The sequence below is a fragment of the Pinus tabuliformis genome, chromosome 5_1 (assembly GCF_031772625.1).
Source record: "Pinus tabuliformis cultivar Carrire ecotype Pingquan chromosome 5_1, CPIR1, whole genome shotgun sequence".
NCBI lineage: Eukaryota > Viridiplantae > Streptophyta > Pinopsida > Pinales > Pinaceae > Pinus > Pinus tabuliformis.
The window spans coordinates 158,768,962-158,841,050 of record NC_142305.1 but is presented as its reverse complement, the minus strand read 5'-3'; positions in this window follow the sequence as shown (position 1 = coordinate 158,841,050).

Here is a 72,089-nt window from a genome sequence, read left to right as displayed (position 1 = left end):
ACTTATCCTTTCATCAACTTTTAGTTTTTTTTTCAGCTTTGATTCTTCAGCTTCCTTAAGCTCAAGAATGTGCCTTATCCAAAATTCTTCTACATGAAAATATTGATGCCTGCAATACCTCCCACTTTGGCACTCGCCTCTATCATAGCTCTCGCTCTAGCCCCAGTTTGTATGATATGCTTCATAATAGGCTAAGGCCGCCAACCATCTTCAGCCAATGATCAACCATCCTGTTAGGATGAATATGACCTTCATGATAGTTATTATGAATTTTAACTAGAATTCCACACCACCATACAATTGTTTCCCCGGACCTTGGACAATCCATCCGACGATTGAAAATACAATCCATGTTGTCACTCCAAATGTCGTTGATGACCCTAACACTGAACTAGCTATTATGGATTCAGGATGACATGCACGAGAAACAATCCATGATTTGGGTACTTGATCTTCTAGTGCTTTCCAGGTGTTTGCTTCATGTTTTCCAAGAATCTACAAAATACTTGTATTAGTGAGATTCATGATGCTTTTACTAGCTAGAGTTGTGAAATTGAGAAGGTCAATAAGCCATATGAGAGTGATCGATATAATAGTGCCCAATACGACGAATGAAGCCAGATTAACTTGCTTGGCATGTGGCAAGGTATTGATAAAATACGTGGAAAAATATAAGCCACAGTGACCAAGAAGCCGACGTACGCTTAATAGATCAGAGAAAATTTTGAGAAATACACTTAATCCTAGAGCTATTTTTTTCATCCATTTCTCTTGATAACCTGGATGAGCCATTCTTGGCACGAAAAAGACACCCTGAGCTTATCTCGATTGTTGATTCGCCGAATATTCGACAATCAGAGGGACATGGGCGCGGTCAAATAATTGACCACACCCATATCCATCTCATTGCCAAAATATTCGGCGAATCAACAATCGAGTTAAAGATGCCCAAAAGACAAACAGATTTCATTAATAGTTACAATACATCAACATGGACCACCAAACAATTCAAGTTCTTAGGTTGATGCCTAAACGTCTTTAAAGAATTTTACAGAGATCTCACAAATCCATCCATTCATTGGATGGTCTTCTTTATTCAAAACTAGGTCTTCCTCCCAATGCGGAATTCGTCACGCTTTAATAAATCATTGAATTTTACGAACAAATTCACCATTTTCCCGATGTGGTTAAAAATTTATTCCAAGTTTTAATATTCTTTCATTTAAATTATAAAAATGATAAAAGAATTTAAAAATAAAATTTAATAGGATTTTATTTAAAAATACCAACCTCCAATAGTTTCAATTTATTAAAGCAATTATGTTTCATTCATTTCAAAATAAAGAAAAAGAAAAGTTATAACCTATTTATTCCTTTTAAAAATAAATATATGTTCTATGTATACAAAATCAAAGTTATTATAAAAAAAAAACACCTAGGAATGGGAAATATATATTCCTTTTATTTGGAATTTAATGAAAAGAAAATCAAGTGTGAAATGACCATTGAGAAAATAATATTATATTTTTGAAGTAAGCTTAATTATTTTGAATTTTTGAATTTAAATTTTTTATTTTTTTTTAAATAAAAAATTATCATAAGTTTTTCATTAATAAAATAGTTATAATAGTTATAATTTTTTAAATTTAAAAAACTAAATAAATTTGTTTATCTTAATAGAGTTAGTTAATATACATATATTTCAAAAGGAAGAAAATTATTACTCATGGAGATATATCTATATTTAATTTGGGAAATGTTGAGGCAGATCAGAATCACATATTGTTGGCTTATTAGCCGATCCTATCCCCGAGAGCTTCCAGAAGAGTTGGCTAGTGACTTCTCATTAGTGAGGTGCTTTAGCTACGAGAATAGATGAATTAAGCTAATCCTCGGGGGCTAAAGAGCATCACCACTTTGGAGATAAATCTCAACCATTAATTTGTACATAATGCATGAGTATTTTATAAAATATTTCCATGAAAAATAAATCTCTACCATTCACATCATAATTATTATTCATAATTGAGTCGAGAGGCTCATTCTACAGTGCAATACCAGAGTGATATGTAATTATATCCATGGTCGGATGTGGAAATGACATGTGCCTCTTTTAAAATAAAAATAAAATATTTTGTAAACTAAAAAACAATGTAAGCTATAATCAAAATACAAAACAAATATAAGTACTTGGTTAGTTTTATTATAAAGCTAGTACTCTAGTTATGTTTGCTTTATTATTTGTTGCCCGAGAGGCAAATGTAGTATAGGGTAGATGTGTAGGCATGAGATGTACGATGTGAGATGTTACACATTAAATGTAAATGCTTTTTAAATGTGAGATGTTAGACATTAGATGTAAATACAGTTTTTTTATTGTAATTTTGTTTTTATCAATAAAATTTATTTAGACAAAAGAAAATCATAATATACATATAAGACCAAAATATATAACATATAAATATTAGTTATAAATTAACATCCATTTTGCCATATAAATCTATTTAAATTCAATTAATAAGCATAAAAAGATTTAATATTCACCCTCATTTTACAATGGCTTTCTTACAATACCATGACTTATCAATATCATATACCCAAAAACCATAACTCATTTCAAAATAATTTCCATGGCTTTCTTACAATACCATGGCTTATCAATATCACCTTCTATAAATAATTTATCGTGATTTAATTTTATATCATTTTAAAAATTAAAACTTTACTTAGAGTAAACCTACAATATAACAAAGTTCTTAACCATGTATATTCACCTCCATCTTATCATGTATATTATTTTATAACATTTTTAAATTAAATTTAAAAGCAAAAGGCTACGGAGAAGATGTTCTTTACCATGTATATTCACCTCCATCTCATCATGGATATTATTTTATAACATTTTTTAAATTAAATTTAAAAGCAAAAGTCTATGAAGAAGATGTTGTAGTGGTATAAATGTTTGTGAGCATTTATCTATGGGATCAATTAAAAAATAATAAAAAGTTACAAGTAATGCATAGAGTCACTCTCTAGCCAAGTATATATAGAGATGTTGTAATGTCTTATAAACATTTTGACGTAGTCAAAAAAAAAAAATTATTTTGACTTGGTCAAATTACATAAAACTAAATCTAAAAATAAAATATAAAATTAATAATTATAATTATAATTAATTATAATTAATAATTAAACCAACGTAGATCCACGTTAACTTTGGATCTACCAAGCCCCGGAGGGATCAAATCTTTTGAGATGCAAACCTCTTTTAGAGTGAAAATAGATTTGATCCTTTTGGGTGCTTGGTAGATCCGGAATTAAGATGGATCTAGGTTGGTTAATATTACAACCCAATATAAAAGAAATATGTTAAAACTATTTCATTCTTATTCTCTCAGTTAAATAAACCATTTTAATATTCATGGTAACTAATTTATTTTAATATCAACATTATAAAAAATATAAACATATACATACACATACACACAGACATATATATATATATATATATATATAAGAACTGCAATAAAATATTTCAATGTGTAAGAAAAAATAACTGAAAGTAATATTGAAATATATTTAAAAATATATTAATAAGAATTTTTTTTTTTCACTGGGAATTAAAAGTGCGTTAGTGTTCTCTGTTGTGCAAGGTGAAAAATTCCATAGAAAAATTTATCTCTAACTTTCACTATAAGAATCACAAAAGTTCTATCATCCGTTACAAACTTTGTCACATCAAGAAGTATCCTCCCATGGCAATAATTGTGATTTGAAAGAAGAGGTTGCTCCTCCTCCATCGTAAAACTCAACTGAGAATCTCTCTAAAGAGTTTTCCCCCTTTTTTAAGGCAATTTATAGCTTTTATTATTGTCGCCATTTTACGTTTTAAATTTAAAAATCCTCTTTTAAGCGCTAGACTTGTATATTAGAGATGTTTCTAAATTTGGATAGATAGGATATCTCAGACGGAAGTGGAAAGTAGCCGATGCATTTAAATGTGTGGGTGGAGTCCACAGTTACTAAGATTTTTTTATGATAAACTAAAGAATATTGTAATTTTGATCTTTTATCGCCAATTTTACAAAATATTGTAATTTTAATTTTGATCTTTTATCGCCAATTTTACAAAATATTGTAATTTTAATCTTTTATTGCAATTTTGTGTTTTATAGCAGCCCTCGAAGAAATCGTGATAAAAAATTCCCGAATTTGAAGTTTGACAGTAACAGAAAAACATAGGGTCTAATTCCATGTGGTATGTTCCATTATATTGGCTTCCCTAGTAAACGTTGACGTTGACATGGTGATTTTGAGTTTGTTAACTGGGACCAAGCAATTATGTAGATACATACATTGACATGGTGATTTTGAGTTGGTTAACTGGGACCAAGCAATTTTGAGTTTGTTAACTGGGACCAAGCAATTATGTAGATATATACATTTTATTATTATTATTTTTATGCCATATTTTGTGTAGAATTATAAATTTATTTGAATAATAAATTATTTCTCCTCGTAAAATTTTTGCTAAAATTATAATTTTATTTGATTAATATAATTTAACTATAATTTTATTTGATTAATATAATTTAAGAGTTAAGGCTATTTTACAACTATTTAAATATGGAAAATTTCACACCTATTTTAAAATATATTATACATTTACTCAAATATTATCTCATTCTAAAAATTCTAAAAAGATTAAGTATTTATAAAGTACTTCATATTATTTTCTCTCCTATCAATTATGCAAAAGGTTCCCAAAATTGTGATAAGCCTTTCACTATAATAATGCCACATCATAAAGTATAATATTGATTTAGTCATAATATAATTAATAATATCATATTATTTGTTATTTATCATAAAGTATAATATTGATTTAGTCATAATATAATTAATGATATCATATTATTTGTTATTTTTTTTAAAGTATATTAATATTGTTGATGTTTTTCCTATCAAAGGTTCACTCTATCTTTGGCATTTTTCTTCTCCTATCAACAAAATCGGAACTGTCAAACTTGGACTGACAAGGATGGAGAAAGATTCCTTGGAGCAACTTTCAATGAAAATATCCTATTAACAAAATCCGAACTATCAAACTTAGACTGACAAGGATGGAGAAAAATTCCTTGGAGCAAGGATGGAGAAAGATTCCATGGGGTAGCTTTCAATGAAAATATTTAATGAATGGTAAAAATGAAATAACTTTCAATGAAAAGAACTATAAAATCTCACATTCATTTAGAGTAGCAAATTTTCAAGTTGTAAGACCAATAAACCCATTTGAATGTATTATATGGATACATCTAATAATTTTACAAAGTTTATATAGAGAAAGTACCAGTAAAACTATAAAATAATAGGGATCTATATATGATTCTCTCTCTATATTAATGGTGTCCTTTATTGCCTCTCTTTTGTGTTTTTGTGAAAGAGAGATTCTATGATATCCCTTATATATCACATCCAATAGCCATATCTCCTCTGAACTCCTTTTCAGACTTTGATATAGTTGAAGCCAACATATGTGGTCATGACAAACTTAATACCATTGGCATGTGCATTCATGATGAAATCTCAGACTTTGATATTTTTGAAGCCAACATATGTGGTCATGACAAACTTAAGACCATTGGCATGTGCATTCATGATATCAAGGGTGCCTACCCAAATCGACATGGCTTTTGTTATAGCAATCTTTCATTCGATAAGAGAAGATTAGCCGATGAGTTCTGTAATCATCCTTTGGAAACTCAATATGGAAACTCAACACCGGAGCCTCCCTTGCTTAGTCAATTTTTTTGTCTAACTCTTTGAAGTTGTCCTCTGAGTTGTATTGACCCCATTGGTCAAAATAGCTTTGTGAAAATTGATCATTTTTGTCTTCACAATTTGCCCTGCCTAACATGGCAACATAATAAACCAAGGATTTCCTCAATGCTCAAAAAATCAAAGAAGGAATTGTCTAAACTATATGGTCATTCAGCTATTTACGTGCATAATTTTCCATTAGTCATCTTACAGACACAACCAAAATGTTACAACCAACTACTAAATTAGAAAGTTGTTCTTAGTAATAGAGTTTTCTCTATTTTTTTTCAAATAATCTTTATCTAATCTTTATTCTATTAGAAATAAGAGTTTTTATATTTAGTGATTTAGTTATTTGTTTTATTAAAAAAAAGAGTTTTTATATTTAGGGATTTAGTTTTTCAATATTATCTTCTAAAATCTTATATTATTTATGTGTATCTTTGCATCTTTAAAAATAAAAATTTTAGTATTATATATATATACTTTTTTCACAACTGTAAGGAGGTTATATTTGGCTTCTTTCCAATCTGTTGCTTCATAGATTTTCAATTTTTTAAAGATTCCTTTTTATATCAGATTGATCTCTAACCTTCAAATAACATAAAGCAGGTCATACATTACCTAATTCATCAAAAAGCCAATCAATTCTCGGCCAAACTCTGTAACATGTACCCATGTATTGATTAACATCCTGCCCATCCCTGTATATGGATGAAGATTTGAGTTGACTGGCCAGGGCCACGCTCTGTACGTGGGAGAGAAACGGATGGCGACAATACCCTGTGCTACATTATTGTGGCTGAGAAACGGATCGACCTACATTATTTATATGTGGGACCTCGATCCTTGTCTCACCAGCCACACCATTTCGCTGTCTGTTAATGTCTGAAATAAATGTACTTTTGTTGCTTTAAATATCTAAAATGGCTGTATATCTCTGCCAATTCTGAAAAAGAAAATGGTTAGGTTGGTGCAGACCGTATAACCAATTTCAGTGAATTTTATTGAATTTTAGCGGTCATGGATAATACCTTTGCATGACAAACCTGATAACCGTAAAGCTGTGAGTACAACGTTTCTTTCTGTATGTAAAGATAGATGAATGGCTCACTGTGGCAAATGGCATCATGGTATTGCATTTACAGTACTGTCAAGTGAGTGAAGTGGAGATATTTAGAAAAAGGTTGTTATCACAACAATTGTGCATGGGACTCACCTCAAAACACTGCCAGTGTTGCATCGAAGAACAACGGCTTTGTTTTTCAGCATGGGTTATATATTACTGTATTTGTCTTTTGTTGAGGATGCAAACCATTCGGCATTTAATTCTGATTGAGTGTTGCATAATTTTAATGATATTAACTTGTTTTCCTATTCAATATGGAATGGTTTAACTTAAATTAAGTTTTTGCATAATTCTTGGTTAGGAGTTTTTCTAAAAGGGGTTAAGAGTTTTCTAAGAGTTATTGCTGGTGTTTTGTTAAGAGTATTTGTTTTAGATTTAAGAAAACAGATTGACTATTTGAGGCTCAAAAGCATGGATATTAGTGAAAATTTGTCTAATTTTATAATTCTAAGTGGTATGGTTTTGCTGATAGTAACTAAATTGTCTGGTGTTTTGTTAAGAGTATTTGTTTTAGATTTAAACCATCTAAGGCTCAAAAGTATGGATATCAGTGAAAATTTTCCTTACCCTGCATGGTTGTGCTAATAACAACTAAATTGTACCCATACTAAATTCACAAATTATAATAAGTTTGTTCACTATTTAAAAAACTTAAATTATATTTCATATAATTTTAACAATAATAAATATTTCTTCCATCCAATCCAATATTAATTAAAAAAATAATATTTCATTATCATTATATTTAAATAATTATCAATAAAAAATATTAAATAATTATAAATAAAAAATATTACATAAGCTGTTGGTAGTTTCTTAAATAAAAAATAATATAGTTAATATGAGAATGTATTAATTTTAATGGTTTTAAAAAAATTATAAAATTGAAAATTATATTTAAATTTTTTAAATATAAAAGATGTAAATTTTTTTTATGTATAATATAAATTATAAATAATAATAATTAATTTAATTTTAATAGGTTAAATATCTAATTAATACATGACACACTTATATATATAATTGGTTTTTTAATATATATATTTTAATTATATTAAATTTTTATAATAATTAATTTGATTTAAAAACCTATGATATATAATTTTTTTTTTGAAAATTATATATATATATATATATATGGATAAATTCATGGTTTCTATCGTAACTTATCATTTTTTATTATATCAATATCATAATATTTTTGATAATATGAGATTCAACTGAGTTAAGTAAGTCTCATTCATCTATGACCATTTGCATGAAAGGTAGTTGTAATTGACTAATTTTTCATGCTTTTTGAATAGTCCAATTAGCACTCAATCATCACTTCTTCCGGGATGTCACGCATCCGAGATAGCCTCTGGCTCAAGCGAGCTTAACTGTGGAGTTTTCCCACAATCAAACCCACTTAGCTTGCTACCCCATTTGCAAAATGTTAGCAAGTATTGTGCCTCATGAATTATTCAAGTAGAGTTCTCTTCACTCTTTTGAATTAATGATTATATGACATTTAAGTAAGTTATTATTATTTTTTTTAATTTGAGAATTTTAAGGTAATTTTATTTTATTTTATTATTTATTTATTTTTTAATTTGAGAATTTTAATATGTGTAATTTTCAACTAATATATTTATAATTGGTTTTGGATATAATTTTAAATCATTTTCATAAAGTGATTATTTGATACTAGGTAAATTATTATTATTATTATTTTTTAATTTGAAAATTTTAACATTGTAATTTTTAGCTAATATATTTATAATTGGTTTTAGATATAATTTTTGGGATGAATCTTAAGGTGAAAGTAATTTATGATTATATTTATGAATCTTAGTTTATTGTTTATTATATTATCATGTTATTAATTTATAATCATATTTATTAGTATTAATTTCAAGTGATCATTATCTCATATCTTATCATGTTATTACTTTATAACCATATTCATCAGTATTAGTTTCAAGTGATCATTATCTCATGATTTTGAACAATCAATTTATCAGTCATAGGATTAATGTGCATTTCTTGGGAGACCACTTTTTCAAGTGATTATTATCTCATGATTTTGAACAATCAACTTACCGGTCATAGAATTAATGCAGACTTCTTGGGAGACCACCTATCCCAAAGCTCCTGTATCTGAGGTATGCTTAACTATTTAATCTTCCCATATTCAAGCCCATTTAGCTTGTTACCCAATTTGTAAAACCTTAGTAGGTATTGTGCCTTATGAACTATTTAGTTAGTAGAGTGAGTGTTAAGTGGACTATTCAAAATGATGAGATCATGGTCACTTGAAACTAATATTCATGGATATGGTCATAGATTAATGACTTAGCCTAGGTAATTAGTCCCAAAAAAGATATCTAATATGTTCCACTATGAAAGATCCTAGAGGGATATTTATGTGAATATTTTATACTAAAAGGGAAGTCGAAGTGAATAGGTCATAAAGGACAACATGTGAAGTAGCAAAATAGGTGGCCTTGAATGTGGGAAAATCTACACAATTAATTTCACTTGAGAGAAAGGAATCTTGGGATGGGTGACCTCACAAGAAGTTCTACTTACTAGGTATTGTATTATAACACAATCGGAAAAGACAAGAACACTAAAAAACTCTCAACATGAGACATCTTATTATTAGACATGATGCATATCCAAGCACACATTAGAATCCCATATTTACTATAATGGATCGAGTACAATTGATAACCATAACAACCTATTATAATTGTATGAGAAGGAAAACTATGTGAGTTTACAACTCACACTTTTTGGAAATATGACTCTTTAGAAGAATGCATTGGAACAATACATCTCTCAAATTAACTCTAACAATCCCCCTTAATGGATAAATAATTTCTTTGCAACACCCAACTTGTCTTAATAATCCATCACTTGATGTTTTCATCAATATGTTCTCCTCTACAACACATATAAACTATGAACTTAAAAACCTCGTAATGAACAAATTATTTTCCTAGTCCAACTGGCATTTTCATCATACCACTATGATTCAAACATTGCCAAAATGTTGATGTCCATAAAAAGGAACAACGATCTACTGGAATCTAAGGATAAGTATTTGTTGCGACCATTGATCCAGTAGGACGTCCTTCATGTACATGGTTCAATCAACAATTCTTCCATCACATGTCTTCATATATGTACCTTTAACCCCCCCTACATCATCATTATCTTGGTTTTTACTTGGCTGACCCATAACCACACTCTGGCATTACACCTATTGGTTTTTGTGAATGACCTTCAACCATCACATCTTAACTGGCTTCTAGCTCCTTGCTCAAGTGGTTATGTCTAACCATGAACCATACACTACATCAATGGTTTCTAGCTTACAAAAACCTTAATTTGACAAGTGGTTTTTAGATTACCGTGAACTTTATGGGTTATAGCTTACCTCATCATATTTACAACATCATTTAACTCATGTATATGCAATTCTCATACTTCAACCATGGAGATACTAGGTACAAGCTCAAAGATTTTGCAGGGTCAATATATCAAGTCAAACATGACACCATAGGATTTCTTACAAACATAATGTGTGACTCATACTATTATATGGTCATTAGCCTATTCCAAAAAACTCATAAAACTTTAGCTTTGATTGTCCATCATCATTTTCTCTCTGCTACTACCACAAGGCTTCCACATGCATTATCACCAACTATTCTTTTCTGCTAGGTTGGGGATTATATATATATACATATATCTTCACTTGGGCTTCATCATTGAATTTTCGTTTGCTTTCTCTTGATACATGAGTTCCATCTATTGTACTCACCATTTTACGTACGTGGTTCATCAACATGTTACACACTTTCCTAATTTGGTCCCAATCTTCTCATATACTAAGATTACTACATTTCTCATTCCCCACTTAATCGAAGATTCAACTTCTTTGATTCCACATCAAGCTAGTACACGAGTACATTTACCACCGTCATAACTACCTAGTATTTTATTCCAAAACTTGATGTGACATCCACTTTATGTATAACATGAATACATGCTACATGACTACATGTTCTAACACACTATTGTATGTTGGCCTAACTCAAATGGCTTACAAGACAAATAGGGAAAACATAATTCTTATCACTAAAATTATACAATTTGGACAAAAATATTTGGGATGTTGGGTACATTAATATGCATTGGTTGCACAATTACATCATTTCACCTTATGTACAACGACTTACCATCAATCCTTTGTAGCAATTCATTTTCCCAAACATATAATCTCATCTCATCTCCAAAACTTCTTACTTCTTCTTTATCTCTTTACGAGCTCATTTGACTTGCATTCAAACTTGACTCACTTGACTTACCTCTAAAAAGTAGTTTTTGGTTTCGCACAAACCATTGCAGGAAAGATAATTATGCCTCAAAGAAATGACTCAATAATTAACATCTCTTTCCTAAACATGTTTAAATTCTCCTTAATCACAACTAACTTTTGAAGGACCGACTAAGTCATGAACTTTCTATGAGAAATATTGTTGTGCATTGGAAAATTTTATCTTATAGAATCCTTTCAACATAAAAGTAACTTTTTGACATTCATGCACTTCTATCCAACCACAATGTACATGTATGTAAGGCTTTGATATTTCTATATTCCAACATTTAGCTTGTACATGTCATTTTCTCCTACAATGGTTACAATATTATTCCTAATTTTTCACTTAATATGTTGAACCGCGACTTGTAGATGACTCACCTGTTATCAATGATTTTTGTTTTACACTATTAGCTACACTAGTTGTCTGACCTTCATAACCAAGTTATTCATTTATTTTCCTTAGATGTATTTTCATGGGCTTTTGGATGCCTTGACCATTTTTGCCTAAGATTTCCCATAAAAACCCATTTTATTCAAAAGTTTGGAACCAATTCCTTATGTGTGTTTTTAAAAACAACCTACTTCATCATCTTTAGTAAGAGATTCATATTTAGAAATATAGCCAAGATCATCACTCTAAGCCTCATAGCACGAGAGAGATCCATTAACATTATTATCATTAACCAAATAACAAGTATCAAAGGAACTATCACTCTTCTAAATCATGCCACTTATATCACAAATTGCATCACACTTTACTTTCTCTTGTATTAACGGTTTTACTTCACATTCAAGTGCTAACAACTCATTTTTATTTTCCAATAACTCTTTTTGTAATGATTAGATCAATTTATCATTTTGATCATGAATTTTGAAAAGAAATCATCTACACATTGATCCAATGATACCAACCTTTCCTGCATTACATTGATGCGTTGTGTAGTGAGACTAACAAATTCATGATAGAATTTATTATCTCATGATCTAGGGAGAAAAGTGGAGAGAGAGAGGGAGTGACAAGGAAGAGATGGAGAGAGAGTGTTTATGCTTAGGGGTGAGTTAGAGAGACAAAGAAGGAGAGATTGATAGGTGGGGGGGGAGAGAAGGAAAACGAGAGGGAGATAGTGATAGAGTTGGAGGGCGAAGAGAGAGAGAGAGAGAGAGAGAGAGAGAGAGAGAGAGAGAGAGGGAGAGATAGAGGGAGGTGGTATAGAAAGGGAGAGAGAGGAAGGAAGAGAGTGAGGAAGTGAGAGGGAGAATGAGAGAGGAAGGGACATTGAGAGAGGAAGGTAAGAAGAAAGACACATAGAGAGAGGAAGGTAAGAAGAAGGACACATAGAGAGAAAGGTGGAGAGAGTGAGAGGGAGTGATAATGGAGATGGAGAGAGAGGGAGAGAAGGGGAAGAGAGAGAGTGGGGTAGAGGAAGAAGGAGGGAGAGATAGATAGATATGGAGAAAGAGTGTGTATGTTTTGGGGGTGATATCGAAAGAAAAAAGAGAGACAAAGGGAGATAAAGATATATATATGGAAGGTGACGAGAGGGAAGAAGAGAGAGATAGAGAGAGGGATAGATAGATAAATATGGAGAGAGAAAGCATGTGTGTTTGGGGGGCAGGGGGGGTTGATATAGAGAGACAAATAAGGAGAGATGGAAGGAGATATAGATATAGATGGAGGGGGGATAGAGGGAAGAATATTTCTTACACTAGACATATTGATTTCAATGTAGATGGTGATTTATAATTCTATTTGATTTCTTGAATTGAAGGAGACAAACGAAATTGGAGAGGAGGAATGAATAGAGAGAGAAGGAGAGAAGTGAGAGAGGGAGAGAAGTCTAAGAGAGAGATGGGGAGACACAAATATGGAGGGGGGGGGGGGGAGAAGGAGAGAGGGAGCGAGAAAGTCATAGGGTTGGAGGGAAAAGAGAGAGACAAAGAGAGAGTGATGGGGGGGAGAAAGAGCTAGAGAGGAAGGATGAGAGAGAGAAGGAGAGAGGGATGGACAAAGAGATGGAGCTGGAAGGGGGGGAGGGACAGAAGAAGAAAGACATAGAAAGAGAGAAATGGAGAGAGAGGGAAGGAGTGACAAGGGAGAGATGGAGAGAGTGTGTGTATGTTTGGGGGTGAGATAGAGAGAAAAAGAAATAGAGATGGAGAGAGTGTGTGTATGTTTGGGGGTTAGATAGAGAGACAAAGAAGGAGAGATAGAGGAAGATATAGATATAAATGGAGGTAGGAGAGAGGGAATAATATTCCTTGCACTAGATGCATTGACTTTAGCATACATGGTGATTTCTAATCCTATCTGACTACTTGCACTAGATGCATTGATTTCAGTGTAGATGTTGATTTCTAATGATATTTGATTTCTTGCACTAGATGCATTAATTTCAGTGTAGATGTTGATTTATAATCCTATTTGATTGCTTACACTAGATGCATTGATTTTAGTGTATATGTTTTCTAATTCTATTTGATTGCTTGCACTAGATGCATTGATTTCAGTGTAGATGGTTATTTATAATCCTATTTGACTGCTTGCACTAGATGCATTGATTTGAGTGTAAATGTTGATTTCTAATTATATTTGATTACTTAAACTAGATGTATTGATTTCAGTGTCAATGTTGATTTTTTTATTATAGTTGATCAATTGTTTACACTAGATGCATTGATTTATGTGTAGATGTTGATTTCTAATCGTATTTGATTGCTTGCATTATATGCATTAATTTCAGTGTAGATGTTTTTTTTCTAATCATATTTGATTGCTTGCATTAGATGCATTGAGTTTAGTGTATATGTTGATTTCTGATTTGATGTAACTGGATGTATGATGGTACATTAATTTTAAAGTGATTGGATTAATAGTGTGATTGATTTTAATGTAAGCACAAAAATATTATTGACAATGTGCATTGATTTTTGTGTTATAGTAATTCAACCTATTAATATTGGAGAGCAAGAGAGAAAATGTAATATGTTTACTACAATAGCTTGAGTTAAAGATTTGAATGGTTTACGATTTCAACTGCACTTTTCATATAATCGATATGAAAATATGGCAAAACTAACAGGGGTGACAATAAGAATAGTAGAAGAAAATAGTTTGAGATTGATCACAATAAAGATTATTTTTAATTGACTACATTCTTAACATTCAACACTATTACATTGTTACTTTGCATTCAAAAATTTATTTCTTCATTTTTCATAATTGAAGTTATTAACAACATCTATCATCTCAACAGATTTAGGTAATTGAGAAAATTTAAAATTAAAACTACTCTTCAAGGTATATTTAGTAATACCTGGAGGGACATTATTAAGAATTAATTAATTGTAAAAAACTATATTACCTAAAATTAAATGAAATAGATGTGCAGTACCAATCCTCCTGCAAGTTATTGAGAAGATTTTGATAAGATTGTCTTCCTTCTTCATGTCATCCTTCTTCATCACCGACTAATTACTAATAGACAATTACATACACATGTAGAAATATACCAGAAAGACTATAACCTTCACAAACATTACCATCCAAATCCAAACACATAAACACACAAACAACGCAAAGCATCCAAACGCAGACACACACAAACCACTCAAAATATCCAAACATAGACGTACAAACCATTCAAGGCAAGCAATATAGACTAAATTAAAGAACATAATAATATGGTCATATTAGGCAAAGAAAACATAATGTAAATTTCAAAGTATGAAGTTTATCTCAAACATATACATAATAATGATAATTTGAGAATATGACATTGGTGCCCTTAGCTGGAACCAACCTAGATCCATCTAACTCCGGATCTATCATGCGTCGAGAGGGATCCAATCCCTCGAGGTGCAAACCATTCCTCAAATTCTACACTCCAAAAGGAAGGTTTGCACGTCAAGGGATTTGATCCTTCTCGGCCTAGATCCATCTAAGTTTGGATCTATCATGTGCCAAGAGGCATCCCATCCCTCGAGGTACAAACCATTCCTCAAATTCTACATTCCAAAAAGAAGGTTTACACCTCAAGGGATTTGATCCCTCTCGGCTCATGATAGACCCTGAGTTAGATGGATCTAGTTATAATTTTCATGAATTAAAAGGTCAAAATTATGATTTAATACAAGTGAAAGAAAAAAAGTGCATTTGGTCTCCAATCTTATTTAGTGTCATAAAATTAATGAGTTCTTTTAATCCATCACTACCTTTTCGGAACTGTCCTATAAAAATTTATTCTTATTTTAACAATATTGATTATATAACTTGTTAATATGATGTTAACTAATAAATACCATATAAATTAAATGCCAAATTAATTACCATTTATTTATTTATTAGATATTCTTTACTTTGGTAAATATTATTATTTTTTTATAAGAAAAACAACTATAACTCATTTCTCACTTAATAAATTCATAAATATAAATTGACTTATCATTATTATTTAAAAAAAAAAACATAAATGTAAATTAAATTATCATTATTATTAAAAAAAAATCATATTAATTCGCTGATATTTAAGGGTGAATTTGTTGCAAAGATAATTTACTTATATTAATTATTTTCACATTCCAAGATCTCATATGGATTCCTTTATGATTATGAGTAGGAGACTTGGAATGCGAACCCGTTTCTTGTGGACCAACTCTAAAAAACAATTTTGAATAATACCAATGTGCACTTTTATGTTTATAATAACGGTAACAAATATTGAGCATGCTATAGGGTATTAATTGGGAGGTGGCTGTATATACAGCCGCACCCCAATTAATACCCACCCTATACCATGTTATTTATTTTCAGCTTATAATAATAATTTAATTTTTAAATCTTAAACATTTAAAAATTGTAATTTGTTTTTCTATATATAAAAATTATAATATTTTAAAATAAAATAATCAATAATTTAATATTTATTAAATTATTTACGTTTATAAAATTGAACTGATATTTATTAATTTTACACTGAATTACAGATATTTTTTAATTTTATAAAGTTCAGTATAGAGTAGTATAATATAAGAAGGCAACGTTTTTGTCATGAAAATAGTAAAAAAATTTATTAGATTTTTTGATAAAATGGGGTATAATTTGGGAGATATTGGTTATAGCTGTCAAGTTTCAAGGTTTTGAGTGCCCATGAGTTTTTTATAAGTTGTTGAATCTATTTCCACCATTAAAAAAAACAATTCAACATTTCAATGGTAGAATTTTTTTGAAACAAATAATGACCAGATTCCGAAAATAACACCTACACATTTTCATTTAGATTTTTTGGGAAATAGCTTTTTAATGTGAGATTGATGGGCAACAAATCACTGACCTGCCAATAGAAAGTAAATAGACAGGGGTTCTATATACTCACCAAGTGATGTATACTTCCCCAACACATTAATGGATGGATAACACAGGTATATTAGTTGCCCAACATATGCACATAGTACAGTTGAGTGATGTCATTTTTGGGTTTTGTCCAAAATAGATCAATTTAGGGGAAAATATTTGGCCAACCACTCGGCAGTAAATTTTAGGGAGGTTGTAGATGCCCATTGTTGGATTTATTGCCTATTAGTTGGCCAATTATTTTTACCTAGAGTGACCTATGTTGGACAAAACCCAAAAATGACATCACTCAAATTTTAAATTATTAGATCAAATATTGTACAATGTGCATATGCTAGGCAACCAATATATCCTGTGCTACCCATCCATCATCCTCTACTAAAATCTAACAATGAGCATATACTTCCCAAGAGCATACACTGCCCATTGCCTAGCCCATTATGGTTAGAAAAAATCCAAAAATACCATCACATTTCTAAACTAAATTTTATAATATGTGCGTATCCTAAGCAACCAATATATCTTATACTATCCATCCATTAAATTTTATACTTGTTTAATCCAACCGCCATATAGCACAAGATATATTAATAGCCCATATGCTGCCCCTTCCGTATTGATTAACATCCTGCCCATCCCTGTATTGATTAAGTATTGAGTGTTTTAGCAAGCGCCACGCTCTGTACATAGGACAGGAACGTATAGCGACAACACCCTGTGCTATATTATTGTGATTTTAGAATTAAATGTGCAGTACCTACAATATCTATATGTGGGACCTCGATCCTTCTGAAATGCATGCACTTTTGTTGCTTTAAATATCTAGTATCTCTGCCAATTCTGAGCAAATAAAATGGTTGGGTTGGTGCAGAACATATAACCAATTTCAGTGAATTTTAGCGGTCATATCTGGTATTACATAAGCCTACTTGTTATAGGCATTTTTTGGCACTGCAACCCCAATCAAACATGTCCATACACCAAGGGCTCCTAAGTCCGTAAAAGTTTTGTTCCAACCCCTAAAAGAACAAGGTCAGTTGATTACATCATCTCCCAGAAGTTCTCCATGAAAAACTACTCAGAACTGGTCAAAACTGGACCATCTCACCTGCTCCATGGTCAACGTGCGCTGCATCCCACCTAAATGCACACGGGAGGTGCGATACATATTGAAAAGCCCTTCTATGGGGTGCGATGGGCGAGAGTGGACAAATGGCAGAGTCAATTTCCGAGGTGGATGATCATGGAATCTTCCAGAAACTTCTCCTGTGACACTTGCCTCTCTGCATTCGCCCAGGGATGAGTAAGAGATCATCAATCTCCAAGTGGAATCAAGAACTATCAGAGAGAGGACACTAATCAAATCTCAGAAGCTGACTCACCTCCCTGCAATCATCTATATATGGATCCCTCATCCCAGAGATCCAGAGGTTGGAATTTTGTATCTTGTAAGGAATTGCTGCTGGTTTCTTGGTGTAACATCATAGTGTTGGGTTATCTAAGCTTTTCATGAGGTGAAGAAGGGCTTTCTTGCTGAGAGGATGACGCTGGGTCAGAACACTTGGTTGTAATCCTCTTTGCTATTCTTGATATTAATAAAGCTATTCAATTTTCCCTCCACATTCTTGTATAATTGATGATATATGCATTTGTGTGGTCAATATATATTTGGTCCTATATTGTTTGTGATAGTAGATCTCTGTTCTTGGATGGTGTTATGCTGCTTTGATTCCACAGGTGCTCTTTGAAGCTGGGTAGACAAGGAAGCGAGTGGCAAAGATCTATCAGAAGGGAGAGGAATCAAGCAAGGAACCAAGCGCAAGACAGAGGTTGGTCTCCTTTGTTCCCCTCTTATCTACTTCTCATAAAGGAAAACGAAAGTAGTTTTAGTTTGTTTGTTTCTAAGATAGCTACCAATCTTAGTGGGACTAGCAGCTCTGCATAGACACTAGATTTCCCGATAAAAAAATGGCGACTCCACTGGGGAGCAAATAGATTGTTTGTTTGTCTATATTTGTTTGCTTTATAAACTTACAGACGGAGCTTGAAGTCAAGCCAGCTAGCCTTCGAACTGCACTTGCTATGCAAGTGCAAAGTAGATCAATGCTGCTTCAGTCTATCTCCGGGTTTTGTTTATGAACTGAACAGTCGATTTACAAACTCTTTAATTGCCCTTGTGGTGGCTCCAGTAACCTCCTTAGATCTATCCCTGTGATTTATTTACTGATTATCACTTGCTTGGCCTAAATACCTGAACTGTGCTGCAAACTGTGATCAAGAAATGGATCAAAAGTCTCGCACTGTACCATTGCACCCTCTCTTCAAGGATATCAGTATGCATCGCACTTCCCGTGTGCTGTAGGTGGGATGCATACTAGAATCCCTGTGTAACAGGTGTGCTGGTCAGAGAAGGCTAATTTTGCCTCCAGACTTTGGTTTTTCTTCACTCTTTTCAGCTCTATTCAGGAGTTTTGCTGTCTGTAGTCAGTATACCTCTGTGGAAACCCCCTTCCTTGCCATTATTCTGCCTCCATTGTGCAAAGAACTATAAATGTTTTTATGTATTGTGAGCCATTTTCAGTTCTCTTTTACAAAGAAGTAGCATAATTGAACTGTCGTTTCTTGATTTGGAAGTGTCGCAAGTGTCGTTTTTAGTCATATAAGAGAATCTGATTGCTCTTGATAGTCGATTACACTGTTATTCTTGTATTTGATTTGAATTAGTATTTTTTCAAGTGTCGAAAGCAAGTTTCCCATTCCAAATCGCAAAGTGTCGTCATTGTCTTCATTTTGTCTTGAAAAGAAGCTTGTTAGTAATGTCGCTTAGAAAAATAATTGAGATTTGCGCTTCACTTTCTTTTTATCATTCACACATTAAGAAGGCTGAAAACAAATACATGCATGTGCATTTGCATTTAGACTGTTTGTTGGTTTGATTTAGGACAGTGCATATAGTGTGTGCTCTCTTCTCTATGTTGAAAGAATATAATCTCTCTTTCTTTAGTAGCTAGGATTTTCATTGCAAAAAGAAGATTAAACGATTGTTTACCATCTTAGAGTGCATTTTAGGAATTGTATATCTACATCACGCGGTGAACCTGAAAGGAAAATTTCTTAAACAAGATCAACTGTAAAATAAATTTAATGAATCTAAAAATGCTTTGGAACCTAACGCACAACATTTAGAAGTCTAGGCTAGAGACGTATTCCGTCGTCGTAAAGCCTGGTAACTGTTGTTTTCATTGCTGGTTGGGTGATTCCTCCACTTTGAGACGACAAGTGCCAGTACAGACTTGTGCTCCCACGTACCGTCGAGTATATATTGGAAGACCACAATAGGCTATATCCTTTATCCATAGGAAGCCTTGTCTGCTGCCCTATCGATCGCAATGCACTGAACACAGCATTCGAGAAGATTGACTACCGTACCGTAAAAAGTATTCTGCAGTTTTGTGATTGGTTTGGTAATCCCTCTGTCTAGATTTCCAGAGTAGTCTCTTTCGTTCCTTTTTAGACTCCTTAAAGGAAAAGGTCCATCTGAGCACTTGTCACTTCAAGTTCATTAAAAATCGAAGGCGACTAGAGTCATCTTTTGTTTTTTCTCGACTCTTAAAAATTGAAAAAACAAGTTGTGTCAAAGCGTCTAAAATTTATTTTAATCGGAATAAACATCACCTTTCCTACGTTGGTCTTAGGTTGAGAGAAATGGAGTCCACCAACCAAGGATTTCCCCTTGGGGGAAAATCCTAGTCCTTTCTCCTCTTGGGGAGATGTTGGTGCACCCCATATGGCCACATTGTCGCTTCCAATATTGATAATCGGCCTGCTCGTATGGCTCTTCTCGACCTCTGTTTTTTCAGAACACCGTGATTCCTAAGCAATCAAGTAAGCAACTAGACGATACCAAAGCTACCCCCTAATCTTCTACTTCGTCCGGTTCTCCCTGTCCTCCTTCCTCTTCGCTTGATTAAGTTGGTAAAGCCAAAAATCAAGTAACTAAGAAGGAGAATAAGGGGAAGGAGAAGAAAGAGAAGAAGAAGAAGGAGCCAAAGGCAAAAAGGGGCAACCAGGCATCATCTAGTGAAAATCCACACACTGCACTGTTAAAACCTAAATCTCCATGTGTCATTTGCAAAGGAGATCACTATCATCGAGATTGTCCCTGCATCCCTCGGATCTTAAGGGACTAGTCTCCTCGTTTGCGTAATCTGGTGTCAACAACCTCTGATGATCATGTTGAAAGTACACCGTCAACTAGTGAAAGTGAAGTGTCGGGACAGAAAAGGAAAAGTAAATTCCCTTGTAAACTGTGTGAAGGCGATCATGCCGTTCACCATTGTCCCTTCCTAGATGAGGCTAAAAGAGTTCTGGAAGACCATCCGGTTTCACCGTTACGGCTTCCTCCTGGATATAAGAAACTCTTGCCAAGTCCATCACTAGTTGAAAATCTGACTAACACGCCATTGTGGTCGGTCGAAGCATCTAACATTGAAGATAAACCATCTGAATCCACACCAGACAAAAGTCAAAAGGTCGAGGCGGCAGCTGACCCGTTCTTGCCCTTAGAGGGTCCATCTTCAGATGATACAGTCACCGAAGAGAACAAGAGCGACACCGTTCAAATTCTCTTCGTAAACACAGACTCCGATGAACATGGGGGCAGTCTACCCGTTCCTTTACCGCAGGAAGGAAGTTAGTTAGAGTCATATCCGACCGTCTATTCAGTCCCACCTCCAAGCAACCTAGTTGTTTCCTTCGATTGGAATCTACTAGGCAGACCCCGTTTACCGGCTAGTGTACCATTTCGAATCATTGCACAAATATACAGAATGGTCATGGCCGGTACCATCATAGATGAAGGGGCTTCTTTGAGTATCCTTTCCTCAACTGCTTGGAAAGCGCTTGGTTCGCCATCACTTTTGCTTGAAATGAGAAATCTAACGGGCTTTGATAAAGGAACCAGTCGACCGTTAGGCATTCTTCCCAATGTGCCGATAACATTGAGAAGGAAAACCGTTCACATGAACATAATGGTAGTCTAAGGACCCCTAGATTATAATCTACTCCTTGGACGCGACTATATTTATTGCATGGGAGCCATTGTCTCCTCGCTCTTTAGAGTAATGTGTTTTCCGTGTGAAGGAAGAGTGGTCAAGCTCGTAGACCAACTTTCATTTCCCGGCTCATGCATAGAAAATAGTCAAATACCATCCCTGAATGGTCTTTTCACGCAAAGAATGTCTCATCAATCCCCAGTCCGTCCACCTGATGAGCGCGAGTGATTCGAGAGGACATGATTGAAACCCAGGAGGCATGCACCCTGGTCTGTTTCGGCAGGAAAACCTTAGGCATAGGGTAGGTTTCCGCGAAGAATATATGACTGGTTTATGAGATTATACTGGAATAAGATTCCTTCGTCAAAGTTATGTGAGTGGAGGCAAGTTGTGCCACTCACCTTTGTCTATTTTGGTAGACATCGTCGAGGAAGTGTTTTGTCTGTAATGCGAATGGAACAATCTTTTGTAACCTGGAAATTTTTCGCTATACCTGGGGGCATGCAAACCTTTTGGCATGCAAGTGAAGAGCGACCATTTATTTTTTAAATTTTTAGGTCCTCTAACCCTTTAAACTCGTAGGATTGGTCGTTTCCTAACTTGCATAAAGAAATTATGCAGGGCAAAGCTTTGTAAGGTGCAAGCTCCATAAAAAATGGCATCTTAGATGAGACATCCTTATTATAAGACTGGATCGAGCAGTTTTTATGTGGAGTTCAAGCTCGTTAAAAAGTAAACATAAGCAATGAGCAAATGTTTCCCCCAGAGTTTAAGCTCATTCATTAAAAAATGAACCAACTTCCGGTTAATAACCATCGTGAATGCATTATCATCAGCCTTTGAAGCCTTGGTCGTGTTCTCGTCATCACCTCCACTGTATTTTGGCCGATCATTCACCTCCATTTGATTGTTTATCCTTTTGAGGAACAGCTGCGAAGAGTGATCATGTTAGCCATCCTTGTGACATTGCCGTGACTAGAAAATTCCAAACCTTACCTGGAATTAGCTAATACCTGAATTTATCACTCGTTCCTCGAAAAACGAGTCTCCTTTAAGCTCTTTTCATCTGACTCGTAAAATATGAAAAGATTGCCAAGTAATTGGCCTCTCCAGCTTGTTAAAGTGACCGGAAGTGCTATCCCTCCTTTAGATTTTAATCTTTTTGGAGCTGAGGGATTATTACACAAAAAGATGGAGCGCTTGTTTTGATCGGCTCGTTAAAATTACTGAAAATTCATCCCTTTTGTATTATTTTATACTTTTTCGGACTTAAGGGATTATATGACGAAAAAGGATTGTTGGAGTTTTCTTTACGTCCCTTTCAGACTCTCTAAAATTGAAAAGGATTGAGTTATCTTTGTCGTTAAACTCTTTAAAACTGAATAGCGACAAACTTGTCCATACAGACAAGAACGAGTTTCACTATTGCTAGGCTCGTTAAAACATAACGATGGGTTTGCCAGAAGGGAAAATTATAGAACAAGCCTATGTTATCCTCCTCAAGCTTGATAAAAATAAAGAGGTACTGGTCAGCAATGACTGGGGAAAAATTGGGAAGAAAACTTGAAGAAACTTTATTGATAGCAAGTCGCTCTTGAACATGACACTTTCACTCCGCATCCGAGTCGGGTTGGGTTGTTCCGTTCACTGGTCATATCACCATTGGTCCATCACACCATCCAAATTTGGGGTTAACGCTCCCAATCAATCATGTCAGTGTCGCCGATATGCTCAAGAGAAGTCGCTAAGAGAATTCACCTGTGTCTCATCCACTTCAATACATTTATGCTCCATTCTTTCATGACCGCCACCCTGAGCCTTATATCATTAGATCGTTTTCACCTCCATTAAAATCATTTACTCTGTTCTGTGCCGTAGATGTGGGATTCATTAAGGCCCTCCTACGGTGGGTTGCTTCTTGTCGACATCAGCTCATTATCCAAGAAGTCAACTTAGAGACAACCCTTTCAGTACTTTGAAGCTTGCATGCCTCAATGGCAAGTTTCTCACTTCCGTCGACAGGTTTACATCAATGGCCTTCGACCGAAAGATTTTGCGTGGTGTTCGACGCCAAGTCCCTTATTCACACTACGTGAATTGTACTGTAGTACCTTGAGGGTCATCATCATTATCGGTGATTCCTCTCGCGCCTGTTAATAGCTTACATCACTGGCTAGTAATCAGGCGATGTGTTTCCATGTTCGACTACAGAACATCTCTCACATGGATCGACTTGTACTTTTAGTTATGATCGAACGAGATTGAAGACTCCGGATCTAGTTTCATTCATCCGAGCTGCGATATATATTCAGGAAAATAAAACATCAAATGTACATCATTGTTGCACAGATAATCATCCAATCTAAGGGATGATGGCTCTACCAGAATCATCAGTCTACACTCAGACGATTGTTTGTATTACGTACATGAAAATGAATTTATAAAGCTGAGCATGGGAATGCTCGCCTCAGCTAGATCATGAAAATATTATGAAGATATTGTATTGTATTGTATCTTATTACAGGCCGCCTTCCACCTCGAAAAAACTTTGGATCCTCATGATAAAGCATTTCACCCGACATCAAAAGATTAACGACCTCATGCTTTAGGGGGCAACTGTTATAGACATTTTTTGGCACTGCAACCCCAGTCAAACATGTCCATAAACCAAGGGATCCTAAGTCCCTAAAAGTGTTGTTCAAACCGCTAAAAGAACAAGGTCAGCTGATTACATCATCTCCCAAAAGTTCTCCATGAAAAACTACTCAGAACTGGTAAAAACTGGACCATCTCACCTGCTCCATGGGCAAAGTGCGCTGAATCCCACCTAAATGCACACGGGAAGTGCGATGCATACTGAAAATCCCTTCTATGGGGTGTGATGGGCGAGAGTGGGCAAATGGAAGAGTCAATTTGCTAGGTGGATGATCATGGAATCTTCCAAAACTTCTCCTGTGACACTTGCCTCTCTGCATTCGCCCAGGGATGAGTAAGAGATCATCAATCTCCAAGTGGAATCAAGAACTATCAGAGAGAGGACACTAATCAAATCTCAGAAGCTGACTCACCTCCCTGCAATCATCTATATATGGATCCCTCATCCCAGAGATCCAGAGGTTGGAATTTTGTATCTTGTAAGGAATTGCTGCTGGTTTCTTGGTGTAACATCATAGTGTTGGGTTATCTAAGCTTTTCATGAGGTGAACAAGGGATTTCTTGCTGAGAAGATGACGCTGGGTCAGAACACTTGGTTGTAATCCTCTTTGCTATTCTTGATATTAATAAAGCTATTCAAGTTTTCCTCCACATTCTTGTATAATTGATGATATATGCATTTGTGTGGTCAATATATATCTGGTCCTATATTGTTTGTGATAGTAGATCTCTGTTCTTGGATAGTGTTATGCTGCTTTGATTCCACAGGTGCTCTTTGAAGCTGGGTAGACGAGGAAGTGAGTGGCAAAGATCTATCAGAAGGGAGAGGAACCAAGCGCAAGACAGAGGTTGGTCTCCTTTGTTCCCCTCTTATCTACTTCTCATAAAGGAAAACGAAAGTAGTTTTAGTTTGTTTGTTTCTAAGATAGCTACCAGTCTTAGTGAGACTAGCAGCTCTGCATAGACACTAGATTTCCCGATAACACTACTGAGAAATCAATTTTTGTGTGTCATAGTCTATGAGACATGGAGAATGACTGACAGTAAAGCTGTGAGTACAAATGGATGACAGTAGCAAAATGGCATCTTGGTATTGCACTTTCAATCGAGTGGAGTGGAGATATTTTGGAGAGGAGTCATCTAGGGAAGAATGGTTTGGAAGTGGTTCGAATCCGGGTAAAAAAATTTCACAAAATATTGTAGGGGTAGTGTTTGAATCGTGTTTTTGATGGTGGGAATAGATTCAGCACCATCAAAAATGTTGAGGATAGCTAAAATTTTGAAGTTTAACAACTATCCTTAGATTTACGAAAATCTTTACCTAGTTAAATATGACCGGAATTTCCATGACTTTCTGACCAACTCCTCCCTGCTCAGAGTACGCTTTTTGGAGATATTTGGAAAAGGTTGGTATGACAACAATTATGAATGGGACTCTTTATCTTAACTGCCTGCGCTGTAAAGCTAGTGAAGTCCGCACAAAATTAGCGTTTCGATTTTTGGAATGCAAGCAAGTTTTTGAATGTTGTGAAAATTTCACTTCAAAACACTCTGAATGTTGCATCGAAGAACAGCAGCATTGTTTTTCAGCATGGGCACGGCTGCTTTGTAAATTTCTATTTTTGGCTTTTGTTGAGGATGCAAACCATTCTGCATTTAAGTTGGTTTGAGCTTTGCATAATTTTAACGATAATAAATTGTTTTTTATTCAATATTGAATATTCAATTGTTCAATTAAATATTGAATTATTTAACTTATTTTATTTTTATAATTTTGGTTAAAAGTTTGTGTGAAATTTATTGTTTGGTTAAGAATTTCCAAAACCAATAGGTATGGGTATAAGTGAAAGTGTTCTCTTAACGATTATTAATTGCTAATTTTAGATGGTGTGATTTTTATTGAATAAGAGTAATGAGTCAACCTACATTTGTTTATGGTGCCCATTCTAAATTCCTACCCCTTTAAGGACCCAACCAGTTATTCTAGATTGAGTAATTTTCCTTAAATAATAGTGATAAGTCAACCTACATTTACTAATAATAACTAATAATAATTATGCCCATCCTAAATTAACAATTAAATTATATATTAAATTAATTTTTAAATTTCACAAAATTTTAACAATAATAAATATTTATTCCCTATTATATATTTAAATTTAAATTCAATCTAACGACCATTGCATAAGTTGTTGGTAGTTTTTCCGAAGTGAAGTAAAAATAATATAGTTAATATCAAAATGTATTAATTTTAATTTTTAATATATCTTACATTTACATTCAATCTAACGACCATTGCATAAGTTGTTGGTAGTTTCTCTGAAGTGAAGTAAAAATAATATAGTTAATATCAGAATGTATTAATTTTAATTTTTAATTTATTTTAAAAAAATTATAAAATTGAAAATTATAGATTAAATTCGTATTAATATAAAGGACGTAAAATTTACATGTATAATATAAATGTACAGAAATGAAACATTTTATGTGATATATATTTTTAATATATATATTTTCAGAAATATTATGCTTTTGCTTTTGATTTTGTTTTTTTATAATTTTAATTATATTATTTTTATCATAATTGTTTTTATTTAAAATGTATATGATGGTCTGTATTGTTAATTCACTTCGTGATGTGAAAGTTATTAATTTGGAATTATGTGGGTATAAATCTAATCATGTTAAAGGATGATGTGGCCTAGGTCGAGCGCCATTCTCTCATGATTTTGATGGCTTAGATGCCTCTCGGTCAAGTGTCTCAAGCCACAAATCAAGCCAAATGTAATTTATGGAACTCAAACAATTTGACGAACAAAAAAAATGCATACAAAATATATATATGAAAATTAATTATTTGTAAACAAATATTTTTAAGATTAAATTGTTTTTATAATGAATAAATTTATGAAAATTATAATGAACAAATTCATAAGATCATAGCATATCATCTGTTGTAGTATCATTATCATTTATTAAGTTAATTTCACATCATTTTGATAAAGTGATTATTTGATATTTAGATAATTTATTATTTTGTTTTATTTTTAATTTGAGAATATTGGTATTTGTTATTTTTAAATAATATATTTATAATTAATTTTAAATATAATTTTTGGGATTAACTTTGTAGAGAAATTTATTAATGTATGATTATATTTATGAATTTTAGTTTATTATCTTATGTTATTAAATTTTTAGTTTTTTTTTTGAAAAAATAATAATTTCATTTACCAATCAAATAAAATTACATTTTGTAAATACACAGGGAATGTGTATTCATGAAAGATATTTCAAGGGCCTTTTAGAGATAAAGAAGAAACAAAGCATATTGTAAAGCATATTGTATAACATAATAGTTCATATATACATCATTCAACCCTAGGGGTCTACCACATACTTAAGAACCTAGAAAGATATAAAGTCCATATATAGTCTCTCAAAATTATCAGAAATTTTAGCCCAAGAGGCTTATAAAAACAACAGTAAAAAAATACTAATCATCAAATGATATAAGAAGTAGAAACAATAAGTATAAACATGAGATATATCTAAAAAGCATGTTTGTCTGTGAATGGACGATGAAAGAAACATAAATGGTCACCATTTAGAAACTCCTCAATGGTTCAAAGCCCCCAATCAAGCTAAAGGTCTTTCATAGAAAGTCTATCTGCTTCCCAATTTTGCTCCTTGTAAATACGAGTGTAAGAAAAAGAGACATGTAAGTTTGATCCTCTGCAATTCCCCTAGAATGTGTGAAAAGTGTAAATTGCGACATTGTTGAATTTCATTACCTAGTTAATGATCGACAAAGAATCACCAAAAACTTGTAAATGATCACATCCCTTCTCATGAGCAAAAGCTAATAAAGAACGACAAGATAACAAATCAACCAGATTGTTTGTTCCCCTCCTTGGGCACATGCTGAATTTGTAAACATTTTGTTCAAATAAATATAGAATGAATCCACCACCAAAGATGATATCTCAACCCTTGCTCAACCCCATCAAAGTAACCCCACGACTGTGATTTGTCAGGTTCTTCCGAGATCACAAGCCTATGCCTGGGATGAGCATTGGGCTGAGGAAAATGAGAACGGATAGAAAGAACCTTAGTTTTCACTCGATGCAGAGAAGAAGGCATATTTTGAAAATTTTCTTTATTCCTTGCTAACCATACACCCCAACAAATGAGTAATGACAACACCCTAAAAGGTTTTGTGTTTCTATTTTTCACCCAAGACCTCCATTTCTCCTCAAAACAAGGCCCTTTCCAAACACATCCTTGGCCAAAAGTAGAGTTGAATATATACCAGGCCTGACAACGAAAAGGACAATCAACAAAAAGATGCTCTATGGATTCTCCATTCAACTTACAAAGGGAACACCAGCCAAGATCGATCTTATGATGCTTCTGTAATAATTCCTAGGTGGGAACACTTTTATCTAGGATACACCACATGAAAAGGTGATATTTTTCCGGGCACTTTACCTTCAAAACTCCTCTCCACCACCACTCCCCCACCACCTCAGTTGCAACCAAATTCAGTTGAAGATACCCCAACTTGGGAGTATAATTGCCCATTGTAGAGTGAACCCAAACCAACTCATCATCATTCTGGGAAAGTCTGATATGAACAATAATAAGGGCACTATGATATCCAAACCAAGTCTCATGGTGTACCTGAGAAATATGCGAGAATTCAACATATAACTAACCTTATCGCCAAATAATATTCCAAGATGGATTATTAATATGGGAAAGTCTTGAGATATCCCTATCTTTGAGTTGATCTATGAGATCTTGAGGCAGACGGTGTGATTGCCCACTACCTAGCCAAGGGTCCTACCCCAGTCTCACCTTTAAATCATTTATGACCTTCCTGGCCAAACACAAAGCAATAAGGTCAAAATAATTAAGAACTACATGCCAAATCACTGAAATATTAACATCAGGCTTCTCATGTATCCTTATTCAATCCCTAGAAAGAATGGGTGAATGTACTTCTAATATACAACCAGAGTCCACAGGTTGTAAGTGGACAAGAGCCTCCATCCACATTTTGCTGCTAGGGCCTTTGAGAACATAAAAATACTTTTGAGGCCACATCCATTAGCATTTTAGGCACAACAATATCAGCCCATTTCACCCAAGGGAGGAAAAAGTGTTCTTGAGTACTAACCCATAAACGCTTGAAATAGATCCTTCTAGTTGTTTCCAAACTCCCCAAGGGATCCATGCCACAAACATATAGAACATAGGAATGGCTTCCAAAACCTATTTAACCAAAACAAGTCTCCATGCCCTTGACAATCACCTTAAGTTCCATCATTTTAATCTTTTCTCTATCTTTGTGATTAACCATGACCAATCTTCCTTCTTGTAGTAGTTAGGTTTCAAGTAAGAACCCAAATATTTTAAACTTGCGTCCATATCTAATAGGAGAAAAGGAAAATTATTCCTGAGATTTAACACTTCATGGTTTGCTAAGTTTTAAGTAGTAAAATAGAATTTTCTGTCATTAACCACCATGCCAGTAGCTTTTTCAAATAGGGAAATACTCTCAACTAATTTAGCAACATCTCTACTTGAACCATTACAAAAAATTAGAATATCATTAACAAATAATGAATGAGTAATTTCTAGGGAATTAGCAATAACAACACCCTGGAAATCACCTCTATGTTTTGCATTTGCCGACAAATGGTTGATACCTTAAACTACCAACAAGAATAGTAAAGGAGACAAGGGGAAACCTTGTCTAAGACCTCTCTAAACATGGAAAAATGAATAGGCAAACCCGTTTATTAGAACAGGAAAGAGATCAATCGAATACAACCCATCACCCAATTTACAAAATCAATATCGAAGCCGAGGTGAGTCAAAAGGAGTATGATGTACATCCAACCCACACAATCATAGGCTTTAGAAAGATCAATTTCTATGACAGCCCCTTTTAATATAAGAGATTTGAAACCATGGAACCCTTCTTGAGTCACCCCAATGGCTTCATGGATATATCTCCCTTCAAGGGATCCAAATTGCTTTTTGTAAATAAAGTTTGACAAGATAAGATTTAATCTTCTGGCAATAACTTTGGAGATGGCCTTATAGATAAATTTACAAAGTGAAATAACATGAAAGACCTCAAAGGTAGAAGTCTTTTCCACTTTGGGAACAAGGGAAATGAAAGTAGTGTTAGATTTTGCTAAGACTCTAGCTTCCCTTTTAGATTCGTTAATAACTGCCAACAAGTTCAAGCCAATAAGCTCATAAAAACCTTCAAAAAACTCAATTCCCCACCCATTAGGGCAAGGGATTTTGTCTTTCTAAAAATTGGAAAGAAAAACCTTCAATTCCTCTTTAGAGATCTCCCCCACCAAGGCTCTATTATAACTATCATCCACAAAGCTTTTGAGTAATTGAGAAACCATGATTACTTTGGCTATAGTATCCCTTTTAGGATCTTTAAATAAATTATGAAAATGTGCACATCCCAGAAAAGTGAGGCTCTCAAAATTTGAAATTGCGCTACCATCCTCACCTTGGAGGTTCCATATTGTGTTTCTTATCTTCCTTCCCTTATCATATGCTTGGAAAAAATTTGTGTTCTCATCCCCACCATGAAGCGCAATGACTCTACATTTTAGTCTCCATGCATCTTCTTGTTCCTCTAGGATGAATTTCCTATAGGAAACCAGGCAAACCGAAGTATCTATAGATTATGCATTTAGAAAAACCCCATCCCTAGGTTCAAGGAAAACAAGAATCTCCCTTTCAATATCAACAACGTCCTTTTCCTCTCTATTATGTTTCTTCTTATCCCAATCCACAACCAATTTCTTAAACCATTTGAGGTTCTCTTTGAATTGATGGGTAGTCGAAATTCCATTGTATGGTACATAAGAGGTCTAACCTTCCTTGATTTTTTTTACAAATTCTTCATCTTTTATCCATGGAGAATGTAGTTTAAACGAATTTTTTGGCTTGGGTCCATGATTTTGAGCTTCAACAATATGGGAAAGTGGTCAGGCTCTCCCTCGAACCCAATCTACTAACGAATATTATTAGAACGCTCCAACATCACCTTCACCACTAAAATATGTCTATATTTTGAGTAATTTGATCCTCCCCAACACGTTGGTTTCTCCAAGATGGTTTTAGCTTTTCAAGCTCTACATCCAATAGTTTTTTTCCCACAAGCTTATAATTTGGTAAAGTAATCAGAGAGGTTATCAACTCCGGCCTTGGGCCCCCAAGGTTCACCAGCACCTAGGGAGAAATTTAAATCCCCATCAATGATAAAATTATCGACATCCAACACCTTAAAACCAAAAGAATTGTTTCAGAAATCTACTTGGCCTTGATAAATCCCATATAGATTGATGCAAATGAGTGAAACCCCCAGTTTTGAAGAGAAGAATTCAATCCTCAACCCAGATTTAATACTCTAGAAATTATGAGTAGAAACATTGTAGGAATCCCAACCAATAGCAAGACCCCCAAAGCAACCATGAGAATCCTCGACACTAAAATTCCAACCACCTAGGAGTGATTCCTAGGCTTTGGAAACGACCTCCCCAAAACCCAAGGTTTCTTGGAGAAAAAAATTACCAGCGCCCTCGACCTTAACCAACCTCTTGATTGCAATTCTTTTAGAGGAAATTTCCAATCCTCTACAGTTGAAGGACAAAAACTTCATTAGGAAACAACACGCTAGGAGTTCAAAGGTCTAATTGCCCCAGCGATGGATAATTTTCTACCTGCAACAATCTCTTCTCTAGCTTTTTCTTTTGCTTTGGATAACATAATTTTTCTCCCTCAAGGGTTGGAATTGTAAGAGGAAAGCATGAATTGTCCTAAGCCACCAGGATGAACTTCAAAAGAGGGGAAAATATTTCTAGAACATAAGTTATATATGATCTCTCTGATATCTTTATCCATATATAAGCTAGAGAAAGTAGAGGATATAGATGATCTTGGAGAGGAAAGGGTCATCGATGAGGTGGGAATTACAAGAAAAATGTCCTGGGTTGAAGGAACCTTAGAAATAGGTTGCAACATTATATATCCTAGACCCCCAGACATAGGATCCTAATCATATCCAAAATTCAAAAAGAATATTACGAGAGAAGAAACATTAGGATGGAAAGAGGGATAACTTGGAGAGTGCGAAGCTGAAGATGGCTTCCAACCAGTAGCCTATGGAGAAAGCCCTTCACTAGTGACTAGCTCCTGAGCTACTGACCTAACTTCTGTCACACCAAAGGGAGGCGGCTCCTCAAATTTTTTACCCTACAACATAGGGTCTACCTCCCCTTCCTTCAAACTTGCCCCCAAATCTGACAATGGTTACATCTTCATCTTCCTCTTTACCCCTCCTACAATAGGTATTTATGAAAGGGAGGGTTCAGTGGAAAAATGTATGCCCATATTTGTGACATCGTTTACATCAAAATGATACCCCTTCATAATCAAGAACCTGGATCCATTTAATATCTCCATCGATATTTATGGTTTCATGAAGGCCATTTCGCAATTCAAGGCTCCTTGGTTTCCTTATACGAATAATCAAATTTTACAAAAAGTCCAAGGCTATTTTTGAGATATTTGAAGATTTTCTTATTCCACATATGTGACGGTAGACCATGTAGCCAAACCCAAATGGGAACCACAACCAACCTTTCGCGACTTGTGTCAAAAAGCGGCATCCAAAATTTGAAAGTAATAGGAGTCGAGTCAATTGACCAAACAAACTTAGCTAGTATTTCATCCTCCTCGTGAGAGCTGAAGCTTGTTTGTATCCATCCTTTTGCCGGAATGAAAATATCAGGAAAGGAATCTACCTTTGTTGCAATTTTGGCTTTGAACCATTCTTGCAAGCATAATTTTTTCCCTCTTCCCTAACCGACCAAAGAATTCTCCACCAACGAATCAACCTGGTCCATCTCGACGTCGTCCCCCAAACTGAGGTTATAAGCGAAAATAATTTTTATCAGACCTCAAAACCTTATCCTTTTTTTGTATAGGAGCAGGATTAGTTCAAAATTTTGCTGGTGAGTGTGAGGCTTGACCACCCTCACCTTCCCTAACTTGGCTCTCAAAGGATATAGGCTCAACTAGAGGTTCGAAACTCTCCCTATCCACCAAGAAGGTCTTTAATAAATTACTTGATGCTATATGAAAAACCCTCTAATACCCATTCACCCTTTGATACCAACCCCATGGCCAATGAGTAAAATCCTTCTTTCAAATGCGTAAAGGGAAGAGTCTCCCCACCCAGAGAAAAAACTAGAGATGAATCGAACCCTTGTTCCTAAAAACCACCTAACAACAACCCTACAACAGTGAAAATACACCCCTAAGAAAGAGGGGGACCTAAAAAATCTACCTTATGTGACTCCCCAGGTTCTGAAAAGCCATATTTTACCTAGGGAAGTGAGAAAGTATGGGAACCCAATGGTAGACTAGTAAAATTTGGATGAAAACCACCAAACTCAAAATTCGAAACCATAGTCTCCCCTTAGGAAAGTCCACCAAAAGTAACCAAACCCCCAATCAATAGCCTTGATGACCGGTTTAAACCTGCTTGTGACTATTGAAACTCCACGTCTAAGATTAAAGAAGCCATGTGACTAGGGATTTTTGATAGTCAACCATTTCGAACTCCATATTATACCAAGAAACCCCCAAGTTTCCTTGAAAAATCACCTACAACCCTGAAAACTCGTTATCAATAGAGCACCATTACAAACCCTAACTTTCACCTATTGCTATTGCACTTTTATCATGTCATTAATTTATAATCATATTCATGAGTATTATTTTCAAGTGATCATTATCTCATATCTCATCATGTCATTCATTTATAACCATATTCATGAGTATTAGTTTCAAGTGACCATTATCTCATGATTTTGAATAATACACTTACAAATTTTATTTCTTCATTCTTCATAATTGAAGTTATTAACAATATCTATCATCTCAACAGATTGAGGTAATTGAGAAAATCTAAAATTAAAACTACTCTTCAAGGTATATTTAGTAATACCTGGAGGGACATTATTAAGAATTAATTAATTGTAAAAAACTATATTACCTAAAATTAAATGAAATAGATGTGCAGTACCAATCCTCCTGCAAGTTATTGAGAAGATTTTGACAAGATTGTCTTCCTTCTTGATGTCATCCTTCTTCATCACCCTGCAAGTTATTGGGAAGATTTTGACAAGATTGTCTTCCTTCTTCATCATCGACTAATTACTAATAGACAATTACATACACATGTAGAAATATACCAGAAAAATTGTAACCTTCACAAACATTACCATCCAAATCCAAACACATAAACACACAAACAACTCAAAGCATCCAAATGCAGACACACACAAACCACTCAAAATATCCAAATATAGACGTACAAACCATTCAAGGCAAGCAACATAAACTAAATTAAAGAACATAATAATATGGTCATATTAGGTAAAGAAAACATAATGTAAATTTCAAAGTATGAAGTTTATCTCAAACATATACATAATAATGATAATTTGAGAATATGACATTGGTGCCCTCAGCTGGAACCAACCTGGAACCAACCTAGATCCATCTAACTCCGGATCTATCATGCGCTGAGAGGGATCCAATCCCTCGAGGTGCAAACCATTCCTCAAATTCTACACTCCAAAAGGAAGGTTTGCACCTGAAGGGATTTGATCTTTCTCGGCCTAGATCCATCTAAGTTTGGATCTATCATGTGCCGAGAGGGATCCAATCCCTCGAGGTGCAAACCATTCCTCAAATTCTACATTCCAAAAAGAAGGTTTACACCTCAAGAGATTTGATCCCTCTCGGGGCATGATAAATCCTGAGTTAGATGAATCTAGTTATAATTTTAATGAATTAAAAGGTCAAAATTATGATTTAATACAAGTGAAAGAAAAAAGTACATTTGATCTCCAATCTTATTTAGTGTCATAAAATTAATAATTAATGAATTCCTTTAATCCATCACCACCTTTTAGGAACTGTCTTATAAAAATTTATTCTTATTTTAACAATATTGATTATATAACTTCTTATATGATGTTAACTATTAAATACCATATAAATTAAATGCCAAATTAACTACCATTTATTTATTTATTAGATATTCTTTTCTTTAGTAAATATTATTATTTTTCATAAAGAAAACAATTATAACTTATTTCTCACTTAATAAATTCATAAATATAAATTGACTTATCGTTATTATTTAAAAAAAACATAAATGTAAATTAAATTATCATTATTATTAAAAAAATCATATTAATTGTAGGGATTCCTTTATGATTATGAGTAGCAGACTTGGAATGAGAACCCGTTTCTTGTCACCAACTCTTAAAAACGATTTTGAATCATACCAACGTGCACTTTTACGTTTATAATAACGGTAACAACACCAATTAATACCCTATAGTATGTTATTTATTTTCAGCTTATAATAACAATTTAATTTTTAAATCTTAAACATTTAAAATTGTAATTTTTTTTTTTTTAAATTATAATATTTTAAAATAAAATCATTAATAATTTAATATTTATTAAATTATTTACATTTATAAAATTGAACTGATATTTATTCATTTTAAACTGAACTACGGATATTTATTAATTTTATAAAGTTTAATATAGAGTAGTATAATATAAGAAGGCAGCGTTTTTGTCATGAAAATAGTAGAATTTTTGTTAGATTTTTTGATAAAATGGGATATAATTTGGGAGATATTGGTTATAGCTGTCAAGTTTCAAGGTTTTGAGTGCTCATGAGCTTTTAATAAGTTGCTGAATCTATTTTCACCATTAAAAAAACAATTCAACATTTCAATGATAGATTTTTTTTGAAGCAAATAATGATTAGATTCCGAAAATAACACCTACACATTTTCATTTAGATTTTTTGGGAAATAACTTTTTAATGTGAGATTGATGGGCAACAAATCACTGACCTGCCAATGGAAAGTAAATGGACAGGGGTTGTATATACCCACCAAGTGACGTATACTTCCCCAACACATTAATGGATGGATAGCAAAGGTATACTAGTTGCCCAACATATGCACATAGTACAGTTGAGTGATGTCATTTTTGGGTTTTGTCCAAAATAGATCAATTTAGGGGAAAATATTTGGCCAACCACTCAGCCCTAAATTCTAGGGAGTTGTAGATGCCCATTGTTGGATTTATTGCCTATTAGTTGGCCAATTATTTTCACCTAGAGTGACCTATGTTGACAAAACCCAAAAATGACATCACTCAATTTTTAAATTATTAGATCAAATATTGTACTATATGTATATGCTAGGGAACCAATATATCTTGTGCTACCCATCCATTATCCTCTATTAAAATCCAACAATGAACATATACTTCCCCAGAGCATACACTGCCCACTGCCCATTGCCTAGGCCATTATGGTTAGACAAAATCCAAAAATACCATCACTAAACCAAATTTTAATGCACATCCTAACCAACCAATATATCCTATACTATCCATCCATTAAATTTTATACTTGTTTAATCCAATCGCCATATAGCACAAGATATATTAATATCCCATATGCTGCCCCTTCCGTATTGATCAACATCCTACCCATCCCTGTATTGATTAAGAATTGAGTGTTGTAGCAAGCGCCACGCTCTGTACATAGGACAGGAACGGATGGCGACAACACCCTGTGCTATATTAATGTGATTGCAGAATTAAATGGGCAGTACCTACAATATCTATATGTCACCATTTCACCGTCTGTTCCATGGCTGAAATGCATGCACTTTTGTTGCTTTAAATATCTAGTATCTCTGCCAATTCTGAGCAAATAGAATGGTTGGGTTGGTGCAGAACATATAAACAATTTCAGTGAATTTTATCAGTCGTACCTGGCAATACCTAACCCTACTGAGGAATCACTTTTTGTGTGAGACATGGAGAATGACTGACAGTAAAGCTGTGAGTACAAATGGCTGACAGTAGTAAAATGGCATCTTGGTATTGCACTTTCAATCACGTGAGTGGAGTGGAGATATTTTGGAGAGAGTTATTTAGGGAAGGATTGTTTGGAAGTGGTTGGAATCTCCATAAAAAAATTTCAAAAAATATTCTAGAAGTAGTGTTTGAATCTTGTTTTTATGGTAGAAATAAATTCAGCACCATCAAAAACGTTTAAGATAGTTAAAATTTTGAAGTTTAACAACTATAATTTAGATTTATACAAATCTTTCCCAATATTCTCTAAATATCACTCGAATTTCCATAATTTTCTGAGCAACTCCTTCCCTGCTCAGAATATGCTTTTTGGAGATATTTGGAAAAGGTTGTTATGACAACAATTATGAATGGGACTCTTTATCTTAACTGCCTGAGCTGTAAAGCTGGTGAAGCCCGCACAAAATTAGCGTTTCGATTTTTGGAATGTAAGCAAGTTTTTGAATGTTGTGAAAATTTCACTTCAAAACGCCTGAATGTTGCATCGAAGAACAGCGGCTTTGTTTTTCAGCATGGGCACGGCTGCTTTGTAAATTTCTGTTTTTGGCTTTTGTTAAATTTCTGTATTTGGCTTTTGTTGAGGATGCAAACCATTCTGCATTTAATTTGGTTTGAGCTTTGCATAATTTTAACGATAATAAATTGTTTTTTATTGAATATTGAATATTCAATTGAATATTCAATTGTTTAATTAAATATTGAATTATTTAACTTAATTTTTTTTAATAATTTTGGTTAAAAGTTTGTCTGAAATTTATTGTTTGGTTAAGAATTTCCAAAACCAATAGGTATGGGGTATAAGTGAAAGTCTTCTCGTAAATATTATTAATTGTTAATTTTAGCTGGTGTAGTTTTTCTTGAATAAGAGTAATGAGTCAACCTATGCCCATTCTAAATTCTTATCTCTTTAAGAACCCAACCAGATATTCTAAATTGGATAATTTTCCTTAAATAATAGTGATAAATCAGCCTACGTTTATTAATAATAATTATGCCCATTCTAAATTAACAATTAAAATAATTTTTAAATTTCACAAAATTTTAACCATAATTATTAAAATATTTATTCCCTATTATTTATTTAAATTTACATTCAATCTAACGACCATTGCATAAGTCGTTGGTAGTTTCTTTGAAGTGAAGTAAAAATAATATAGTTAATATCAGAATGTATTAATTTTAATTTTTAATTTATTTTAAAAGAGTTATAAAATTGAAAATTATAGATTAAATTCGTATTAATATAAAGGACTTAAAATCTACATGTATAATATAAATTTACAAAAATGAAACATTTTATATGATATATAGTTTTAATATATATATTTTCAGAAATATTATGTTTTTTTTATGTATAATTTTAAATATATTATTTTTTATATTAATTGTTTTTATTTAAAATGTATATGGTATATATTTATGGGTAAAATAGATGATGATGGTGTGTATTGTTAACTCACTTCCTGATGTGAAAGTTATTAATTTGAAATTGTGTGGGTATAAATCTAGTCATGTTAAAGGATGATGTGGCCTAGGTCGAGTGCCATTCTCTCATGATTTTGATGGCTTAGATGCCTCCGAGTCACAATTTCTCAAGCCACAAATCAAGCCAAATGTAATTTATGGAACTCAAACAATTTGACAAACAAAAAAAAATGCATAATATATATATATATATGAAAACTAATTATTTGTAAACAAATATTTTTAAGATTAAATTGTTTTTATAATGAATAAATTTATGAAAATTATAATGAATAAATTCATAAGATCATAGCATATCATATTTTGTAGTATCATTATCATTTATTATGATAATTTCACATCATTTTGATAAAGTGATTATTTGATATTTAGATAATTTATTATTTTATTTTATTTTTAATTTGAGAATTTTGGTATTTGTTATTTTTAAATAATATATTTATAATTAATTTTAAATACAATTTTTGGGATTAACTTTGTAGAAAAATTTCTATGATTATATTTATGAATTTTAGTTTATTATCTCATGTTATTAATTTTTTAGGTTTTTTTTTTTTAAATAATAATTTCATTTATAGATCAAATAAATACATTTTGTGAATACACAAGCAATGTGTATTCATGAAGGATATGTCAAGGGCTTTTTAGAGACAAAGAAGAAACAAAGCATATTGTCTAACATAATAGTTCATATATACATCATTCAACCCTAGGGGTCTACCACATACTTAAAAACCTAGAGAGATATAAAGTCCATATATAGTCTCTCAAAATTATCAGAAATTTTAGCCCAAGAGGCTTATAAAAACAATAGTAAAAAAAATACTAATCATCAAATGATATAAGAAGTAGAAACAATAAGTATAAACATGAGATATATCTAAAAAACATGTTTGTCTATGAATGGACGATGAAATAAACAAAAATGGTCACCATTTAGAAACTCCTCAATGGTTCAAAGCCCCCAATCAAGCTAAAGGTCTTCGATAGAAAGTCCATCTGCTTCCCAATTTTGCTCCTTGTAAATACAAGTGCAAGAAAAAGAGACATATGTAAGTTTGATCCTTTGCAATTCCCCCAAAATGTGTGAAAAGTGTAAATTGCGACATTGTTGAATTTCATGACCTAGTTAATGACTGACAACTAATCACCAAAAACTTGTAAATGATCACATCCCTTCTCATGAGCAAAAGCTAATAAAGAACGACAAGATAACAAATCAACCAGATTGTTTGTTCCCCTCCCTGGGCCCATGCTGAATTTGTAAACATGTTGTTCACATAAATATAGAATGAATCCACCACCACAGATGATATCTCCCCCCTTGCTCAACCCCATCAAAGTAACCCCATGACCCGTGATTTGTTAGGTTCTTCCGGGATCACAAGCTTATGCCTGGGAAGAGCATTGGGCTGAGGAAAATGAGAAAGGATAGAAAGAACCTCAGTTGTCACTCGATCCAGAGAAGAAGGCATATTTTGAAAATTTTCTTTATTCCTTACTAACCATACACCCCAACAAATGAGTAATGACAACACGCTAAAAGGTTTTGTGTTTCTATTTTTCACCCAAGACCTCCATTTCTCCTAAAAACAAGGCCCTTTCCAAACAAATCCCTGGCCAAAAGTAGAGTTGAATATATACCAGGCCTGACAACGAAAAGAACAATCAACAAAAAAATGCTCTATGGATTTTCCATTGAACTTACATAGGGAACACCATCCAAGATCGATCTTATGATGCTTCTATAATAATTCCCAGGTGGGAACACTTTTATCTAGGATACACCACATGAAAAGGTGATATTTTTCCAGGCACTTTACCTTCCAAACTCCTCTCCACCACCACTCCCCCACCACCTCAGTTGCAACCACATTCAGGTGAAGATACCCCAACCTGGGAGTATAATTGCCCATTGTAGAGTGAACCCAAACCAACTCATCATCATTCTGGGAAAGTCTGATATGAACAACAATAAGGGCACTATGATATCCAAACCAAGTCTGATGGTGTACCTGAGAAATCTGCGAGAATTCAACATATAACTAACATTTTCGCCAAATAATATTCCAATATGGATTATTAATATGGGAAAGTCTTGAGATATCCCTATCTTTGAATTGATCTATGAGATCTTGAGGCAGACGGTGTGATTGCCCACTACCTAGCCAAGGGTCCTACCCTAGTCTCACCTTTAAATCATTTATGACCTTCCAGGCCAAACACAAAGCAATAAGGTCAAAAGAATTAAGAACTACATGCCAAATCACTAAAATATTAACATCGGGCTTCTCATGTAGCCTTATCCAATCCTCTAGAAAGAATGTGTGAATGTACTTCTAATATAACACCAGAGTCCACAGGTTGTAAGTGGACAAGAGTCTCCATCCACATTTTGCTTCTAGGGCCTTTGAGAACATAAAAATACTTTTGAGGCCACATCCATTAGCATTTTAGGCACAACAATATCAGCCCATTTCACCCAAGGGAGGAAAAAGTGTTCTTGAGTACAAACCCATAACAGCTTGAAATAGATCATTCTAGTTGTTTCCAAACAACCCAAGGGATCCATGCCACAAACATATAGAATAAAGGAATGGCTTCCAAAACCGATTTAACCAAAACAAGTCACCATGCCCTTGACAATCACCTTAAGCTCCATCATTTTAATCTTTTCTCTATCTTTGTGATTAACCATGACCAATCTTCCTTCTTGTAGTAGTTAGGTTTCAAGTAAGAACTCAAATATTTTAAACTTGCGTCCATATCTAATAGGAGAAAAGGAAAATTATTCCTGAGATTTAACACTTCACGGTTTGCCAAGTTTTAAGTAGTAAAAGAGGTTTTTCTGTCATTAACCACCATGCCAGTAGCTTTTCCAAATAGGTCAATAATATCAACTAATTTAGCAACATCTCTACTTGAACCATTACAAAAAATTAGACTATAATTAACAAATAATGAATGAGTAATTTCTAGGGCATTAGCAATAACAACACCCTGGAAATCACCTCTATGTTTTTCATCTGCCAACAAATGGTTGACCTTCAACTACCAACAAAAATAGTAAAGGAGACAAGGGGAAACCTTATCTAAGACCTCTCTAAACATGGAAAAATGAATCTAGGCAAACCCGTTTATTAGAACAACAAAAGAGATCAATCGAATACAACACATCTCCCAATTTACAAAATCAATATCGAAGCCGAGGTGAGTCAAAAGGAGTATGATGTACATCCAACCCACACAATCATAGGCTTTAGAAAGATCAATTTTTATGACCGCTCCTTTTACTATAAGAGATTTGAAACCATGGAACCCTTCTTGAGTCACCCCAACGGCTTCATGGATCTGTCTCCCTTCAAGGGATCCAAATTGCTCTTTGTAAATAAAGTTTGACAAGATAAGATTTAATCTTCTGGAAATAACTTTGGAGATGGCCTTATAGATAAATTTACAAAGTGAAATAACATGAAAGTCCTGAAAAGTAGAAGTCTTTTCCACTTTGGGAACAAGGGAAATGAAAGTAGTGTTAGATTTTGCTAAGACTCTAGCTTCCCTTTTAGATTCGTTAATAACTGCCAACAAGTTCAAGCCAATAATCGCATAAAAACCTTCAAAAAATGTAATTCCCCACCCATTAGGGCAAGGGATTCTGTCTTTCTAAAAATTGGCAAGAAAAATCTTCAATTCCTCTTTAGAGACCTCCCCCACCAAGGCTCTATTATAACTATCATCCACAAAGCTTTTGAGTAATTGAGAAACCATGATTACTTTGGCTATATTATCCCTTTCAAGATCTTTAAATAAATTATGAAAATGTGCACATCCCAGAAAAGTGAGGCTCTCAAAATTTGAAATTGCGCTACCATCCTCACCTTGAAGGTTCCATATTGTGTTTCTTATCTTCCTTCCGTTATCATATGCTTGGAAAAAATTTGTGTTCTCATCCCCACCTTCAAGTGCAATGACTCTACATTTTAGCCTCCATGCATCATCTTGTTCCTCTAGGATGAATTTCCTATAGGAACCCAGACAAACCAAAGTATCTCTAGATTACGCATTTAGAAAACCACCATCCCTAGATTCAAGGAAAACAAGAATCTCCCTTTCAATATCAACAAGGTCCTTTTCCTCTCTATTATGTTTCTTCTTATCCCAATCCACAACCAATTTCTTAAACCATTTGAGGTTTTCTTTGAATTGATGGGTAGTCGAAATTCCATTGTATGGTACATAAGAGGTCTAACCTTCCTTGATTTGTTTTACAAATTCTTCATCTTTTATCCATGGAGAATGTAGTTTAAACGAACGTTGGGCTTGGGTCCATGATTTTGAGCTCCAACAATATGGGAAAGTGGTCAGGCTCTCCCTCGAACCCAATCTACTAATGAATATTATTAGAACACTCCACCATCACCTTCACCACTAAAATATGTCTATATTTTGATTAATTTGATCCTCCCCAACACGTTGGTTTCTCCAAGATGGTTTTAGCTTTGCAGGCTCTACATCCAATAGTTTTTTTCCCACAAGTTTACTGGTAAAGTAATCAGAGAGGTTATCAACTCCGGCCTTGGGCCCCAAGGTTCACTAGCACCTAGGGAGAAATTTAAATTCCCATTAATGATAAAATTATCGACATCCAACACCTTCAAACCAAAAAAATTATTTCAGAAATCTACTTGGCCTTGATAAAGCCCGTATAGATTGATGCAAATGAGTGAAACCCCTAGTTTTGAAGAGAAAATTCCATCCTCAACCCAGATTTAATACTCTAGAAATTATGAGCAGAAACATTGTAGGAATCCCAACCAATAACAAGACCCCCAAAGCAACCACGAGAATCCGCGACACTAAAATTCCAACCACCTAGGAGTGATTCCTAGGCTTTGGAAATGACCTCCCCAAAACCCAAGGTTTCCTGGAGAAAAATATTATCGGCCCCCTCGACCTTAACCAACCTCTTGAGTGAAATTTTTTTAGAGGAACTTTCCAATCCTCTACAGTTGAAGGACAAAAAATTCATTAGGAAACAACACCCTAGGAGTTCAAAGGTCTAATTTCCCCAGCGATGGATAATTGTCTACCTGCAACAATCTCTTCTCTAGCTTTTTCTTTTGTATTGGATAACATAATTTTTCTCCCTCAAGGCTTGGAATTGTAAGAGGAAAGCATGAATTGTCCAAAGCAACTAGGATGAACTTCAAAAGAGGGGAAAATATTTCTAGAACATATGTTATATATGATCTCTCTGATATCTTTATCCACATATAAGCTAGAGAAAGTAGAGGATATAGATGATCTTGGAGAGGAAAGGGTCATCGATGAGGTGGGAATTACAAGACAAATGTCCTCGGTTGAAGGAACCTTAGAAATAGGTTGCAACATTATATATCATAGACCCCAGACATAGGATCCTAATCATATCCAAAATTCAAAAAGAATATTATGAGAGAAGAAACATTAGGATGGAAAGAGGGATAACCTGGAGGGTGTGAAGCTGAAGATGGCTTCCAACCAATAGCCTATGGAGAAATCCCTTCACTAGTGACTAGCTCCTGAGCTAGTGACCTAACTTCCGTCAAACCAGAGGGAGGCGGCTCCTCAAAATTTTTACCCTACAACATAGGGTTTGCCTCCCCTTCCTTCAAACTTGCCCCCAAATCTGACAATGGTTACACCTTCATCTTCCTCTTTACCCCTCTTATGATAGGTATTTTTTGAAAGGGAGGGTTCAGTGGAAAAAAGTATGCCCATATTTGTGACATCATTTACATCAAAATGATACCCCTTTATTATCAAGAACCTGGATCCATTCAATATCTCCATCAATATTTATGGTTTCATGAAGGCCATTTCGCAAGTCAAGGCTCTTTGGTTTCCTTATACGAATAATCAAATTTTACAAAAAGTCCAAGGCTATTTTTGAGATATTTGAAGATTTTCTTATTCCACATATGTGATGGTAGCCCATGTAGCAAAACCCAAATGGGAACCACATCTAGCCTTTCACGACTTGTGTCAAAAAGCGGCATCCAAAATTTTAATGTAATAGGAGTCGAGTCAATTGACCAAACAAACTTCGCTAGTATTCCATCCTCCTCGTGAGAGCTGAAGCTTGTTTGTATCCATCCTTTTGCTGGAATGAAAATATCAGGTAAGGAATCTACCTTTGGTGCAATTTCGGCTTTGAACCATTCTTGCAGGGTCCCACTGCATAATTTTTTCCCTCTTCGCTAACCAACCAAAGAATTCTCCACCAACGAATTAACCTGGTCCATCTCGATGTCGTCCCCCAAACTGAAGTTATAAGCGAAATCAGACCTCAAAACCTTATCTTTTTTTTGTTTAGTAGCAGGATTAGTTCAAAATTTAGCTGGTGAGTGTGAGGCTTGACCACCCTCACCTTCCCTAACTTGGGTCTCAAAGGATATAGGCTCAACCAAAGGTTCGAAACTCTCCCTATCCACCAAGAAGGTCTTTAATGAATTACTTGATGCTATATGAAAAATCCTCTAATACCCATTCACCTTTTGATACCAGCCCTGTGGCCAATGAGTAAAAGCCTTCTTTCAAAGCCTAAAAGCGAAGATTCTCCCCACCCAGAGAAAAAACTAGAGATGAATTGAACCCTTGCTCCTAAAAACCACCTAACAACAACCCTACAACAGTGAAAATACACCCCTAAGAAAGAGGCGGACCTAAAAAATATACCTTCTGTGACTCCCCAGGTTCCGAAAAGCCATATTTTACCTAGGGAAGTGAGAAAGGATGGGAACTCAATGGTAGAATAGTAAAATTTGGGCGAAAACCACCAAAACTCAAAATTAGAAACCATAGTCTCCCCTTAGGAAAGTCCACCAAAAGTAACCAAAGCCCCAACCAATAACCTAGATGACTGGTTTAAACCTGCTTGTGACTATTGAAACTCCACGTCTAAGATTAAACAAGTCATGTGACTAGGGATTTTAGAATAGTCAACCATTTTGAACTCCATATTCTGCCAAGAAACCCATAAGTTTCTTGGAAAAATCACCTACAACCCTAAAAACTCGTTACCATTAGAGCACCATTACAAACCCTAACTTTCACCTATTGCTATTTCACTTTTATCATGTCATTAATTTATAATCATATTCATGAGTATTAGTTTCAAGTGATCATTATCTCATATCTTATCATGTCATTCATTTATAACCATATTCATGATTATTAGTTTCAAGTGACCATTATCTCATGATTTTGAATAATCCACTTACCACTCATAAGATTAACTTGGGATTCTTGGGAGCCCACCTATCCCAAGGCCCTTGTATCTCAAGTGTGCTTAACTATGGAATCTTCCCACATTGAAGCCCACTTTTCACCCTAGTGAATCCCCTTGTTGCATTTTCATCGTCCTATAGCAAATAATTTTTTACCACGTGGCATCCACTCCCGTACACACATCTACCACTCTGAGAGCTAGAGACACCTTGCTTCAAATCTGCTTTTTCCCCTTCTCCACATCGATAATGTATCTGTTCGCTTCCTCGTAGCGGTTCCCATGGTCCACAACACTAAGAAGCAACATGATATCCTATTATACTTAACCAATCAACTGAGAAGAATGTCAATAAAGCCTAATCCCACTAGAATAAATAGGGAGATGAACACCTTGGCTTAGGTCGATTTGGGGACTATGTTGTCTTACCCTATGGCGCACATTGTCACTATACAGAAATGCATCTCGTCAACAACTAGAAAAGTCTGATTGCCTTTGAATTCCTTTTGCCTCCACATATAAATCCCCATGCCAATCTATAAATAGATGATAATTCCGATCATGGCCTTCCTGAAAATGGACAAGGCCAAGCTCTCGGGTCTGTCAATGGCCTCCAGGCCTGGAATTCTCGAAAGCACCACCATGGCGAGAATCAACCTCGATCTTAGAAGCTTTCTTTGTTTTCCGCGTGCTTGGAATTTCTTGTCATGTTGGGTAAGATTATTGTATAATGTATACACTGTGAGGAAAGAAAATTCTTTGGTGAGTAAAACCACAAGCCATTGGAACCAAAACACACATAACAAAAATACCACTTTTGAGTTAAATTTATTTTTAACCTCTATAGTTGTCACTATGCTTATGCTTATTATATTTACTTTTAGATTCCTAAGCTTCCTTGCAAATATGTTACTTATCCTTTCATCAACTTTTAGTTTTTTCAGCTTTGATTCTTCAACTTCCTTAAGCTCAAGAATGTGCCTTATCCAAAAGTCCTCTATATGAAAATATTGACGCCTGCAATACCTCCCACTTTGGCGCTCGCCTTTATCATATCTCTCGCTCTAGCCCCAGTTTGTATGATAGGCTTCATAATAGGTTGAGGCCGCCAACCATCTTCAGCTAATGATTAACCATCCTATTAGGATGAATATGACCTTCATGATAGTTATTATGAATTTTAACCAGCACCACCATGCAATTGTTTCACTGGACCTTGGACAATCCATCCGACGATTGAAAATACAATGCATGTTGTCACTCCAAATGTTGCTGATGACCCTAACATTGAACTAGCTATTATGGATTCAGGATGACATGCACGAGAAACATCCATGATTTCGGTACTTGATCTTCTAGTGCTTTCCAGGTGTTTGCTTCATGTTTTCCATGAATCTACAAAATCCATGTAGTAGTGAGATTCCTGATGATTTTACTAGCTAGAGTTGCGCAAATGAGAAGGTAAATAAGCCATATGAGAGTGATCGATATTATAGTGCTCGATACGACGAATGAAGCCAGATTAGCTTGCCTGGCATGTGGCAAGGTATTGATAAAATACGTGGAAAAACATAAGCCAGAGTGACCAAGAAGGCGATGTACGCTTAATAGATCGGAGAAAATTTTGAGAAATATGCTTAATCCTGGAGCCATTATTTTCATCCATTTCTCTTGATAACCTGGGATGAACCATTCCTGGCACGAAAAAAACACCTTGAGCTTATCTCGATTGTTGATTCACCGAATATTCGGCAATCAGACAGACATGGGCGTGGTCAAATAATTAACCGCACCCATATCCATCTCATCGCTGAATATTATGTGAATCAACAATCGAGATAAAAATACCCAAAAAACGAATAGATTTCATCAATAATTTCAATACATCAACATGAATAACTAAACAATTCAAGGTCTGAGGTTGATGCCTAAACGTCTTTAATAAATCATTGAATTTTACGAGCAAATTCACCATTTTCCCTATGTGGTTAAAAAGTTATTCTAAGTTTTAATATTCTTTCATTTAAATTATAAAAATGATTAAAGAATTTAGAAAGTAAAATTTAATAGGATTTCATTTTAAAATACCAACCTTCAATTGTTTCAATTTATTAAAGCAATTGTGTTTCATTCATTTCAAAATAAAGAAAAATAAAAATTATAACTTATTTACTCCTTTTAAAAATAAATAAATGTTCTATGTATATAGAATCAAAGTTATTATAAAAAAAAGCACCTAGGAATGATAAATATATATTCCTTTTATTTGGAATTTAATGAAAATAAAATCAAGTGTGAAATGACCATTGAGAAAATAATATTACATTTTTGAAGTAAGCTTAATTTTTTATTTTTTATTTTATTTTTATATTTTATTTTTATATATATATTTTTTTGAAGTTTTCATTAATAAAATAGTTATAATTTTTAAATTTAAAAAAAACTAAATAAATTTGTTTATTGATTAATAAAGTTAGTATATATATATATATATATATTTCAAAAGATATGGAACAATTTTTTTTTGACTGTAATGGTTAATGAGATTAATGAGCGGCAAAATAGCTGTCGCGGACTGGAGCGTTACAACAATGTCTGAAGCTGAGATTCCTGTTACACAATGAAGGATCTCGTTCTTTGATACAATTAAAGAGGTCGCGGTGGAAATCGAGCCTCATAATGTCTGAAATCTTAATTGAAATTACACAATGCTTGCAGTGGTGGTCTTGATAGTCCAGCGTAGCCTTTGCATCTTCCTTGTTGTAGATTTGGAAGCTAAGGTTGCATTTTTTAATCAATCCATGGAGGCTTTGCACTGGCATGTTAAAACGGCTTTGAACGCCCTTAGCTTGAATGAACCAGCCGGTAAAACGGACAGGTCCCAGTCTGAAGCCAGAGGGCTGCTTCTTTACTTTGACGAACCTCCATTTCAGCGTAACATTGCCCTTAGAGCCAAATGATAGAGTTCGCCTATTTCTTGCCCAGCTGCTAAGACAACAGAGGTCGTGAAAAGTCGGGAGAGATGTTGGCGTGTCGATCCAGATAGAGACCGGGATCAAAACCTTTGACTGCATGAAATGGATCGAGCTTACAGGGCTGGGTTTTGAAAGCAATTTTGTGAACAGGTCGACCATTAGGAGATTAAGGAATGATGCAATTAGACTCATCATAGTTGACTAACAGGGATCTTTTGCAACAGGTAGAACCCAGATTGGCTTCAAGGTCAGCTTGAGTGTTCAGGTGCCTTAGAATATGGAAAAGGGATATTTTTCGGAACTGGGCCAGAGTAAACCTAATTTTCTTGAAAATGGAAAGTAAGTGAATCTGCGAAGGATTTGAGTTGAGGTTCAACGTTTGGATGATCAGCCTGGAGTCTCCAAAGACCGACAGAGTCAGAAAGTTCCTTTTGATAGCCATATTAAGCCCTTGCCACAGAGCCAGAGCTTCAGCTCTGTTATTAGATTCGATGCCCAGCCCCCATTGGTACCGAAACTCAGTTGATCCATCCGGATTCAGAAGAACCCCACCCCCACCCACAGCTCCGGGGTTGCCTTTAGAGGCCCCGTCGAAGAAGAGGCAGTGTTCATCCAATGCAGAGCACCATTTGATAAACTCCTATTCTTCCAGGTGGATTTCCCAATTAGCATGGGAAATTGCAGGGGGCAAGGGCTTGAAAACATGATTTGGAACAAGATCTTTGAGCCAAAGCTCCTCCTCACTGTCCAAAGCTGCTTCATTCCTTATTGCAGGTTTGGTATCCAAAGTCTCTCCCAATAAAGCTTGGATTTTAGTGATAATTTTTTCAGGAGTACATTTTTCATCCCTAAACAGCCTATTGTTCCTCTCCAACCACAACTTCCAGTACGTGAATTTAGGGATCCATATCCAGGCTGTCTTGAGGAGGTATTTTTTAGATAGACCGAACGGAGATAAATTGGCCCAGTTGTGAAGCAGGTTTGGAATATTACCACGAAGTTCAACTTTGTCAGCCCTTGACCTCAAGACCCCCCTCCAGACATCACGGGCAAAAGGGAAAACCAACAACAGATGGTTAGCAGACACTTCCTCTGACACACACAGAGGGCATCTGGAAGGCCCTTCCATTCCACGTTTTCTCAGAATATCTCTAGTGAGAATGCTGTTATGAGCTAACGTCTAGCAGAAGAAGTCAATTTTGGGAAGCGAAAGAAAGGCCCAAATAAATCTCCATTAAGTAGGGTTAGGAGGGACATTAGGAATCACTGTCATACTTTTGTATCCTTCAGAGACTGAGAAATTGCCAGTGAGGGAGCCCCACCATCTTTTGTCCTTAGCTGTTGCTTTGGTCAGAGATTTTCCTTGGAGGTTATCTAAAAGTAACGATGCTTCAACCTGCAGCCTTTGGGGAATCTCTCCCAGGTACCAACTGTCCCATCGTCTTCCAGTATCATCCGTCCAAGTTGAGATGTCCCACAGGGTATTCAGGTTGTTGGACTGTAGCCAGATTTTAATGTTTGCCAGGCCTTCAACATGGTTCAGAGGCTGTTCACAAAGGATCAGATCATCCCAAATTCTGATTTTTTTTCCATTACCTGGTATCCAGTAAAGGTTGTGACTGAAATGCTCAATAGCAGAAAGACATAGTTTGAGGATCAGAGAACCTTTAATGGTTTTTGGGGGCTGGTCCAAACACCTCAGCTGTTGTCCATTGAAGTATTTCTTCCACAGTACTCTCTTACTCTAGCTAGCCTTTCCAGAAACAATATTCCACAGAATTTTGGAGCCCAAGGAGAGATTCTGGGCACCGAGATCTCTTAATTGAAGACCTCCTTCCATAATTGGATTTTTAATAGTGTCCCATTTAACTAAATGAAGTGTTTTTTCATTATTTTTCCCCCCTTCCCAGAGGAATCTTCTCAGCAGACTGTCCATTTTACTGAGGAAGGTTTTGGGAGCAAGCAGAATGGAATGTTGATAAAGAGGCAAACTTATGAGAACAGATTTCATCAGGATAACCTTCCCAGCATTGTTCAGCCAAGAGGCTCCCCAAGCTTGAATTCTAAGTTTTAGTTTGTCAAGCAGGGCCATCCAGTGGGCAACTTTAGGAATGGATTTGAAGATAGGAATCCCCAGATATTTAAAAAACTCCCAGGTTTGAATTCCATTCATCTCTAAGAGCCTGGCAATATCAACCAATTCCTTGACCGAGCAGTTCCAGCCGAAGATAGTGCTTTTTAGATAGTTTATCTTACTACCCGAGACCTCCTTGTAGATGTCCAACTCCTTCTTAAAGGATCTTGCAAAATTTATGCTCGCTCCTCCAAGCAACAGAGTATCATCGGCAAATTGGGCATGGTTAATGTCTTTAACATTGCGAACCATTCTGAGGCCTGGCAGAGATTGGATTTGTTGACAACAGTCAAGTTGGAAGCTAAGCACAGAGGCTTGAATAGCGTAGAGGAGCGGGGATAGCGGGCAACCTTGTCTTAAGCCCCTTGAGGCATTGAAGAACTTTGTTGATCGGCCATTAACCAGCGGCGCAATCCAAGGGGAGGCGATGCAGGCTTTCACCCAATTTATGAAGGTTATAGAGAAGCCCAGTTTCTTCATAACAACAAAGAGGAAATCATGTTTCACCCTGTCAAAGGCATTTGCCAAATCAAGCTTTATCACCATTCCTTTCTCTTTTCGGTGGAAACTTGAATGAACTGCTTCTTGCACCAGCACAATATTGTCTAGAATTTTTCTCCCTTTGATGAAACCTCCTTGATTTTCCGGAACGATGTCCGGCAAAACATTCTTGAGACGGTTGGCTATTGTTTTGGTGATCAGTTTATAACTTGTGTTACACAGTGAAATGGGCCGAAATCTACCAAAATCATAAGCTCCTTTCTCTTTCGGAATCAGGGCAAGGAAGGCCGAGTTGGTGCTGCCTCCGATCTTGGAACATGATTGAGACTTCCTGACCATTCTCAGGAGGTCTTTATTAATTATAGACCAGCAAGTTTGAAAAAATCTGGCATTGAACCCATTCGGCCCAGGAGCTTTATCCGTCTCCATGCAGTCCAAAGCCTTCTTGAGCTCATCCATGCTGATCGGAGCAGTCAGCATAGAATTAACAGAATCGTGAACACAATGAGGAATTAGATCAAAAGGGTAGGCTTGGGAGTCTATAGGAGGGTTTTCAGGAGCTGTATAAAGCTCTTTGAAGAAGGTGAAAGTAGCTCTTTTGATGCCTTCAGAATCTTTGACCACAACATCATGGGAGCGAATTTCTGAAATAGATTTGAATTGCTTGCGAGCTTCGGCTTGCTTATGGAAGAAACTGGTATTCTTGTCGTCGGCCTGTAACCATAAGTTTCTAGATTTTTGTCTCCAGTACTCCTCTTCTTCCCTACTAGCTCTATGGAGAGTTTTTTGCAACTCAACTTCTCTTTGAAGCAGACTTTGAGAAACAACAGAATTCTCCATTGCAGATTGATGGGCAGCAAGGTTTTCTAAGGATTCTTTTCTCTTGGCAGTGGGTGTTTTTAGAGTTTTAGCCCACTCCTTGAGTCTTCTTTTAAGGCCCCTCAATTTTTCTTCCCACACATATAATGGGGATCCCAGGATCTGCCGATTCCAAGCTTCTAAAACCACTTCATGGAAACCATCTTGCTGAATCCACAAAGGACTGAATCTAAAAGGAATTGGACCAAGGCTTCCATCAAGGGAGAGCTCGAGGCTAATAGGTTTATGATCAGAAGTGCAGTTTGGAAGGATTTTAGAAGAGGCTGTTAGACCACATGTAAGGAAAGAGGATTGGACAAGGAATCTGTCCAGACGAGCAGCTGTGTGGTTGGGCCCTAATATTTTGTTAGTCCAGGTATATTTCCCAGGAGAAGGCTTGATATCCTCAAGATCCCAGTCTAGCATTATGTCTTCCACCCATTCTCTAGCTGGATCCCTTACTGGGGAACCCCCCTTTTTCTCATCAATGGCTAGAGTAACATTTAGATCCCCTGCAATAATGATATTTTCTGGGTTGTGCAATAAAAGAAAGGACTGAAGCGAGTCCCAGCAAAATTTTTTCTCCGCTGGAAGGACCGGAGCATAAAGATTGAACATACTTACTTTTTGACCAGATTCTTTGTGGAGAAGCTGGATGAAAATCCAATGAGAGCAGTTTTCTTCTTAAATCAATTCATATTTGGAGCTATCCCAAAAGGAGGCAAGCCCGCTAGAGGCGCCCCTAGCACTGACAACTCTTCCGGGACCTTTACGCCAGAATGTCTTACTAGTTTGGAGGAGCAGATTATCCTCCATCTTTGTCTCCTGGATGAGAAGGATTTCAGGCGAATGCATCCTAACAATGTCTTTCAGGGCTTCTTCTTTCAGTCTACTGCCTAACACTTTGCAGTTCCAGGAGATGTACTTCATTATTTACTGACTTGGGAAGTGGTGGCTCCTTTTGGAGCCTTGCTCTGCTTGCACCTGGATCTGGTGTTCATCATTCCTTTGCGAGTTTTCTGGGAGCCTTGTAGGACATCCAGATAAGTTTTCTCCTCTCTCTGTTTCTTCTTGGATTTCCGACCCCTAGCCGACTTGATAGGAGTGATTTGCGAGCCATCTGATTCGGTGTCTCTCTCTTCTGATTCTTCCCCTGAGTCAGAGGCTAGACTGATGTGCTCCTCAGTACCTTCAGTTCCCCTTTGATCAGCAGCTGCTAGAGGAACAGTTGATTTTCCTACGGTTTTTTTCAGTTTATTCGAGTGGTCTTCAGTTTCTTCGTGATTCTCTGTTACATTCACCTTTTCAACTGGGGGGGGCCTTCTTTTGTGATTGGTTTGGTCTGAGAATTGGACTGGGGTTTCCCCATTGTTCTAGATTTTGTCTGTTCAGAAGGCTTTGAGACTACCTTGCCCTTTTTTATCTCTTTCCATCCTTCTTCTTCCACCTTGTCCCTTGATGGGGCTTTAGGACAGTTTCGTTGGAAGTGACCATGCTCGTGACAGATTCTGCACTTAAAGGGCAGTTGCTCGTAGTCCAGTTTCTGGAAGTGATGCCAATCTCCAACTGTAAGTTTAACGGCTTCCGGCAGACCAGCTTCCAAGTCAACTTCCACGCAGATTCTTGCGCAGGTGTATTGGCCCCTATTGTCAGCTTTGTCAATGAATCGACCCAGCCCGTTTCCAATCTTTTGCAGGGATTGGTAGCTCCAGCAGTGGATCGGCAGGTTGGGGAGCCGGACCCAAACAGGAACCTCCTTTGGGACATCGACTGAAGGGTCAAAGTCAGGGGTCCATTTGTTCAGGAAAAGGCCTTGATTTCCCATGAAATACGGACCATTTCTGAACACCAGGTCACGGTCTTCCTTGGTAGTGAATTCGAAAATGAAAAATCCTCTACCGACAGCATAACAGATCACGTTGTTCGTCAGCAGAGGCCTCCAATTTCGTTGAACCCATTCATCTGTCGATTTTGTTGATGGCCATCGACCCATAAATTGCCCGACCAAACCTCTGTCAGCCAAGGCAAGAGCTATTTTGATCAGTTGTTCTTCAGGCAGAGCAATCTCTAGTATTTCTTCAAGTTTTTTGATGAACGTCGGGACTTCAGGTGTTGGACGTTTTTTCCCTTTCTGAGACAGGAGGTTACGAAATGCATCTGCAGAAGAGTTTGGAGGGGGGGAGAGGGCTCCCCGTCCCCTGGCGCACCCATGGCGGCGGCACAGACCACGCAGTGATCCCTAACCTAATCGCTGCAGAGGAGAGTTGAGAGCGCGCGCAAAAAAACACAAAATAATTCTGGAACAAAATTATTACTCATGGAGATTTATTTATATTTAATTTGGAAAATGTTTAGGCAGATCCGAAGAATCACATATTGTTGGCTTATTAGCAGATCCTATCCTGAGAGCTTCGAGAAGAGTTGTAAGAGTTGACCAGTGACCTCCATTACTGAGGTGCTTTAGTGACCAGAACTGGATGAATTAAACTAATCTTCTGGGCTAAAGAGCATCACCACTTTGGAGATAAATCGCAGCCATTAATTTGTACATAATGCATGAATATTTTATAAAATATTTCCATGAAAATTAAATCTCTACCATTCACATAATAATTATCTACACTGCAGTACCAGGGTGATATGTAACTATATCCATGGTTTACGTGGAATTGACACGTGACTCTTTTAAAATAAAAATAAAATATTTTGTAAACTAAAAAACAATGTAAGCTATAATCAAAATACAAAACAAATATAAGTACTTGGTTAGTTTTATTATAAAGCTAGTGCTCTAATTATGTTTGCTTTATTATTTGTTGTTCGAGAGGCAAACCTAGTATAGGGTAGATGTGTAGGCGTGAGATGTGCGATGTGAGATGTTACAAATTAGATGTAAATACTTTTTAAATGTGAGATGTTAGACATTAGATGTTAATATATTTTAGATACAATTTTTTATATTGTAATTTTATTTTTATCAATAAAATTTATTTAGACAAAAGAAAATCATAATATGTATATATGAGACCAAAATATATAACATATAAATAGTGGTTATAAATTAACATCCATTGCCATATAAATCTATTTAAATTTAATTAATAAGCATAACAAGATTCAATATTCACCCTCATTTTACAATGGTTTTCTTACAATACCATGACTTATCAATATCACATACCCAAATACCATAACTCATTTCAAAATAATTTCCATGGCTTTCTTACAATACCATGGCTTATCAATATCACATACCCAAAAACCATAACTCATTTCAAAATAATTTCCATGGCTTTCTTACAATACCATGGCTTATCAATATCACATACCCAAAAACCATAACTCATTTCAAAATAATTTATTTTATAAATATTTTACTATAATTTAATTTTATATCATTTTTAAAATTAAAACTTTACTTAGAGTAAACTTACAATATAACAAAGTTCTTAACCATGTATATTCACCTCCATCTTATCATGGATATTATTTTATAACATTTTAAATTAAATTTAAAAGAAAAAGGCTATGGAGAAGATGTTCTTAACCATGTATATTCACCTCCATCTTATCATGGATATTATTTTATAACATTTTTTAAATTAAATTTAAAAGCAAAAGGCTATGGAGAAGATGTTGTAGTGGTGTAAATGTTTGTAAGCATTTACCTATGGGATCAATTAAAAAATAATAAAAAAGTTACAAGAAATGCATAGAGTCACTCTCCAGCCAAGTATATATAGAGACGCTGTAATGTCTTATAAACATTTTGATTTGGTCAAAATAAAATAAAAATAAAAATAAAATAAAATAACTAATAATGATAATTATCAATAAAACATTTGTTTGGGTCAAATTACATAAAACTAAATCTAAAAATAAAATATAAAATTAATAATTATAGTTATAATTAATTATAACTAATAATAAAACCAACGTAGATCCATGTTAACTTTGGATTTACCAAGCTCGGGAGGGATCAAATCTTTTGAGATGCAAACATGTTTTAGAGTGAAAATAGATTTGATCCCTTTAGGTGCTTGGTAGATCCGGAATTAAGATGAATTTAAATTGGTTAATATTGCAATTCAATATAAAAGAAATATAGTAAAACTATTTTATTCTTACTCAGTTAAATAAACCATTTTAATATTCATGTTAACTAATTTATTTTAATATTGTTAACACCTAATCCGAAACGGATGAGGTGAAGACGGACAGTCATCTAGAAGATGAACTGATCCGTTTCTCTTGTATATAAATAATTGTTATCTAATGTGAAATATCAAGTTGTCTTGCGTTCATCAATACCTGGAGTTACCCTGGCCTGACATGGTATCAGAGCTCAGGTTTCTTAAATTAGTTGTAACTCCTCTGTTAAGAGCAGCTCTGCCTCTGAATCCGCTGCCCCTCTGACGTGATTCCCTTTGCCTGAATCCACTGCCTCTGACTGCCCTGGCGCTCTCTGACTTGACCTCAGCGCCTCTGTCTGGTGAGCGTGGAATACGCTGCTGTATGTGAGCGTTTTGTTTTGATAATGAAAACCTGAGCAAAAGACGACCATGAGACCTTCTGTCTTCTGCTGCAGCCGAGACTGTGGTGGTGTGAGAAAGGCAATCTCTCGACCTGGTGCGGTGAGCGTGGAAAGCAAATGAAGTCCGTGGTGCCTGACGTTCTGAACGGTGGAGACTGCGTTTGAAGGTTATAAAAAAAAGCTGTGTTTGAAGACTATACAGAACTGCGGCATCGTTTTTTGGTATTCAAAACAGTGGTATCGTTTTTCAAAAAAAATTGCGGTATAGTTTTGAACATTGGCATCATTTTATAAACCTGCTCTGACATAGTTTATAAGCCTGCGTATAGTTTTTATAAGCCTGCGGTAAAGTTTTGAATAAAACATTGGCATCATTTCATAAACATTGGCATCGTTTAATGGCTGTTCCTCACCAGATGGATGGTTGTTAACGTAACTATTTGAAAGCATGGTGTGAGTTCGATTAGCCGACATGGTGACATGGTATAGCTGTGATGACTGCGTTGCCGAAGACTGGAACCCATGATGTGGGTGCGCCCAAGTGTAAAACTGTGCAAAACCGTGTTGGTATTGTTGTTTTTTTTTATTGGCCTGTTGGTATTGAGAATGGAAACCCGAGGGCGGTGACATTTCTGTCAAATATAGCTGGTGTGGTACCTGAATTAAATATTTTTTTTTGTAATCTGTGATGGAACTTTGAAGAGCTCGCGGTGCTTGCTTGTTAATTGACTGTGACTGCATTTTTTTTATTTGAAGCCGTGGACTGCGTTTTCCTTATTTAAAGACAGAACTGTGTTGGCGTGAAGACAAGGCCGACACCTGTGTAAATGACAAGGCCGAGATTGATATGTGAGCGCCCTTTTTATGGCTAGAACAGTGATATACATTGAAATATGTGTGAAAAGTAATATGTATATGAGCGCCCTCCTTTTTTACAGTGATTTTCATATGAGTGTCTAAGCAGTGACATATATATATGCGCCATCTTTTGTTCAGGAGTGATATATGTAAGCAGTCATATATATGAGCGCTAATTTTTTTTTCTCTCAGATATTGATATATGGAAAAGCAGTGAGGGTCCTTATTTTTTTTTAAAACAGTAATACAGTCATATATGTGAGCAGTTTTTGAGCAGTGAACAGTGTATTGAGCACCCTTGTTATATATATACTGTTGCATAAGGCAATCATATAAGGATTTTTTTTCTCTCAAACAGAAGTATTTTTTGGCAGAGATTTTTTTTTCTTCACAGAATGCATTCAATCATTTCAATGGTCGGAATAGTTCTCACTGGCAAGGAGAACTACTCTGAATGGTCTCGGATGGTGAAACACACCCTCATCTACAATGAGCTGTGGAAAGGAGTGTGTGTCGGAGAAGAAGACAGAGACCCTGTGCAGCCCACATCAGACAAAGAACTCGCCATTTGGGAAAACAAGAACAACAAAGCCTTTGCATTGATTGCAGCATCTGTCAATGAGGAAGTAAGTCGTCATATTTCCTGCTATTCCACTGCATTTGAAGCTATACAAAAGCTGAAAGAACTCTATGATACACATTCTGCACTTGAAGTTGTTCAGCTCATGATTAAACTCTTCACTCTTGAACTGAAAAATAATGATCCTCTTGCTCTTGCATCTGAAATAAAGTCTATAATGCATGATATAAAATCCACTAAGGTTGAGCTGGATATCTCTCTTATTGCCTTTCTCAAAGCACTTTATCCTACCTACTCCAATTATCTTGAGTCTTTACAAGCAAATGGAAACCTTAAAGATATAACCTTTGACTCTCTTGTGAAAAAGTTTGCTGAAAGAGAGAAAGCCTTTGGGAAGAAAACAGTCCCTGAATCTTCTGAAGAGACTGTTTGCCTTGCTCACAAAGAAAAGCATCCTACTCAAGATTCTGCAAGAGGAAGAGGTGGACGAAGAGGAAGAGGAAGATACTTCAGAGGCAGGGGGGGCAGACATTCTCAAGCAGAAAAGGCAGATCTGCATTGCATTCACTGCAAACGAAATGGATCACATGATGCTTCTACATGCAAGCTACCATGGGACAAAGTTGAGCAGAGAAGAAATCAGCAGAAAGGTAAAACTGATGACTCAGACAAAGGTAAAGCACCCGAATCTGCACACTATATTGAGGCACAATGTAATATTGGAGTAAATGAAGATTTGTTTAATGCTTCACTTGCTTCTTCGAAAAATGACTGGTTGCTTGATTCAGGAGCAACCTGTCATATGACTCATAGGAGAGATTTCTTTGAAGATTTCACTAACAATGTTGATGGAGCAGTATACTTTGCAGATCAGTCAAAAATCAAGCCATCAGGGCTTGGCACAATCAGGCTTAAACTGCCTGGTCTTCCAGACTTTCTTCTGGATCATGTTCTATATCTCCCACAGCTGAAGAGAAACTTGCTGTCCCTGGTCCACATCCGCCAGCAAGGTCACTCCATTCACATGTTTGATGGCAAGCTTGAGGTAAGAAAGGCATCTGACCACTCACTTGTCATGAGGGGTATAGAAGAAGAAAGACTCCTTAAACTGCAAGGAACCTCTGCTCATGCACAGCATTTCTCATATATTTCTCATCATGAAGAATGTACACTTCCATCAAGTTTATTATGGCATGCTAGATTTGGGCATTTAAACTATGATAGTCTCCGCTTGTTGAAGAAAAATGGTGTTGCTGGTTTGCCTACAATTCCTAGAAAACATAAACAATGTGATGCTTGCATTCTAGGAAAGCATAGCAAACAGTCTTTTCATGATTCACATTCAAGAGCACATAGGAAGCTTGAACTTATTCATTCAGATTTATGTGGTCCAATGCCTGTTCCTTCTGCAAATGGAAATAAATATATCATGACATTTATTGATGATTACACCAGAATGTGTTGGGTTTACTTATTGAAGAACAAATCTGATGCTTTTCAAACATTTAAGAATTTTCATAAGTGGATTGAAAATGATGCACAATCTCATATTGGGTCTATTCGCACTGATAATGGAAAAGAATATACATCAAATGAATTTGAACACTATCTTCGCCAACATGGGATTAAACATCAAACAACTGTGCCTTATAATCCTCAACAGAATGGTGTAGCTGAAAGAATGAACAGAACAATTTTGAATATGGTACGATCTATGCTTTTCTTCAAGAATGTAAAGACAATGTTTTGGGCTGATGCTGTTCTATGTGCTGCATATATAAAGAATAGATGTCCATCTAGTGCTATAAGAAATAAGACTCCTTATGAATTGTGGTATGGACATGTTCCTTCGGTCAAACATCTCAGGATATTTGGTTCCACCTGTTATGCTTTAATACCAAAGGTACATAGAAACAAACTTGGTGCAAGAAGTCGTAAGTGTATCTTCCTGGGGTATTCAAACACATCTAAAGCATACCGCCTTTATGATGAAGTAAATAAAAAGTTTGTTTTATCTAGAGATGTCATTTTTCTTGAATCATCCAAATCTGACAATGTTGTTGAGCGGCAACTTGATCGCTTGGATAGATTCACAAAGCAGAAATCATTTCAAGAGTTTGATAATCAGATTCCACATCTTGAAGGGGGGATTCCTATACTAGATCAACATGTGGAATCTTCTTCTGAAGAACAATCTCCCCTGCATGACACTCCAACAACGGATGATGCTTTAAGTGATGTAATTGATAGAATTGGGAGACTCAATCTTGATTCAGACCCAACTCAATCAACAGAACAGCCTGGACCATCTCAGAAAGGTCCCCCAAAGTGGCTGACAAAGACACTTGAAAGTGTTCATCCTGATGAAATTGGAAAAACAGGAACCCGAAATTCAAATCGACAAGATGGAGGTGATGTAGATAACTCTAATTCACCTGTTGATATGGATGTTACTTATGATTGTGAATTGAACTTGTCTACAGATTTTGAACCAACTTCCTTCAAAGAAGCTGCTTCTCATGATGAATGGAAAGAAGCAATGCGGAAGGAGTATGATGCCCTCATAAAGAATGGCACTTGGAAGCTGGTTGATCCTCCATTTGGAACCAAACCAATTGGCTGCAAGTGGGTCTACAAGAACAAGTACAAAGCTGATGGCTCACTTGACAAGCACAAAGCTAGGCTTGTGGCAAAAGGTTTTGCACAGAAAGAAGGGGTCGATTACGAGGAAACTTTTGCTCCCACAGCAAAATGGGCCACCATCCGGACACTCTTTGCACTAGCTGCTCAGAACGGTTGGAAAGTCCATCAAATGGATGTAAAAACTGCATTCTTGAATGGAGATCTAAAAGAGAATGTTTTTATGTCCCAGCCTGAAGGATTTGTTGTGAAAGGACATGAACACAAAGTATGCAAACTTGTGAAGTCCTTGTATGGCCTCAAACAAGCACCACGAGCCTGGTATGAAAAACTAACTGAGCATCTTCTGAAACTCAACTTCAAACATTTTGATCTTGATGATGCAACTTTATTTGTCAAGAAAGTTGGCAAAACAGTTGTATATCTTGTGGTATATGTAGATGATCTTTTAATGACAGGGAACAATGAAAGCTATATTGCATCCATAAAGAAAGAATTAGGAAATTTTTTTGAAATGACTGATTTGGGCTATGTTCATTACTATCTTGGCATTGAAGTAACCCAACATCCAAAGTCCATATTTCTTTCTCAAAAGAAATACATTGGAGATTTGTTATACAGATTTGGCATGACAGAGTGCAATCCCCTTTCTACTCCAATGGAACAAAACTTGAAGCTCACATCTACTGAAGGAAAGGAATTTGAGGATGCAACAAGGTATAGACAGTTTGTAGGAAGTCTCATCTACCTCACTACTACCAGACCAGACATTTCATTTGCTGTTGGAATCCTCTCCAGGTTTATGCAAAAGCCTTGTGAGGGACATTGGTCTGCTGCAAAAAGAGTTCTAAGGTACTTGAAGGGAACTCAAGACCTTGGAATCAAGTATACACAGGTGGACGACTTCAACTTGATTGGATACTCTGATTCAGACTTCGATGGAGACAAAGAAACTGGGGTATCTACTTCAGGATATGCTATGAGTCTTGGATCAGGAGCTGTCTCCTGGAGATCACGCAAACAATCAGTACCAGCGGATTCCACAACAGAAGCAGAGTACGTGGCAGCAGCTGAAGCAACGAAAGAAATTGTGTGGCTCAGGAAAATTCTTGAAGATTTGCAAGTAAAACAAATACAATCTACTCCACTCATGATTGATAACACATCTGCAATAAAGTTGGCCAAAAATCCAAAGTTCCATGATCGTACTAAGCACATCAATACTAAATATCATCTGATCCGACATCATGTTGAGGCCAAAACAATCCATCTCCGTCATTGTTCCACAAACGAACAAATTGCAGACATCTTCACCAAAGCGCTTGGAAGAGAAAAGCTTGAAAGATTCAGAACGATGCTTGGACTCACCAACATCCCTTCAGATTAAGGGGGGGAATGTTAACACCTAATCCGAAACGGATGAGGTGAAGACGGACAGTCATCTAGAAGATGAACTGATCCGTTTCTCTTGTATATAAATAATTGTTATCTAATGTGAAATATCAAGTTGTCTTGCGTTCATCAATACCTGGAGTTACCCTGGCCTGACAAATATTAACATTATAAAATACGTAAACATATCTATATAAACTACAATAAAATATTTTAATGTGCAAAAAAAATAACTAAAAGTAATATATATATATATATATATATATATATATATATATATTTATTTTTAAACTGGGAATAAAGTGCTTTAGTGTCCTCCGTTAGAGTCACAGGAGTTCTATCAGAATGAAAGGGGCTATCCATTGCAAACTTTGTCACATCAAGAAGCATCCTCCCATGGCAATAATTGTGATTTGAAAGAAGAGGTTGCTCCTCCTCCATCATAAAACTAAACTAAAGAGTTTTCCCGATTTTTTCAAGCAATTTATAGCTTTTATTATTGTCGCCATTTTATGTTTTAAATTTAAAAATCCTGTTTTAAGCCGCTAGACTTGTATATTAGAGATGTTTCTAAATTTGGATAGATAGGATATCTCAGACGGAATTGTAAAGTAGCCGATGCATTTAAATGTGTGGGTGAAGTCCAGAGTTACTAAGATTTTTTTTTATAAACTAAAGAATATTGTAATTTTGATCTTTTATCGCCAATTATACAAAACATTGTAATTTTAATCTTTTATTGCAGTTTTGATTTTGAAGTTTAACAGTAACAGAAAAACAAAGGGCCTAATTCCATGTGGCATGTTCCATTATATTGACTTTGAAGTTTGACAGTAACAGCAAAACATAGGGCCTAATTCCATGTGGTATGTTCCATTATATTGGCTTAGTTTGTTTCACTGGGGCCAAGTAATTAAGTAGATCCATACATTTTATTATTATTATTTTTATATAATATTTTGTGTAGAATTATAAATTTATCTGAATAATAAATTATTTTTCTTTATAAAATTTTTGTCAAAATTATAATTTTATTTAATTAATACCATTTAAGAGTTAAGACTATTTAAAACTATTTAAAGATTGAAAATTTCACACTTATTTTAAAATATATTATATACTTATTCAAATATTATCTCATTCTAAAAAGATTAAATATTTACAAAGCACTTCATATTATTTTCTCTCCTATCAATTATGCAAAAGATTCCCAAAATTAGTAAGCCTTTCACTATAATAATGCCACATTATAAAGTACAATATCGATTTAGTCATAATAAAATTAATAATATCATATTATTTGCTATTTTTTTTAAAGTATATTAATATTGTTGATGTTTTTCCTATCAAAGGTTCACTCCGTCTTTGGCATTTTTCTTCTCCTATCAACAAAATCGGAACTATGAAACTTGCATTGACAAGGATGGAGAAAGATTCCTTGGGGCAAGGATGGAGAAAGATTCCTTGGAGCAACTTTGAATGAAATATCCTATTAACAAAATCGGAACTATCAAACTTAGATTGACAAAGATGGAGAAAAATTCTTTGGAGCAAAGATGGAGAAAGATTCCATGAGTAGCTTTCAATGAAAATATTTAATGAATGGTAAAAATGAAATTACTTTCAATGGAAAAAGCTATAAAATCTCACTTTCATTTAGAGTGGCAAATTTTCAAGTCGTAAGACCAATAAGCCCATTTGAATGTATTATATGGATACATCGAATAATTTTACAAAGTTTATATAGAGACAGTACCAGCAGAACTATAAAATAATAGGAATCTATATATAATTCTCTCTATATTAATGGTGTCTTTTATTGCCTCTCTTGTGTGTTTTTGTGAAAGAGAGACTCTACGATATCCCTTATATATCACATCCAATAGCCATATCTCATTTGAACTCCTTTTCAGACTTTGATATCGTTGAAGCCAACACATGTGGTCATGACAAACTTAATACCATTGGCATGTGCATTCATGATGAAATCAAAGTAATCACAGACCTCACCTTCAGTTCTAGATGTGGTCATGACAAACTTAAGACCATTGGCATGTGCATTCATGATGAAATCAAAATCCTTCAAAACAACCCTGAGGACCTTCATATCAAGGGCGCCTACCCAAATAGACATGGCTTTTGTTGCAGCAATCCTTCATTTGAGAAGAGAAGCTCAGCCGATGAGATTTGTAATCATCATTTGGAAACTCAATAGCGGTTCGAGCCTCCCCTGCTTCATTAATTTTTTGTCTAACTCATTGAAGTTGTCCTCTGAGTTGTATTGACCCCATTGGTCAAAATATCTTTGTGAAAATTGATCATTTTTGCCTTCACAATTTGCCCCCCCTAACATGGCAACATAATAAACCAATAATTTCCTCAGTAAGAAAAAAATCAACGAACAAATTGTATAAACTGTATAGTCATTTAGCTATTTACGTGCATAATTTTCCATTAGTCATCTTACTGACACAACCAAAATGTTACAACCAACTACTAAAATAGAAAGTTGTTCTTAGTAATAGAGTTTTCTCTTTTTTTTTCAAATAATCTTTATTTAATCTTTATTCCATTAGAAATAAGAATTTTTATATTTAGTAATTTAATTATTTATTTTATTAAAAATAAGAATTTTTTTATATTATATTTAGTGATTTAATTTTTCAATATAATCTTCTCAAATCTTATATTATTTAAGAATAAAATTTTTAGTATTAAAATAAAAATAAAAATACTTTTCACAGCTGTAATGAGGTTATATTTGGCTTCTTTTCAATCTGTTGCTTCATAGATTTTCAATTTTTTTAAAGATCCCTTTTTATATCAGATTGATCTCTAACCTTCAAATGACATAAAGCATGTCGTACATTACCTAATTCATCCAAAAGCCAATCAATTCTCGGCCAAACTCTATAACACGTACCCATTGATTAACATCCTGCCCATCCCTGTATTGATAAAGATTTGAGTTGACTGGCCAGGGCCACGCTCTGTACATGGGAGAGAAACGGATGGCGACAATACCCTGTGCTATATTATTGTGGCTGAGAAACGGATCGACCTACATTATTTATATGTGGGACCTCGATCCTTGTCTCACCAGCCACACCATTTCGCTGTCTGTTAATGTCTGAAATAAATGTACTTTTGTTGGTTTAAATATCTAAAATGGCTGTATATCTCTGCCAATTCTGAAAAAGAGAATGGTTAGGGGCCATTCCTATTTCCACCACAGATTTTTAATAAATGACTGTTGACATGTGCGGGGATAGAGAAATATATCGCTGGCCGTTTTTTTTTCTCATCCAAACATGACCGGGCTCGTTATATTTCCTTATCCCGCGCACATGTCAAGAGTCATTTATTAAAAATCTGTGGTGGAAATAGGAATTTCCTCAATGGTTAGGTTGGTGCAGAACATATAACCAATTCCAGTGAATTTTAACGGTCATATCTGGCAGAATACCTATGCATGACACAAGCTGTGAGTACAACGCTTCTTTATGTATGTAAAGATAGATGAATGGCTCACTGTAGCAAATGGCATCATGGTATTGCTTTTACAGTACTGTCAAGTGAGTGAAGGGGAGATATTTAGAAAAAGTTTGTTATGACAACAATTGTGCATGGGACTCTTTATCTTATCCTCACCTCAAAACACTGTCAGTGTTACATCGAAGAAGAACGGCTTTGTTTTTCAGCATGGCCACAGCTGTGTTGTATATTTCTGTATTTGAGTGTTGCATAATTTTAATGATAATAACTTGTTTTCCTATTCAATATGGAATGGTTTAACTTAAATTAAGTTTTTCATAGTGGTTAAGAGTTTTCTAAGAATTCTTGCTGGTGTTTTGTTAAGAGTATTTGTTTTAGATTCAAGAAAACAGATTAACAATTTGAAACTCAAAAGCATGGATGTCAGCGAAAATTTGCCTTATCTTATTATGGTTTTGCAGCATGGTTTTGCTAATAGCAACTAAATTGTGGTGTTCTGTCAAGAGTATTTGTTTTAGGTTTAAGAAAACAGATTAACTATCTAAATCTCAAAAATATGGATATCAGTGAAAATTAGCCTTATCTTATAATTCTAAGTAGCATGATTTTGCTAATAACAACTAAATTGTGCCCATACTAAATTCACAAGTTATAATAAACTTTCTCACCATTTAAAAAACCTAAATTATATTTTATATGATTTTAACAATAATAAATGTTTCTTCCATCTAATCCAATATTTAAATAATTATAAATAAAAAATATTAAATAATTATAAATAAAAAAATATTACATAAGATGTTGGTAGTTTCACTGATATAAAGATAACAAAATAATATAGTTAATATGAGAATGTGTTAATTTTAATTGTTTTAAAAAAAATTATAAAATTGAAAATTATATTTAAAGTTTTTTATTATAAAAGATGAAAAAAATTATATGTATAATATAAATGTATAAATTATAAATAATAATAATTAACTTAATTTTAATATGTTAAATATCTAATTAATATATGACATATATATAATTTTATTATTGTTTTTTCATATATAATTTTTAATTATATTAATTTTTTACAATAATTAATTTGATTTAAAAAACATATAATATATAATTATTTTTCTTATAAAAATTAATAATTTTTTTTAATGGATAAATTCATGGTCTCTATCATACTATATAATTTTTTATTATATCATTACCGTAACATTTTTTATAATATCGTTATTGATTATTAAGACAATTTCATATCATACCATATCATTTTTATTATATCATTACCATAACATTTTTGATAATATCATTATCCATTATCATTATTAAGACAATTTCAAGTCATTTTGGTGAAGTGATTATATGATATTTAAGTAATTTATTAATATCATTTTGATAAAGTGATTATGTGATATTTATGTAATTTATTATTATTATTATTTATTTATTTTTTTAGAATTTTAAGGTAATTTATTGTTTTTTTTTTTTAAATTTGAGAATTTTAATGTGTATAATTTTTTATTAATATATGTTTAATTAGCTTTGGATATAATTTTAAATCATTTTGATAAATTGGTAATTTGATAGTTAGATAATTTATTATTATTATTATTATTTTTAAATTTGAAAATTTTAACATTTGTAATTTTTAGTTAATATATTTATAATTTGTTTTAGATATTATTTTTGGGATGAATCGTAAGGGGAAAGTAATTAATTTATGATTATATTTATGAATCTTAGTTTATTATATTATTGTGTTATTAATTTATAATTATTTTTATTTGTATTAATTTCATGTGATCATTATTTCATATCTTATCATGTCATTAATTTATAACCATATTCATCAGTATTAGTTTCAAGTGATCATTATCTCATGATTTTGAAGAATCAACTTATCGGTCATCGGATTAATGTGGACTTCTTAAGAGACCACATTTTCAAGTGATCATTATCTCATGATTTTGAACAATCAACTTACCGGTCATAGGATTAACGTGGACTTCTTGGGAGACCGACTTCTTAAGAGACCACATTTTCAATTGATCATTATCTCATGATTTTGAACAATCAACTTACCGGTCATAGGATTCACGTGGACTTCTTGGGAGACCACCTATCCCAAAGCTCTTGTATCTCACGTATGCTTTATTATTTAATCTTCCCATATTTAAGCCTATTTAGCTTGTTACCCAATTTGTAAAACCTTAGTAGGTATTGTGCCTTATGAACTATTTAGTTAGTATAGTGAGTGTTAAGTGGACTATTCAAAATGATGAGATCATGGTCACTTGAAACTAATATTCATGGATATGGTTATAGATTAATGACTTAGTCTAAGTAATTGATCACAAAAAAGATATCTAATATGTTGCACTATGAAAGATCCTTGAGGGAGATTTATGTGAATATTTTGTACTAAAAGGGAAGTCGAAGTGAATAGGTCATAAAGGACAACATATGAAGTAGAAAAATAGGTGGCCTTGAAAGTGGAAAAATATCCAGAATTAATTTCACTTGAGATAAATGAATCTTGGGATGGGTGACCTCACAAGAAGTTCTACTTACTAGGTATTGTATTATAACACAATCGGAAAAGACAAGAACAGTAAAAAACTCTCAACATGAGATATCTTATTATTAGACATGAGGCATATCCAAGCAAACATTAGAATCCCATATTTACTGTGATGGATCAAGTACAACTGATAACCATAACAACCTATTATATTAGTATGAGAAAGAAAAGTATGTGAGTTTACAACTCACACTTATTGGAAATATGACTCTTTAGAAGAATGCATTGGAACAATACATCTCTCAAATTAACTCTAACAATCCCCCTTAATGGAGAAATAATTTCTTTGCAACACCCAACTTATCTTAATAATCCATCGGTTGATATTTTCATCAATATGTTCTCCTCTACAACATAGATACACTATGAATTTAAGAATCTCCTAATGAACAAAGTATTTTCCTAGTTCAACTGGCATTTTCATCATACCCCTATGATGCAAACATTGCCAAAATGTTGATGTCCATAAAAAGGAACAACGATCTGCTCGAATGTAAGGATAAGTAGTTGTTGCAACCATTGATCTAGTAGGATGTCCTTCATGTACATGGTTCAATCAACCATTCTTCCATCACATGTCTTCATATATGTACCTTTAATCCCCCACATCATCATTATCTTGGTTTTTACTTGGCTCACCCGTAGTCACACTCTGGCATTACACCTATTGGTTTTTGTGAATGACCTTCAACCATCAGACCTTAATTGGCTTCTTGCTTCTTGCTCAAGTGGTTTTATCTAACCATGAACCATACACTACATCAATGGTTTCTAGCTTACCAAAACCTTAATTTGACAAGTGGTTTTTAGATTACCATGAACTCTATGGGGTATAGCTTACCATCATATTTACAACATCATTTAACTCAGGTACATGCAATTCTCATACTTCAACCATGGAGATACTAGGTACAAGCTCAAAGATTTTGCAGGGTCAATATCAAGTCAAACATGACACCATAGGATTTCTTACAAACATAATGTGTGACTCATACTATTATATGGTCATTAGCCTATTCCAAAAAACTCATAAAACTTTAGCTTTGATTGTCCATCATCATTTTCTCTCTGCTACTACCACAAGGCTTCCACATGCATTATCACCAACTATTCTTTTTTGCTATGTTGGGGATCATATCTATATATATATATATATAGATATATCTTCACTTGGGCTTCATCATTGAATTTTCTTTTGCTTTCTCTTGATACATGAGTTCCATCTATTGTACTCACCATTTTACGTACGTGGTTCATCAACATGTTACAGACTTTCTTAATTTGGTCCCAATCTTCTCATATACTAAGATTACTACATTTCTCATTCCCCACTTAATCGAAGATTCAACTTCTTTGATTCCACATCAAGCTAGTACACGAGTACATTTACCACTGTCATAACTACCTAGTATTTTATTCCAAAATTTGATGTGACATCCACTTTATGTATAACATGGATACATGCTATATGACTACATGTGCTAACACATTATTGTATGTTGGCCTAACTCAAATGGCTTACAAGACAAATAGGGTAAACATAATTCTTATCACTAGAATTATACAATTTGGACCAAAATATTTGGGATGTTGGGTACATCAATATGCATTGGTTGCATAATTACATCATTTCACCTTATGTACAACAAGTTACCATCAATCCTTTGTAGCAATTCATTTTCCCAAACATATAATCTCATCTCATCTCCACAACTTCTCACTTCTTCTTTATCTCTTTATGAGCTCATTTGACTTGCATTCAAGCTTGACTCACTTGACTTACCTCTAAAAAGTAGTTTTTGGTTTCGCACAAACCATTGCAAGAAAAATAATCATGCCTCAAAGAAATGACTCAATAATTAACATCTCTTTCCAAAACATGTTTAAATTCTCCTTAATCACAACTAACTTTTGAAGGACCAACTAAGTCATGAACTTTCTATGAGAAATATTATTGTACATTGGAAAATTGTATCTTATAGAATCCTTTCAACATAAAAGTAACTTTTTGACATTCATGCACTTCTATCCAACCACAATGTACATGTATGTGAGGCTTTGATATTTCTATATTCCAACATTTAGCTTTTAGATGTCATTTTCTCCTACAATGGTTACGATATTATTCCTAATTTTTCACTTAATACATTGAACCGCCACTTGTAGATGACTCACCTGTTATCAAAGATTTTTGTTTTACAATATTAGCTACACTAGTTGTTTGACCTTCACAACCAAGTTATTCATTTATTTTCCTTACATGTATTTTCCTGGGCTTTTGGATGCCTTGACGTTTTTTGCCTAAGATTTCCAATAAAAACCCATTTTATTCAAAAGTTTGGAACCAATTCCTTATGTGTGTTTTGAAAAACAACCTACTTCATCATCTTTAGTAAGAGATTCATATTTAAAAATATAGCCAAGATCATCACTCTAAGCGTCATAGCATGAGAGAGATCCACTAACATTATTATCATCAACCAAATAACAAGTATCAAAGGAACTATCACTCTTCTAAATCAAGTCACTTGTATCACAAATTGCATCACACTTTACTTTCTCTTGTATTAATGGTTTTACTTCACATTCAAGTGCTAACACATTTTTATTTTCCAATAACTCTTTTTGTAATGATTATATCAATTTATCATTTTGATCATGAATTTTGAAAAGAAATCATCTGCACATTGATCCAATGATACCAACCTTTCCTCCATTACATTGATGCGTTGTGTAGTGAGACTAACAAATTCATGATAGAATTTATTATCACACGATCTAGGGACAAAAGTGGATAGAGAGAGGGAGTGACAAGGAAGAGATGGAGAGAGAGTGTTTATGATTAGGGGTGAGTTAGAGAGACAAAGAAGGAGAGATGGATAGGGGGGGGGGAGAAGGAAAGCGGGAGGGAGATAGTGATAGAGTTGGAGGGCGAAGAGAGAGAGAGAGAGAGAGAGAGAGAGAGAGAGAGAGAGAGAGAGAGAGAGAGTTGAAAGGGAGAGATAGAGGGAGGTGGTAGAGAAAGGGAGAGAGAGGAAGGAAGAGAGTGAGGAAGTGAGAGGGAGAACGAGAGAGGAAGGTACATTGAGAGAGGAAGGTAAGAAGAAAGACACATAGAGAGGGGAAGGTAAGAAGAAAGACACATAGAGAGAAAGGTGGAGAGAGTGAGAGGGAGTGATAATGGAGATGGAGAGAGAGGGAGAGAAGGAGAAGGGAGAGAGTGGGGTAGAGGAAGAGGGAGGGAGAGATAGATAGATATGGAGAAAGAGTGTGTATGTTTTGGGGGTGATATCGAAAGAAAAAAGAGAGAGAAAGGGAGATAAAGATATATATGGAAGGTGACGAGAGGGAAGAAGAGAGAGATAGAGAGAGGGATAGATAGA